The 66,870-nt window shown below is 36.2% G+C and overlaps 2 protein-coding genes across 2 annotated transcripts; both read right to left on the reverse strand.

The window, feature by feature from the left end:
- Positions 1 to 24,491: 24,491 nt before the first annotated feature.
- Positions 24,492 to 50,649, reverse strand: LOC121372545. The gene is made up of 3 exons (XM_041498936.1): positions 50,302 to 50,649; positions 32,703 to 32,810; positions 24,492 to 26,144 (listed from the first exon to the last, which is right to left on the reverse strand). Exons 1-3 carry the CDS (start codon positions 50,542 to 50,544, stop codon positions 26,001 to 26,003), a joined length of 495 nt encoding a protein of 164 aa, XP_041354870.1. The 5' UTR covers positions 50,545 to 50,649; the 3' UTR covers positions 24,492 to 26,000.
- Positions 50,650 to 53,980: 3,331 nt separating this feature from the next.
- On the reverse strand, positions 53,981 to 60,126 carry LOC121372761. The gene is made up of 3 exons (XM_041499280.1): positions 59,702 to 60,126; positions 57,768 to 57,875; positions 53,981 to 54,685 (listed from the first exon to the last, which is right to left on the reverse strand). Exons 1-3 carry the CDS (start codon positions 60,092 to 60,094, stop codon positions 54,536 to 54,538), a joined length of 651 nt encoding a protein of 216 aa, XP_041355214.1. The 5' UTR covers positions 60,095 to 60,126; the 3' UTR covers positions 53,981 to 54,535.
- Positions 60,127 to 66,870: the final 6,744 nt, after the last annotated feature.

Below are 66,870 nucleotides of genomic sequence, written 5' to 3' on the forward strand. Positions count from 1 at the left end.
TTAAATACGTTTTTCATAACTGACATTACTTATATTTAATTCTATTGTTTAGATTATCGATTTTCGTTATTCGAATTTATGCATTTTCCATAATTCTAAAAACGCACGTGCCTCTGAGAAGGAACTATTATGGAAGTTTGTTTTGTTTAACGACACCACTAGAGCACATTGATTTATTAATCATCGGCTATTGGATGTCAAACATTTGTTAATTTCGACATATAGTCTGAGAGAGGATATTTTTCCATGAATAGCAAGGGATCTTTTATATGCGCCATGCCACAGACAGGATAGCACATACCACGGTCGTGGTGCACTGGATGGAGCAAGAAATAGCCCAATAGACCCACTGACGATCGATCCCAGGAACTGTTATGGAGACGAGTTCTGTTCAATCTTTACAGGGTATTTCTCCAATTCAACGTAACAGACTCTTGTTTCACTTTATTGTAACTTCATACAGATGAGTTACAGATTTGTAGATTAACAAAACCTAGTGTCCATTTTCACAGGATGATTTTCAGGACCCTTAATAATGTTATAACTTCTCCCTTTCCTCTTCTCGTTTTGCTACACAAACTAGCTATGTCGAAATGTGTACCCACAAGGAGCGTGTTTGAACCTTAATTAGTTGTGAACACGATAAACCAATTCCGACCTAATATCTAATATCATAAACACGAATATGATCAGACTATGCCCACAGGTCAGCTAATAAAAATAGGAAGTATTATCTACGAACAGCCACAAGAGACAACCGCTTGGGGAGACAAGGGCAGGAACGTGGAGTTCAGCAGCAGGGGAGGTTTAAAAATAAAAGATTCTACCTATATGAAGAATCGGTGTATGGATGAGGGGAGTAAAATTTAGTTTGTCCCTGAAACATTTAAAGTGTCATACCCTATTTTAAAAACAATACCGCATATATTTCTCTATTAGATCCGTTACTTACATTTTATTGTTTATATTATCAATTGCTTAGTCTTTACAATACAACGAAAAGCAGGGGCGTAGGCTAGAGGGGTTCGGTCGTCCGACCCCCCCCCCCCCCCCCCCCCCCCCCCCCCCCCCCGCTGAAGCAAATGGTCCGCTTTCAGAACTAAAACATACAGGTTTATACATATGGAGTTTCTGGTGGTGCAAAAACAAAATAGAAAAAGGTCCACTTGGTTCATATTCGAACCCCTCCCCCTCCCCAGGTCCAGATCACGCTACGCTCATAAAAAGCATTTACCATAATTCTAAAAACGCACGTATCTCTGAGAAGTAATGGTTATGAATACGAGCTCTAGTCTTTCTCCGTCACAACGTCACAGACTCTGTTTCACTTTGTATCAACTTTATACAGATGTGTTGCAGGTTTATAGATTAACCGGCTCAAACTAGAGTCTGCGATTTTAATGGCACATTTCCGAGTTGGTTGTCCTTCAAATTTAGCGTTTTTTAGAAACAAAATTACATATTAAATATACTTCACTTTTTTTATAATATCAGTGTCTGTATATTCAGTGTCTTTCTTATCATCCTAATGTTTGCAGTAGTTCAAATTTATTTTTATTTCTTATAGCAAATTTTGTTTTTCGTACGTACGACATTATTGGGAGGTGAAATCCCGCTTAGGCTACTATACTGAAACACAATAAAAACGCAAAAACAACTTTTCATTGCAAATAACGACAAACTATTAATGAATTGATGGATAATGTAATACGACATTAATGACTGGTATCCATGAGATACATTCACATGGAAACATGGCCAGTTATCATCGGTAATCGAGTTGCATTCGTAATCGAAAAGTTCAACCCTCCCATATCAAGGTCAGTATCTGGTGTGTCCACCATTGGCCCGTGAGCATGCGTGAAGACGACGTGGAAAGGATTGGCACAAACATCTCAAATAAGCCACAGGAATGTTCCTCCACTCCTCCTGCAACGCCTGTGCAAGCTCAGCGACGTTACGCGGTGGTAGCTGGCGGTGACGTACACTACGTCCTAACTCATCTCACATGTGTTCAATTGGGTTCAAATCCGGTGAAACGGCGGGCCAGTTCATAATGGTGATACCGGCTTGTTGCAGGAATGCCTGGGTAATTCTTGCAGTATGTGGACGGGCATTGTCTTGTTGAAACAGAAGGGGACCTCCTGGTCTTCGGTGACGACGCAAAAGTGGCTGGAGAACTGGTCTTAGAATAATGTCAACATAACGCTGGGCTGTAAGGGCATCGTGGACAATGATGAGATCACTCCTGAAATCACAGATGATTGCCCCCCATACCATAAGACAAACGCCGCCAAACCGATCACTTTCCCTCACACATCCGTCAGCGTACCGTTCACGGAGTCTCCTGTACACACGTGCTCTTCCACCGGCAAAGGAGACAGAGAAACGGGACTGTGACGGAACATGCTCTTATCTTTTCGCCTGTGGCGATGTTAATTGTTTTAGAGGGCCGTGTGCAGCTTGGTTACGTAATACCTCCGCGCGACCGTACCCCCTAATACACACCCAGACCAGGTGTGGGGCCATGTGGCCAGTAGTTACGTAATAACTCCGGTAGTGCGGTTTTACGACCGTGGTTTCTGGCGGACTAGGCGACAGTAAGTCTGGCCATCTAAGGAAATATACCGTCTCTGGGAGTTGTGGAACTATCACATGATAGGTGAGGTACCGCGTTGTGTCCCCAGGCGATATTCGCTGTCTCTGAGATTTTCGAATAAATAGATAGGATTTTAGATATATCGGGGAGAAACATTGGAAGTATCCAGGAGTACGGACGTCGTCCGGACGTGGTAAATATAATTTTCTGCTCTGTTGTATAACCTTGATGTGATTGATGTGACTTTAAATATTTTAATACTGTATTATACCAATATTCTTTAGACAGTGTATCCGGTATTCTGACGAAGTAAATTGTAGGATTCACTGTTCTAATATTTTTTATACGAGTATTTGGCAAGATAAAGCTTAGCCGGTCATCCTAGAGGACCTAGGTAAACTGTATGTTATTGTCTTTATTGTGATATGTACCAGTATTAATTCTGTATTACAAGGTTACTGACTGAGTATTTAAGGGTTAATTAAAAATTAACCAGTTAGGAATAGAGTTGTAATTCCTTTATTAATTAAGTTCCCCTGGAAGCGTTTCTCAATTATAACACGTGTGTGTGTGTGTGTGTGTGTGTGTGTGTGTGTGTGTGTGTGTGTGTGTGTTTGTGTGTGTGTGTGTGTGTTGTATCACGGTGAAGTGATTAGAATATTGTGTAAACTAGACGCCTAGTGATTAACTAATTAAGTGATTAGTTCTGGGTTGTTATATTTGTTGTTGTTAGTTAACTACTGCGGCAAGTACATTTGTCAGCGCAGTGTTAATACAGATTTCAAAGTGTATTGTGTTTTGTTGTGTTTTCTAGTGAACTAAACGTGCTACATATATATATATATATATATATATATATATTTATATAAGATCGTATCTCTGATTATACCTAGAGCCGAGCCACTCGGGTATTAGACTGCCCGATACAGAGAGATCTAATAGATATGCAGTTAGGAGAGATATTTGGATAATCGTGTTTTATTCAGTTACGGGTATTATAGGATCCCCGTGACAGGGACTCATCTGAGAGAACAATGCTCCGGTAAAAGGCTGGTGGATGATTACCATTCTGGAGAGCAAACTGTAGTCTCGCAGCACGATGTCGCGGTGTCATGATGTTACCGTTGTACGGCGTCTGCATCTGAGTCCAGCCGTTCTGAGTCGACGGATGACCGTCATCGGATGGATAGGCCTTCCATGGCGTCCTATCGTGTTACTTACTGTCATCGTCGCAGTTCTGAACCGGTCACGGAAGTGGTGTCGTCGAATCTGCCGATCTTGGCGTGGGGTCGTAACGGTACGTTGACCAGATCGAGGTGGGTCACGAACACTCCCGGTCTGTTGATGACGTTCAAGAAGTCGTCCATTTGTTGATGGATGGACTCTGAAGGTCCTAGCAACTTGGCTTTGCGAAGTCCCCCCTTAAACCATTCCCAACGCTCGTTCCCGTTGTTCTTCTCTGAGTCGTGGCATTCTTAATGTGACGAGGAATATGACACCGTTACGTGACTTTTATGTGTCCACATACTGGCATTTCACGCGCATTGCATGCAGCATGATTGAGCATGTAGTGAACGCATTTCACACCATTTTGTGTGTTTCTGCTATTTGTATGTGTAACGAGAACAAAACCAGGATTAAAACCCAGACAAAAGTACCAATCAATGGCTTCCTCTCATAAATTGTTATTTTAAGTCCAATAAATATATTTTTCATTAATGACAACAAAATATTGAAAAATATCTGTTTTGCGTTTTCATTGTGTGTCAGTATACATACGTAAACATATTCTAAATGAGAAAATATATTTAATATATATTTTCATGGTTAAAAACAATCTGTTCGTCAAAAACATATTACAGTAGCAGCACACTCGGGATAGTCTCTTTAAGAATTGAACGCGATCGTTTTTGACCTTCATGATATTAAGAACTACAGAACCGCTTCGCACACTAGAGTGAAAGGCGTTGTGCATTAAATGAACAAAAAAGCATGCGCAATTTGTGTGACTCGGCGAAGCCACTTGCCATACTTTTTTGTTATTCATACCCAGGTGAATCTAAAAACACAACCCATAACAGGCAAATAAATAAAATGCAATAAACCAAACCTAGAGGTTTGTAGTAGTTTTCAAACAACATGATCATTATAATAATGTATGTGCGTATACAATCACAATGTATGTGCGTATACAATCACAATGTATGCGTGTATACAATCACAATGTATGTGCGTATACAATCACAATGTATGCGTGTATACAATCACAATGTATGTGCGTATACAATCACAATGTATGTGCGTATACAATCACAATGTATGCGTGTATACAATCACAATGTATGCGCGTATACAATCACAATGTATGTACATATACAACCAATAACTGCTAGATAAATAATATAAATAATATCGTTATATAATTATGATTGTATTAAAAAGTGTTTACAGATGGGTGCTGAATGTGATCGAAAACCTGTTACTGCATATTTATTAGAGTTGAATTGGGATGTGTAGTAATACCACTATTATTTACACTTCTGCTATAATGTACACTGGTCGAACCTGCTATAATACACACCTTGTACAACAGCCACCTGTCTGTAATAATCGTTTCAATTGCGTCTACTGAATATAAAAGCCACGAAGTCGTCTTTATTCAGGCCCAGTAGGTGTCCGATATAGACAGCTTCGACTGTACGTCGTGATTTTCGTAGTGCTGTCATAGCTAGTTGTTGCCGGGTTGTTATTGTATTTTGTCGAACAAAAGGCAGAACGAATTTCAACAAAAGAACATCACACAGATTTCAACGCAGCAGGTGACAGCAGGTAATCGAGTGCGAATAAATTAACGTAGTTTGCGACGAATCATGTTTGATATTTACTCATTGGAAAAAGCAACGAAACGGTTAACATTATGATAAATATCTATATAATGTTACGAAAGGACGTAAATCACTTTTGTAATACTGCTTTTTACTGTTGTATATATTCACCTTCAGGCTCGGATCAAAGGGGTGGGTGCTTTGAGGTCCATTGTACTCCGAACATTAAATGTTCAAAGGATAAATAGTCTGTTGATTTTTTTTAGGAATGATTGCCTATATAAAGAATACTACCTCTCAAAAAGCATATTTCACATTGGTATAAAAATGAATAAATCAATAAAAATACAATGCATAATAATGAGTTTTGGAATACTACAGGTGTCCCCTTTTTAAGTGTTACCTCTGACTAGAACAAATAACCTTACTATGCTGTATGTATATTATATACTATGTAGGCCTACTTTTCTGTTTGCTGTGCCAGCACATTGTCTGATCTGTCTCCACATTTTACTTTAAACAAGTTAAGGTTTGTTTTGTTTAACGACACCACTAGCGCACATTGATTAATTAATCATCGGTTAATGGATGTTAAACATTTGGTAATTCTGACATATAGGCTAGTCTTAGAGAGCAAACATACTACATTTTTCTATTAGTATCCATTAGTATCTTTTTTTATACACAGTCCTACAGACAGGATAACACATACCACGGCCTTTGATACACCAGTCGTCGTGCACTGGCTGGAACAATAAATAGCCCAATGAGCCCACTGACGTGGATCGATCCTAGACCGACCGCGCATCAGGCGACTGCTTTACCAGCCTCCATTTTACGCAAAATGTCTATATGTTTATACCAACAGCGCTAGGTAGACGCTTAATACTTAATTAATTCTCGTTCATCACTCTATGCCTCAGACGTCTGCTCACACCTAGCCCTGGACGAGAGGGGAGTGGACGAAGGTTGTTGCTTGGAAACAGTCCTGTGATTCATCGTCTGTCTGGTCAGTTGGGTGACCTCGAGGTCACAGCACAACGTGACGTCTGCTCGCCTTGTAGCTCGAGTCTCCTCTAAACGTATGCTGCTCACCAGACCAGTGTCATATTTCGCTATTTTTTTTACATAGGTTTATGGTACATAACAACAAACTGAACGATATCAGGGACGGATCCAGGAAATATATAGCGTGGGCTATTTTACTATGTGTTTTGCTGTTTCTGTTGTTGATATTGATACTTTACCCCCTCCCCCCCCCAAGTGCATTTCTTTGTTTTCTTTTTTGAGGGAGGTGGGGGTGGGGTGGGGGTGGGGGGAGTGTGTGGATGGGTGGGGCTAGGGGGCTAAGGTAAAAAGGACACATGGATCCACTCGTAAAAGGGGTAACCTTATATATAATTATATATATATATTTATTTATTTTAAGCCAGAAAAAAGATGCACTTTAATGTATTTAGTGGAGGGGGAGGATATCAAGGATCTCGAAATTGTAATGTGCTGCCACTCGGCGTAAACAATAGTTTCTTCAAGAATCTTTTTGAAAAAATAAAATAAAGTGCATCAAAAATGTTCATCACGTAACCATTAAAATAACAACCAGTTGTTTGTCAGTATGGAAATGCAATTGCAATTCAAACTCTTACGTTACCCGGTCACTCTTATTGAATTTTACAATAATATAAATTTATAAAATAGTTTAAACGGTGTTTTCAATTAATTGTTTTAAAATATATAGAAGAAGAAGGAAATGTTTTATTTAACGACGCACTAAACACATTTTATTTACGGTTATATGGCGTCAGACATTTGGTTAAGGACCACACAAATATTAAGAGAGGAAACCCGCTGTCGCCACTTCATGGGCTACTCTTTTCGATTAGCAGCAAGGGAACTTTTATATGCACCATCCCACAGACAGGGTAGTACATACCACGGCATTTGGTATACCAGTCGTGGTACACTGGCTGGAACGAGAAAAAGCCTAATGGGCCCACCGAAAGGGATCGATCCCAGACCGACCGCACATCTATCGAAAGCTTTACCACCGGGCTACGAAAATATATAGAGAATAATTGGTTACCGTCTTAAGATAGCGGCTTTGGCGAATGCCGTGAGGCTCTGTCGAGCAGCATTCCCCATTCAACCTGAGCAGGATAAAGCCGATATCTTAAGACAGTAACTGGTTATTTTATTTATCCTGCAATCCTACATAATGCATTATAAATAATGAAATGAACCGTTTTGTTTCACAATTTTCCTGTTTTCCACAATAATTCTAGACCCATACGTGTTGAATGCCTTGTCACTGCTGTCACGGGGATCCTATAATACCCGTAACTGAATGAAACACGATTGTCCAAATATCTCTCCTAACTGTATATCTATTAGATCTCTCTGTAACAGGCAGTTATACCCGCTGGCTCGTCTAGGTATGATCAGAGATAAGATCTTATATAAAGTATATATTATTATAGCACGTTTAGTTCACTAGAAAACACAACAAAAACACAATACACTTTGGAATCTGTATTAACCTACGCTGACAAATGTACTGCCGCAGTAGTTAATTAACAACAACAAATAATAACAACCCAGAACTGATCACTTAATTAGTTAATCTCTAGGTGTCTAGTTTACACAATATGCTAATCACTTCACCGTGACACAACACCCACACGTGTGATAATTGAGAAACGCTTCCAGGAGAACTTAATTAATAAAGGAATTACAACTCTATTCCTAACTGGTTAATTTTTAATTAACCCTTACTACTCGTTCAGTAACGTGTGATAATTGAGAAACGCTTCCAGGAGAACTTAATTAATAAAGGAATTACAACTCTATTCCTAACTGGTTAATTTTTAATTAACCCTTACTACTCGTTCAATAACCTTGTAACACAGAATTAATACTGGTACCTATCACAATAAAGACAATAACCTACAGTTTACCTAGGTCCTCTAGGATGACTGGCTAAGCTTTATTTATATATATCAGAACGGTGAGCCTACAGTATACTGCGTCAGATGACCGGCAGCACCGTCTATTAGTATAATACATTATTAAAATATTTAAAGTCACATCAATCACATCAAGGTTATACACAGAGCAGAAAATATATAATTACCAAGTCCAAACGGACGAACGTTCCCCCTGGACGCCTTCCAATATGTTTCGCCCTGATATCTCTAAAACCCTAGCTATTTATCATAAAACCTGAGTATCGCCTGGGGTTCATCGCGGCACCGAATACTATGATGTGTATATTTCCACAGTAACCAAACGGTATTTTTCTCTTACAAGCCTAGACTTCCTGACGCTTAGTCGCCAATTCAGGGTTGTAAAAACCGCACTCGCGGAGGTATTACGTAACTACTGGCCACCTGGGCTTAAGTGCATATTGGAACTGCACACGACCCTCTAAAACAATTAATATCGCCACAGGCGAAAACAAATTAAGAGCATGTTCCGTCACACACCCCCACCTCAAAAAGGATATTTCCTCTACTCTAGGAATAGGGAAATATACTACATTAAAACAAAAAGTGCGTTAACCGACGCATCCAGGCATTTATAACACATGTAATAATAAGGTGACTACTGAGTCTCTGAGTCCCTGGTATACAAATAAAATATATAAAAACAAAACAGAAATCAAGAATGTCAACACATTATCATAACGTTCAACTTCGGGACAGGGCATCAGCGATTACATTGGATGTGCCCTTGATATGTTCAATGGTAATTGGGTATTCTTGCAGAAGAAGACTCCACCTCAAAACTCTCTGGTTGGTGGCTTTCATTCTGTGAATGAAGGTAAGCGGATTATGATCAGTAAAGACCACCACTTGATGCACTGCCGATTTCACGTAGATCTGAAAATGCTTCAGAGCTTGTACCATGGCCAAAGCTTCCTTCTCTATAGTGGAATAGTTCACCTGGTGTTTGTCAAACTTTTTGAAGAAGAAACTTACAGGATGGTCCAGTCCATTTTCGTCTTCCTGGAACAGCACAGCTCCAGCTCCCACGTCACTGGCATCCACAGCTAGCTTGAACGGCATTCAGTAGTCTGGTGCTGCCATCACGGGAGACGAGTAGCGCATCTGCTTGAGACGGTTGAATGACTTCTCGCATTCACCTGACCACTGGAACTTCGTTTCTTTCTTTTTCAGTGTCGCACGTTTTCCAGGTTTTCTCCGATAGGCATGCTGTCGAATCGGTGTAGCGTTGGGTTCCAAGCGCACATCCTGGCTTAAGGTATTGGTAACCGTTGGAAGGTCCTGACAAATGGAAACATTGTCTTGTATCAGCGTAGTCAACGTTTCTCGCTGGGGGTTCAAGTCTGCTAGAATTTAGCTGTTGGTTAACTTTCTCTCTGCAGTCTTGACGTCATCACAGGAAATTGAGTGACTCTCAATTTGGACAGGTAGCACTGGAACTATCGGCAGTCTGTCAAAATAACCTTTTAGCAAATTAATGTGACAATACCTACTTTTCCTAACCCTATCAGGAGTGTTTATCACATACCCTGTCTCATTAACCCGTTTGTGCACAACATAGGGCCCGAAATACCTGTTCTGCAATGAACCCCGTTTAATGGGAAGGTACAGCAGCACCTTATCCCCTGGTTTAAATTCCCGACTCCTAATCTTCCTATCAAACACTGATTTTATTTTGCTCTGAGCATGGCTCAGTTGCTTTCTAGCCTTCCTATCAAACACTCTCTTATTCATTAATACTCCCTTGTCCATATCATAACCTGACATCTGATCCTCCATCTCACCCTCTGTTAACAATGTAGTGCGAGCTGCCAACAATTTTGGATCAGCCCCCTGCTCTAGAATTAACTCTTGTCTATTACAAGGTAAATCCCCTCTATCAAACACAACTGGTTCAATTCCCCTCTGCGGGAGATCAACAGGTTCCACCACATTTAATTCCTCAGTTGACTTATCTACCATTTTACTGATAACCTCATCCACTCCAATTTCATGGCTCACACACGTATCAGACAAATCACAAATATCCTCTGGGTATCGTGTTACCCTACTGGCCATAGCCCTAGTCTTTACACACGCAGGATATCTAATCTCATCAACCTCACTCTCTTCTATTGGTAAAGTGCTGTCTTTAATTAACAATTGGTCACATTTCGGCTGACAACACTGACTTGTCAAATCATTACCCAACAAAACTCCTATGTTTTCAACACCCATAATGCCTGGTCCCGTCACAAACTTCGAACACAAGAAAACGTTATGTAACCGGACAACCATTTTTTCTCCAGTAACTGAGGTTAAAGCCAAACTACGTCCTATATCTGAATTCTCAATACCAGCTAAACACTCTTGCGTTATCAGCAGCTGACTACAGCCGGTATCTCGATAGATTGATATTGCCTTAGGACTCAATTCTTGTTTCACATCACAAACCATACCAGTGGACACATACGGGTTTACTTTCTCTGCCATGGGACTAACCATTAACTCTCTCGCTAACGGAGCTGACCTCACTAAACCGACCACTTCCGCATTATCGCGTTTCCTTTTAAAACAGTCCCCGACAAGATGGTTATCCTTTTTACAGTAACTGCAATGTGGACGAAAGGTTCGTGCATTGGCTAATAATGCAGGCTTATCCTTACTTTGCCCACCAGGTGCATTCCTTGCCTGACTAGCTGACCAACTAGATGACTCTCCCCGATAGTTACTTTCCCGGGAAAAACCTGGCTGAAATTTCTTCTTATCACCCTGTTGTATAGAGCTACCCTGTACTGCCTGAGCTTTGTGTATTAACACGTAGTCATCTGCCACTATGCCTGCCTCCTCTATCTTCTTGACATCACGATCCTCTAAATGAATACGTAAGCTAACTGGTAATCCATTTTTAATATCCTGTAAGATCAACAACTCCCGTAACTCGGTATATGACTCTACCTGATGAGACACCACCCATTTATTAAACATCCCTGCCTTCTTAGCCACAAACTCACTATAAGACTGACCCTGCGTTTTTCTCAACTGGCTATACCGTAAACGATAATCCTCAGGTCGTAATTCATACGCCCTCAACACTGCCGCCTTAACTAGGTCGTACTGACTTGCTCGCTCATCACTCTTGAATTATAAGCTACACTAGCCTTCCCCTTAAACTTAGACACGGCTAACAATGTCCACTTAGACTGCGGCCAATTTAGCTGCTTAGCGGCCCGTTCAAAAAGTTGGAAGAACATATCTACCTCCTGGTCATCAAATACAGGCACTGATCTATAAGCCTCCGACATGTTAAAACCATTTCCTGCCTCACGTCTAACTTCTTCAGTATTCAACTTTAACTCATGTTCCACTTTTAATGTTCCGTCACAGTGACCTACAACATCTGTACACCAAAACCATGTATTTATTATTTTTAAAACAAAACGGTTTTTCAAAATAAAAATCATCAACGGGAAATAAAAGAATAAGTAACATTTAACAATACACCATACCTTTGCTAATCATAAAAGTGTAAAAGTAGTGCCGTCTCAATAAAAGCTATATGTGTGGTTATATGGTCAGTGACAGAAAATATAGAAATTTATATGATTATCATATCTTGACAATACATATAGTGATTGCAGGATAAATTATTATATGCATTAGAATGTGCACATATTCCAAAGTGTATTTTACAATAATAATTACATAAAAGTCAGTTATACTATTAACACAGCGTAGTTTTTTAGGAATGTAAATGAATGAACAGAAGTTTCAAGTTGGTGATGTATTTTACTTCCGAACATTAAACATGATTAACAGGTTGACAACATGGTGATACAGATAAAAAATATAATCTAAGCTCTTAGGTGAACGACACAGTTGATATTGCGACTGAGACCTCAAGGGTCTCCCCTTCCCGGTCTATCTCTGGGTCTCTATATATCTTTCCATGCATGGAAAAACAAATATTTATAACAGAGATATGTTTGTTGACTCGTAATCGCCATGGGTGTTAGTCCGTAGCTGATAAGCTGGTGGCAACGATTAAAAGTCATAGTGTTCTTAATTGCTGTAATGTAGTTTCACACTAATTGGACTGATTGCTGTCCCCTAATTAACTAATGCCTAAGTTATGGCGTAAATGCAGTTGACACAATAACAATTAATTGAATCGTATATACACAGCTAACTATATATAATTTTCATTTGAATATAGTTGTAAATGTTCCACTATGATACTATTACTAAGTAGGGCCTCGTTTAAGTATGCATGTAATATATATCTCAGTATTCGTCTTTACTTTCCAGTTAACCTAACTGTTACGAATAGTTAAACATTATATACTGGGATAATAAAAGCACACTACTTATATATTTAAGGGCATGCTATCATATTGATTAGGTTTATGGTATGTGAGTGAGTATAATGTATAGCAGTGTACACTACATGTAATAAATTGTAGTACATGTAATACTAATGCTACCATAATTGAAACGGTGTCAAATGTCGGACATCGAACCTCAGAACAATCATAACACTTAACAATATTTATTTATTTATTTATTGTTATTTTTTATAAACTTATTACGTCATCGGAAGTAATTTTCCGTATACACGTTTAGAAATGTATATATCTACATCCGCCGTTTACACATTGAAAATTTCGACATTATTTGAGACTGCCTATCACTGCTACTACTACTACTACTACTACTACTACTACTACTACTACTACTACTACTACTACTACTACTACTACTATTACTACCACCACTACTATTACTACTACTACTACTATTACTACTACTACTAATATTACTACTACTACTGCTACTACTACTACTACTACTACTACTACTACTACTACTACTATTACTACCACCACTACTATTACTACTACTACTACTATTACTACTACTACTAATATTACTACTACTACTGCTACTACTACTACTACTATTACTACCACCACTATTACTACTACTACTACTATTATTATTACTACTACTACTACTACTACTGATACTACAACAACTAATAGTACTACTACTACTACTACTACTATTACTACAACTACTACTACTATTACTACTACTACTACTGCTGCTACTACTGCTACTACTACTACTACTACTACTACTAGTAACTGTTACTACTTACCCCTCGGATCCAGGTTTGAAATGTTTTAACGAGTATTAAAGTATATATATGTTAGCTTTCCATATTTAAAACATTGTCATTTAGACACATTTGTCATGATTAATTTTACTTTTAGAAAGTTAGCAAATTGCATTTTAAAAATTTCAAGTTTTAAAAGTGTTACGCGAGAGCGTGTCCCGAACCCCCGGTGAATTGAGGTAAACGCACTACTAAGTGAGTTAAACCTATATACTAATTAGATTGTTAGTAATATTCACATATTATATTATGTAATTATTCATGTTTCCCCATATGGCGTTGCCTAACGGCCTGGGTATCGTTTTATACAGTTATTAACCACCGGTAACAATAAGGAATTGAATAACCTAGGCAAATATTTAGTGCAAGCGAATACAATTAGAGATCGGTTAATACAGGATAATAGTTAATGTAATAAATGTAACTTATATCACTTCATTTGTCCATGATTATATATAAACGTGTGTAGTTTGTATAACTATGTTGTATTATTTATGTTATGTATTCAGCTGATGAGTTGTAAAATCAAAGCAAATAAAGAACTTGAAATAAAGAACTTGGATGTAATAAAGTTCTGTTCTGTTCTTCTGTTCTGTTCTGCGATTGTAACTGAAACCATTGATTGGATTGGATTGTACAGTTGTTCCTTGTTCGTAATCATTTCATTTGAACCTGTAATTTGGTACTTACTATATATTAAGCGTATACACTTGCATACAAATGCATTTAAAAGGTGTGCATTTATCAGCATTTATAATTATGAAACCTGTTTGTAGAATGCAGGAAAAGTGCATCTAGTAGTAGTAATAGTATCAGTAGTAGCAGTAATAGTAGCAGCAGTAGTAGTAGTACTAGTAGTAGTAATAGTAGTAGTAGTAGTAGCATTATTATTATTATTATTAGTAGTAGTAGTAATAGTAACAGCAGCAACAGTAGTAGTAGTAGTAGTAGTAGTAGTAGTAGTAATAGTAACAGCAGCAACAGTAGTAGTAGTAGTAGTAGTAATAGTAATAGTAGTAGTAGTAGTAGTAGTAGTAGTAGTAGTAGTAATAGTAACAGCAGCAGCAGCAGTAGTAGCAGATTGTGACCCCCACTAGAGACTGGCCCTCTCATTTGAGATTGTACCCCCCCACTAGAGACTGGCCCTCTCACTTGAGATTGTGGCCCCCACTAGAGACTGGCCCTCTCACTTGAGATTGTGCCCCCACCCCTACTAGATACTGGCCCTCTCACTTGAGATTGTGCCCCCACCCCCACTAGAGACTGGCCCTCTCACTTGAGATTGTGCCCCCACCCCCACTTGAGACTGGCCCTCTCACTTGAGATTGTGCCCCCACCCCCACTTGAGACTGGCCCTCTCACTTGAGATTGTGCCCCCACCCCCACTAGAGACTGAACCTCTCATTTGAGATTGTACCCCCCCCCACTAGAGACTGGCCCTCTCATTTGAGATTGTACCCCCTCACTAGAGACTGGCCCTCTCACTTGAGATTGTGCCCCCACCCCCACTTGAGACTGGCCCTCTCACTTGAGATTGTGCCCCCCCACTAGAGACTGGCCCTCTCATTTGAGATTGTACCCCCTCACTAGAGACTGGCCCTCTCACTTGAGATTGTGCCCCCACCCCCACTAGAGACTGGCCCTCTCACATGAGATTGTGCCCCCACCCCCACTTGAGATTGTGGCCCCCACTAGAGACTGGCCCTCTCACTTGAGATTGTGCCCCCCCCCCCACTAGAGACTGGCCCTCTCACTTGAGATTGTGGCCCCCACTTGAGACTGGCCCTCTCACTTGAGATTGTGCCCCCCACCCCACCCAACTAGAGATTGGCCCTCTCACTTGAGATTGTGCCACCCCCACTAGAAACTGGCCCTCTCACTTGAGATTGTGGCTCCCACTAGAGACTGGCCCTCTCCCTTGAGATTGTGCCTCCCACTAGAGACTGGCCCTCTCACTTAAGATTGTGCCCCCCCTCTAGAGACTGGCCCTCTCACTTGAGATTGTGCCCCCCCCACTAGAGACTGGCCCTCTCTCTTGCGATTGTGCCCCCCCCCACTAGAGACTGGCCCCCTCACTTGAAATTGTGCCGCCCCCCCACCAGAGACTGGCCCTCTCCCCTGAGATTGTGCCCCCCCACTAGAGACTGACCCTCTCACTTGAGATTGTGCCCCCCACCGGAGACTGGCCCTCTCCCTTGAGATTGTGCCCCGCCCCCATTAGAGACTGACCTCTCACTTGAGATTGTGCCCCCCACTAGAGACTGACCCTCTCACTTGAGATTGTGCCCCCCCACTAGAGACTGGCCCTCTCCCCTGAGATTGTGCCGCCCCACTAGAAACTGGCCCTCTCACCTGAGATTATGCCCCCCCACTAGAGACTGACCCTCTCACTTGAGATTGTGCCCCCCCCCCCCACGCTAGAGACTAGTCTTCTCCCTTAAGATTGTGCTACCCCCTACTAGAGACTGACACTCTCACTTGTGACTATGCCCCCCCCCCCCCTTACAAGCCCGAATACACGTGGTGCTTGTAGTGGTAATATAATAACAATCTGCTTTCATTCATGACGGGGGGGGGGGGGGGGGGACCGGCCTCGGTGGCGTCGTGGTTAGGCCATCGGTCTACAGGCTGGTAGGTACTGGGTTCGGATCCCAGTCGAGGCATGGGATTTTTAATCCAGATACCTACTCCAAACCCTGAGTGAGTACTCCGCAAGGCTCAATGGGTAGGTGTAAACCATTTGCACCGACCAGTGATCCATAACTGGTTCAACAAAGGCCATGGCTTGTGCTATTCTGTCTGTGGGAAGCGCAAATAAAAGATCCCTTACTGCTAATCGGAAAGAGTAGCCCATGTAGTGGCGACAGCGAGTTTCCTCTCAAAATCTGTATGGTCCTTAACCATATGTCTGACGCCATATAACCGTAAATGAAATGTGTTGAGTACGTCGTTAAATAAAACATTTCTTTCTTTCATTCATGACGGCGGACTCGAATCTTCTTCTTGTGTGAGTCATTGATTCTTTATAAGACGTGCATTTCAATTGGCCCTTCCGGTCAGCACGGACACATTGTGTCCAGCGCACCCAGAACTGACCACAACAGAGGCGGTCCTTCCCAGCTGTCAATTACTGGCAGACACCTGACATCCGCGTTTCTCGCAAACACGGGTTCAGCGAGTGCAGTTTGGAATACACGCTGTTTGCCAGATCTGTTTGTTCTCTTGTATCACGTTACTACTAGGATAGTCCTTTCTAAAAAGCTTCCCATGTTCAGAGAAAGAGGCGCGAACCAGTAATTAATAAAACAAGAAAGCCCCGCACCCATGACGATTTTACGTTTATTGTACCAGACTGATTTCTCCCGGAGACTGTGATCGGACGGAATATTTTACCAGATTAACTCCAGTTGTCTAGCCCACCGCGGCGCGAGGGATAATTGTAATTGTGTCCAGGGTATAATACTAATTTTCACACCCGTACAATAGCAGTACCGAGCCTAAAATATCTAGTGGTGATGGTGGTCGTGGTGGGGGGTGGGGGGGGGGGAAGGGGGGGGAGGGGGTCTATAAGAAAGGTATCAGGACAAATAATATAGGGTATGTTCCAGTTAAACAAAAAGGGGAGGGGTAAATGTCGGTTGTCTCCACTCCTCGCTAGATCGGCCCTGTCTACCTGCTTAAAGGTATATCAGTGATAATATTAAAATTATAAATATGAAAAATAATAATTTAACAAATCAGTGAATTCCCGAAGGGAAATGTTCACTCCTAGCCCCCCACCACCCCTATTTCGCCGTCATGCGCCGAGCGTCATTTATTATGACAACCTATTCATAGTGGTATTACAATGCGATTGTCGTGTGATTAACAAAAATAGAATAGTTAGAATCACACTGGATACATTATTTAACGTACCGAAGTAAATAATACATTTGTATTTGTTATATACCTATAGATCAGGATAAGGTGTTGTGTTTTGAACAATCACTGTTCACAAAGCATCGCAATGAACACAGATAAGACACTTTGCATTTTTACGACTTTTTAACAGACGCACGCTTCCGTTATGGTCAATGAAGCATGGCGGCTGAAAGACTAAAGTATTAATTATATATAACGAGATACTGCTACAAACCTAACACTGCCATTTTAAAGCCGCACACCCTAGTTCCATCCAGCGAAAATAAAATATAATTTGGCTAATCTACAAACCTGTAACACACTTAGATCACGTTTTTAATAAATGGAGTGAAAAAGCAGGTTTTATATCGATAAATACCATGGGAATCCCCATGTCCCAATTGCTTGAAATAATTTTGAAAGTTAGTATTCTGATGTCACCGGTAGATGTTGCTCGAAGCACAACAATGCCTACGTCACAACAAATTTCACAGACTTGGGGTGCGTTCCTTTCACCTCTCCTGGACATGTTCCAACTGTTTTGTCCTGGTTGTATCCCCTCTCCAGATATCGTAAGACTTAGCAAAATTATTGGTTTTAAGGGTTGTTAACGTTTTGTATTGAGACACTTACTTGTCTGAACTTTATTGTTACTGAAAATGTTCACGAACTGTAAAGAAAAATCTCACAAATGAACAACAAGCAAACGACAACAAATCGGATGTTGACTGCGCGAACCGTGCACGAGAAAACAAACCGAACCAAAATGATAACGGTCACGTGGTATACCAACGTCTGTGACGTTTACACAGGAAGATTCCCTCTAAAAATAGATTGGACCTCGCTTTAACGGTTTTTTTCTCGAGTGCGCGCGGCTTTTTAAGAAATAATAAAAAAAGCATTTCGTGGTTTTACAAACATCAGGATTACCAGGATTACCAAAAAGCACTTCAGGTGAATGGACATGTGTATTCTAAATAATAAAATGTAAGTAAAGTGCAATTTTATTTGTTAAAAAATGGGTTTAATAGCGAAAAACAACGCCGTAATGGTTAACAACTAGCCGCAACTAGGGTGTGTCCCTTTAAAGGAAAAATAGTTAAATAAAAATAATATACTGTACAAGTAATTATTAATAATCGTAACGGTCCAGTGACTTTTTAGTTTTCAGGTGCGCGAGTAATCTTTAAAGTACCCATATGCCTGCATGATTTATTGAAGCGAAGTACCAGTTTTATTGTGACGGCGTGTATCGCATTTCCTGCGCGGTGGTTGGTCAAAAGACTGCGCGTGCCAGTGAGTGAAACTGATCCATTTTCGCGAAATAAACACGTCATCGAAAGACACTGCAGATAGAAAGTACATGTAGTACATTCGCGTAATTTAATGAACCAATGAAAAAAATCAGTGTCATATAAGAATGACATTACAATGTTTATTGCCTGGTTGAATCATGGGACGGGATCTAGATCAGCCGGTAGACCACTCGCTTGAGATACTTTGGGCGCAGGATCGAACCCCATCAGTGGACCCATTGTCTGATTGGATTTCTCCCCGTCCCATATCGTGGTATGTACTGCCCTGTATGTGGGAAAGTGTATATAAAATATATCTTACCGCTAAGAGACTATATATCAGAATTACCAAATGTTTGAATACCCAATAGCCGATGATGAATTATCAATGTGCTCTACTGGCATTGTTAAACAAAACAAAATTTAACTTGAGTCTTTGTATTCTAACAATAACAAACTTGTCGTTTGGCCAATACAAATGAATGTTATGAACACATTTGTACATGGATTACAGCTAATATTGTTGGCATGACGATGGAAATACATGGTGTGATAATATTCACTAGAAGCATGGATATGTTCAGTCCAGTAATGTCCACAGTGTGTATGTTGATGCATTGGTCATCATGGGTCCTGGTTAAGGAGGCTGGTTAAGGAGGCTGGCTAAAATATTCGACATTGCTGCTTTAAATTGAAAGTATTAAGCAGACAATTTTTTTCATTGTTGCATGTTTGTATAATTGAAGAAAAAAAAACCCTCATAAAAAATAACAAAATATTTTAATATAATTTGGATTTATTTTAATCCGTATTATAACAAACATTTATTACAATGGATTTCGTCTGTAAATCTCAAATATAAGCTCAAAATACGAGATCAAATATAATAAGATATATCAGAGTTTAGTTCATAATCATGATTAAAAGTAATGAAATGCACACACTTTTTAGTCAATTCAATCAAATTAGCAAACCATCAAAACACAAATTGTTCGGCTTGGCGTTATATAAATTCATATATAGACAAATTCAGAAGGGTTTCGGGGCTCACCCCCCCCCCCCTTTTTTTTACTAAAGATACAAACGGTGATACGATTTCAAATACATGTACATATACTTTGTTTTCCAAGCCGCTTAAATCCGCACATTAAATGTATTAATTTTGTATTACATACATGAACAAAAAAGGTATATATGCATGTGCATATTGAATATAATGTACCTGTCCATTTTTAAAATTGCTGTATACACGTTAACAGTTACCTTTTATATAAGTGTAGCGTTGTGTTATTTATTTGACCTGTTGGTTAGGGATGGCAGTTGGGGATGGGGTGAGTGTGCATGTGGAAATACATCTACAGAGATCTACCACCTGTTCGTCATCACACTTTCGTTTTACTACAATTGTTGTTTTTAAATAAACTTGTATCTCAAATTAAGGACAGAGATTTAGGGATGGGAAGAAGAAATTCTTCAAGAACAAACTATTTAATGGTAATTCAAACACATATTTAAATGGGCTCTATTTACTAGTAGTAGGGGCGAGACGTAGCCCAGTGGTAAAGCGTCAGCCTGATGCGCGGTCGGTCCAGGATCGATCCCTGTCTGTGGGCCCCATTGGGCTATTTCTCGTTCCAGCCAGTGCACCACGACTGGTATATCAAAGGCCGTGATATGTGCAATCCTGTCTGTGGAATGGTGCATACAAAATATCCCTTGCTACTAGTTGAAACCTGTAGCGGGTTTCCTCTCTATAACTGTGTCAAAATGACCATATGATTGACATCCAATAGCCGATGATTAATAAAAAAGATCAATTGTGCTCTTGTGGTGTCGCTAAACAAAACAAACTATTTACTAGTAAGTTGTACCATGATAAAAGTATTAATTAAAATGTAAAAATTATACCTTCGCCCACAAAAATGTACAATCAAATTTGTACTTATTTATCCCAAGTAAGCCTAAATGTGAATATTGCACTTACACTTGCAACCGTTATAATGAACCTTAAGGTATACATGTAACACAGATATCAGGCTATTCGAGAGATCATTACACTATAATTATGTGTGAAGGATGGAGATGGGGGTTGGGTCTTGTGGAATGCAACTAAACAACCCAGCCGTTTTGCAAAGTTCTAAACAGCACTATACTAGCTATAAATGAACTAAGTTATGTGTTTTCCGATATCTGGCTACATAGCTATAATACAATGATATAATAATATCAATAACAAAGTGGTTATGACGACAGTCTTATTCGTTGAATAAAGTACATTTCGAGATAAATTAAATGGATATATTTTCTGAAAATAAAAATATATTTTATATGTAGCGCAGCTCAGCATCACTACACAAAATCTGCCTCATACAGGAGTGTACCCTACACGAAGTCCGCTAACATACACACAATACAGTCTATCAAAACGAGCATACACTGAAATGGTAGGAAAAACCAAAAAGGTTATTCTTCTCCAACCCCTTCTGATGATTGGCATACAACCCTTTTCGTATATAGGAACATATCACAATTCAAATGTAGATTATTTAAAGGTGGTTTTTCGTTGACAGTTATAACGTGACAGCAGTAATACCTGATAAATCCAAGCAGCCAAAATGTGAAAGACATTTACAAAAGTAAAAACAAGATAAAGGTTATTGCTCAAAGGATCACACAGTGTTGATGATGGAAACACCAACATTGTTATTTGCTGCCAAATTTCTAAGTTTTGTTTCTTGTGATGGAACAATGAGAAATGTTTTAATACAAATAATACCAAATTTCGAAATTTTATTTTGTTATGATGGAACTTTGAGAATTTTTTAAAATACAAATAATGCCAGATTATTAATTTTATTTTGTGGGTTATGGAAAGAAATATGATTTTTTTTTTTTTTTTCAAACAATCACCAACAATTTTGCAAAAATGCCCATTGTGCAGAAATACGGCCTTAATCACGTATTACGGTTTTGTCGTTCAAATTAATACAAATAATGCCAAATTATTAAATATATTTTGTGGAATATGAAACTATGAGAAATGTTTTAATGCAAACTATGCCAAATTATTAATTTTATTTTGTAGGTGATGAAACTATGAGAAATGTTTTAATACAAATAATACCAAATAATCAATTGTATTATATGAGTGATGGAATTATGAAAAATGTTTTAATAAAAACGATTTCAAAAGTTAATTTTGTTTGATGCGTTTTGGAGAAATATTCCAATATAAATAACACCAAATTATTTTATGTATCCGTGATAAACATTTAATGCGAATTATGCAAAATTGTAATTTTTATGGATATGTCATTAATGTTTTAATGTGAATAATGCTAAATTATTATTTTATTTTACTGGTGGTTTGCCCAATTTTTAAAAAATTTTTTAGCATTGCCAAATATGCTAAAAGAAATATTTTAATTCAAGTAATGCCAAATTATAAAACTTATTTTATAGGATTGTGTGTCTGCGCAAAATGGTCTAATGCAAAATAATGTAAATTATTAATTTTATGGTTGGTTGGTCTGCGAGAAATGTTTGAATAAAATATTGCCATATGTTAATTTTATTTTGTAGGTGGTGGTTGCTAAATGAAATTGTCTCTTCCCAGGGGCCTATTTGTGATAATTCTGGGATTAGCTAACAAAACACATGATTTAACATTAATGTTACAATTTTACTAGTATTGTCATTGTTTTAATGGTTTACTGCTTCCCTAACAAGATATTATTCGAGGAAAAAAACCCAAATAAAGAAAATTATGAAAGACATTAAACAAGGAATACATGAATTATATGGATAGTTACATGGGTGACAAACTTGAACACTAAATATATTTGACTTCTTTAACAAAGTATAAAAATACTGCAGTTCTTCAATATTTATAAAAAAAATACTACTTTTGTTCAGTAATCTTTCGTTTTCTCATTTTTAGTTCAAATTAATTTATTGTAAGTTAATGTTCAAGTACACTTTTCTGGGCACACACATTTGCTATCTGGCTTGTCTATTGAAACCAGTGGATAATGTTTTGTGGTTACTGAGAGAGAATGAAAGTCGTAGCACTGTTTAGGAGCCGATACAAGGGTTCGAACTCAGTGCCTATGGGTCTTGGGCACACATTCCATTTGTAAGTAATCCATATACGTAATCCATAATGCACAGAGTGATGGGATTCGCAAGTAAAACGATTGCGTACGGAGACGCACAAATGGAATCTAATCAACATATTGTCATAGAAAGTGATTGTTATGCTAGGATCAGACTATCAACTGTCACAACAGAGTAGGGCAACTCGACAATTGCGCTGTAATTTCCCGAACTTCCAACTTTGGACTGGTGGGCTCAGATTAACAACTATGAATCGAGCTGTCGGAATGCGCAGACTAGGAAGTGGACAGTCGAAGAAGTCGAGAGATCGGCGAGTTGTTCAACTTAGGCGGGACAGTAGGTATTCTGACATTTGCAATAAGGATTATGCATTGCAGATTGTGTATAATTATATGCACACGGGTTAGGGGCAAATGGAATGTGCACCTTAAACTCAGCGACCTAACCACTATGCCACTATGTTAATAATCGTTAACAAGAACCAGTCATCTGTTTTGGCGCCGAAATGATACATTACTAAAAAATATCTGTACAATTAAAAATTTTTTTCGTAAAAACCCCCAAAAACATAATTAATCCAAATTCAGCATTACGTACATCAATATTGTATTTCTACTGATGAATCAAAGTGATAAAGCCAAACAATACTTTCTTACTGTAAAGATACGTGGTCCTTTAAAACTATTTTATTATACTTCTGTTTGAAACTTAAAACGTCTTTGCTTAAAATATTCATGTCGTACAACTGGTGTGGTTTGCTTTGGTTTGTTCATGGGGGGGGGGGGGGGGGGGGGGGGGGGGTTAGCTCAGTCGGTTGAGTGCTCGCTTGAGGTGCTTACGTCGCAGGATCGAATCACCTCGGTGGATCCTTTCAACTGACTGGGGGGTTTTCTCGTTCGAACTGGACAAAGGCCGTAGTATGTGTTTTCCCGTCTGTGGGAAAGTGCATAATTATATAGGATCCCTTGCTGCATTTGGAAAAATGTGGCGGGTTTCCTCTGATAACTACGAGTCATAATTACCAAATGTTTGACATCCAATAGACGATGATTAATTAATCAATTTGCCCAAATAGTGTCGTTAAACAAAACAAACTTTATTTTGGTTTGTTCTAACGTGTACTATCAAGCTCAATATTGTGTGTTCATGCAATGGCGTAGCCAGGATTTTACATTGGGGATGGGTTGGGAGGCAACCACGTTGTCTATGAATCGTAATACAAAGTTTGTTTCGTTTAATGACACCATTAGAGCACACTGATTTATTAATCATCGGCTACTGGATGTCAAAGATTGGGTAATTCTGACATATAGTCTTAATAAGGAAACCCACTACATATTTTTTCATTAGTTGCAAGGAATCTTTTATATGCACCATCCCACATACAGGATAACACATGCCACGGCCTTTAATATACCAGTCGGTGTGCACTGGCTGGAATGAGAAATAGCCCAATGGGCCCACCGACAGGGATCGATATTAGAACCGACCGCCCATCAAGCGAGCGCTTTACCACTGGGCTACGTCCCGCCCCTGAGTCATAATACGGGGTCAGTGAATGAATGAATTAATTAATGAATGAATGAATTAATGAAAGGCACCCCACCACGAAAAAAATACATTGACTATTGGGTGTCAAACTATGGTAAATTAATACGGGATGAAAGGAAAATATAAAAAAATGGTGGGGACAAAAAAAGGTATGATTGGGATATGGCCCCCATGGCCCCTCTATGGCTACGGCAGTGTTTTGGTGTTACCATTTTACTCACGCTATGATCTTAATGATATTGTATTTTTGTAAGCACTGTTTAGAAATGCTTCCAATTGAATCTTCAGGACATGAAACAATTCAAAAGACTTCCAATGATCACGAACATGAAATTTTAACTTCTCTACAGGTAACAATTACAAATGTCGCTGTGCAAAACCAAGAAATACATTGGCATGACTAGATGTAAAAAAGATTACTACTTGAAGCAAGAAACTAAAGGCGTCGCCACACTATACGAGTCCCTAGTGCGAGAATAACCGATTGTGACAGACAACATTACGATTTCATTGGCTATTCGCGTAAGAGGCACTCGTATTGTGTGACGTCGCCTTTAATTATATTCAGAAATATTAGAGATAATTGTAAGAGGACCATATACCTTTATCTTAAATGAAAAAAAATGACAGTGGCTTTTCTTGTACTAACCTAATGACAAGGTGCATAAAAATTCACGAATTTGTGGCCAAAATCCAATGACACATTAATTAATATTAATATATTTCTGCATATTAACATACTAACAAGGAAAAAAGTGTAAACTTAATTTTATAATTTTACATGATAGCCAATTAATAGACTATATCACAAAAATACTTGTAAATCGCCTGTACTACAATAGTATTATTAATTATCGTGGGTTCGTATTTTCGATCTAATGATCTTTTCTTGGCATCTTGTAAAATCAACTTTGATTTTCTATTTTAGATATGTTATATGTGATACTTTCACATCCTATATTTTAAAACTGACCGATGAGAGATATAGAACCTAGATATAAATACGTTTACCCTTTGTCAAATTGTTCAAATGACGGGCAGTTCGAGAAATAACCAAGTAGAGGGTGGGGGATGGATAAAGGCAACGCAATGGTGTTTTTAATGTGTTTTTTCATCTTTTCTTTAAAAATAAAATATAATAAAAAATAAAATTAATCCAAATTATATAATGTTATTAATATGTCTGAACTTCGAAAAGAAATTCCCTCCTAAACATCCCCCACCTCCATATGATCATCTCAGTCCTAAAGCGACTCCCTTGTTCAGGGTGAACGTGTTTATGCAACACCTGAGGTATATAACAGATTCAGTAGAGGTAAAACGTGTTTCGTTTCGGTTACAACGTAATTTATACTTAATATTTGGTTCCCCATTATGTTTCTAATATCACTACTAAGCTACTGTTCAGATGGCATACAAAACAATACGTGGATTAGTTGAGATCACTGGACACTGTTTTACAGTAAACCAGTTTGACAAATTGTCTTCGTCCGAATTGATGGTGTTAGAAGCGAATACAGGTGTAAAAGAAGTAGGCGGAGTCCGGGCCACACGTCATGGAGGCGAGTGGTCGAGGTTGATCACGTGACACAGCCTGATATGTTCGGTAAGAATCGTTGCGAGTTGATCTTTTTCCTGCTTTAACTGACAAATCTCGATACGAAGTTCATTGTTCTCACTTTCGAGTTTACCTGTGACCTGAAAATAAAACAAAGTAAAGATTAGCGAAAAAGAGTGACATATTACAACTACGTAACTGAAGTAACTATCATTAGACACTTAAAAAACACCCAGCCCAACCTCCCCCCAAACAAACCCCTGCAAGCTACACACATTATAACAATAGAAAATGTGTTCCTTTTAAATCAATGCAAAAAATACAGGAAGCTTTTAAGGTATTAATTAAAACGTACATGGTATTATTTTAATTGGAACGTAAGCATATTTGGTTTAGAAATATTAATCTGCATATATTATGTTCAATTTATTCTTTCAAGCTAAACTGATTTCAATTTAAATAAAAGAGGTGAATATGAATCTAAAATTAAATCAATAAAATACCAAACAGTTTAGTGTATGGACATATTCATAATGAAATCCTGTTTAAATTAACAAACAAACAACGTGAGATTGTATAAGGTTATATCTTTCAACAAGAAAAGTATTAAGACGAATTTGTATATAATTACACACAAACATGTTTATTTGTATATTAAAACAATTAATACACGCTTGTAAAACACAACAATATTTACGTGTAAAAAAAAATATGCGTAACACAATCCTGTTATTTTTTTGGGAAAAAATGCTGGATGCCAATTGAAAAATTCATTCCACTCGTATAGGTAACATTTACAAAACGAAAACCTCAGGAGGATATCCAAGTTTTTGTGTGTGGGGTTTTTTTTTTACACAAGATGTGAGAAAAACAGGAAGCTGCACCCATATTAATTTTTATTATAAAAATGTGAAAAGAATCTGTCTGTGATACGGTCAAAACAAATTTGTTTTGTTTAACGACACCACTAGAGCACACTAATTAATTAATCATCGCTATTGGATGTCAAACATTTGGTAATTGTGACACGTAGTCATCAGAGGAAACCCGTTACATTTTCCCCTTAGGAGCAAGCGATCTTTTATAATACACTTTCCCAGGACAGGAAAGCACATACCACGGCCTCTAAGTGATTTGGTCAAGTGCACAGCTCAGGACAGTGGGAGTGGAGATTTACAAGACACACATACAAACTTTATGAAAATATTTATGAAATTATTCTATTTCATCAAACAGGGAGATATAAAACAATTATCAAGCAAGCTTGACTACAACTTTCTTGATTCATGCAACTGAAATAAATTATACTGACAAAGCTAATGGAATTAAAACTGAATAATTTCTATTATTATTACTAGATCTTAATAATAATAATAATAATAGTAGTAGTAGTAGTAGTAGTAGTAGTAGTAGTAGTAGTAGTAGTAGTAGTAGTAGTAGTAATAGTAATAATAGTAATAAATACTAATATTAAATAATATTAATAATTAGTTATTATTAATACTATTATTATTATTATTATTACTACATGTACATTGTATTATTTTTGCAGTTATAATTAGTACTAGTTACTATATTAATTTTGAAAATCCAGAACGTCTCTTGATGCATGTTTTTGGGACAAATAAAAGTTTCTGCTATGCACTGAGATAATCTGCTTTAAACACTAATGTTATTACATTCGGCCATCTTTGTTTACAAGGAGTGGGACGTAGCCCAGTGGTAAAACTCTCGGCTGATGATTTATGATCGATCCCCGTCAAATGGACCCATTGGGCTATTTCTTGTTCTAGCCAGTGCACCGCGACTGGTATACCAAAGGCCGTGGTATGTGTTATCCTGTCTGTGGGATGGTGCATATAAAAGATCCCTTACTACTAATGACTATATGTCAGAACTACCAAATGTTTAACATCCAATAGCTGAAGCTAAAATAAATCAATGTGCTTTAGTGGTGTCGTTAAACAAAACAAACAAACTTTGTTTACATTACACAGTTACTGTCCATCGTTAATATTAAACAACTGTTAAACCAAACAAACAAACTTTGTTTACATTACACAGTTACTGTCCATCGTTAATATTAAACAACTGTTAAACCAAACAAACAAACTTTGTTTACATTACACAGTTACTGTCCATCGTTAATATTAAACAACTGTTAAACCAAACAAACAAACTTTGTTTACATTACACAGTTACTGTCCATCGTTAATATTAAACAACTGTTAAAACTGGGTGGTGACGTAGCCCAATCGTAAAGCGTTAGGGTTGACCGCTGTCGGTGGACCCATTCGGCTAGCTATTTCACGTTTCAGCCAATGCTCTACAGCTGGTGTAAAAAGCAAAGACCGTGGTATGTTCTGTGGGATGGTGCGTATAAAATATACCTAATCGAAAATCCTAACCCTTGGAGTGGCGGCAGCAGGTTTCTTCTCATTATCTGTGTGCTTGTTAGCCATATGTCCGACGCCATATGTTTTGAATGCGTCGTTAAATAAAGCATTCCTTTCCTTATTTTCAATTATTAAAACTATAAACATTAATAGCAGCAACTACGTGTTATTGGAGAAATGATTCTATGTAAATATAGCATTAATATTTTCATTATTCACTGTCATAATTATTGACATTGAAAGAAATTCACATTTACATTCTCCACAAATTATGCGAAAACTATTAAATGTGTGTACATTGTAGAACTGAAACATAATTACATTATTTGAAATGCCAATGAAATATATGCTTACGGCCAGTAAAGTATATAACTGAACATTAAAATATTTGTTTACACATTTTAATGCGAGATTCGTATCAGGCTAGATAAAAGTAATTTGTGATAACAGCCAGGTGAAACAATGACACGAGTGATAATGATCATATAGATTAGTTTAAACAATAAAGATAATAATGACACCTACAGTTGAATCGGTGATTAAGAGTCATCGGAGGGAGTAACAAAAATGACCCCTTAACACGGCTGCTTAAAATAGATCAAATGTGTATTGTACTAAACAGATATAAAGTTAGCTAAGTAGTAAGATGTATTCCTATATAATAATTTTTTTAAATGTTGGTATGGAGGAATCTTCAAACAATTGCATCAGTAAAATGTGTAATGTATTAGACAAACAGAAACACTGGTATACTGGAAACTAAAAAACCAGTTGCATAGATAAAATGTGTATTATATTAGACAAATAGATACAATGGTATACTGGATTGTTTAAACAGTTGCATAGGTAAAATGTGTATTGTACTAGACAAAGAGAAAAACTGGTATACTGGAAACTTAAAACAGTTGCATAGTTAAAATGTCTATTGTATTAGACAAATAGAGACGATGGTATGCTCAAATGAGCTAGTAAACTGGACCCATATTCACAAAAAGGTGTAAATTTACGTCTACGACTAGCACTTACGTCTGCCGTAGATTTACGTTTACGTGTAAGAAGCACCTTATTCTCAAAGACGGCCGTAAATGTAAACGTAACTTAGTTGGACGTAAATCTACGATTTAACACTCTCACTGGAGTAATTAATAAAAACACATTAAAAACGATGGCTACCGGGTAAATAATAAATGCGCAAAACGCAATTTTGTTTGTCGTCTGCTAACAATAACATCGCGAACAGTGAACCATGGCATTTTGGTATTGGTGGGGATCCGCGTTTTGGTACGAACTTGAGGACATTTCTTAAAAAGGAAAAGATAACTCAGGAGAAATTGGCTGAGTCGAAAACATCCGTTCGATCACCAACAAAAATTTGTTCAATCCGTGGGCGTTCGCCATCGCAAACTGCTTCATTTATTGGAAATGCTGCTAGTTTCCGTAAATAATAGTAAATAACGGCGATCGTGCTTGATTTATTATATGTACACAACTTACGTGCAGCGTTAGTTGCAACCTGAGGCACACTTATATTTACGTCCAACTTTGCACGTAACTTACGTTTTCGTTGTTTCGTGAATATCTCTTCAATCGTAGATTTACGTTTACGTGTAAAACTAGGCTTACGATGTTTTGTGAATATGGGTCCTGGTCTAGAAGTGGCAGCCAAGTGAGCTAGTTTTGATTTAGTAAACTGGTCTAGGATTGGCAGCCAAGTGAGCTAGTTTTGATTTAGTAAACTGGTCTAGAATTGGCAGCCAAGTGAGCTAGTTTTGATTTAGTAAACTGGTCTAGAATTGGCAGCCAAGTGAGCTAGTTTTGATTTAGTAAACTGGTCTAGGATTGGCAGCCAAGTGAGCAAGTTTTGATTTAGTAAACTGGTCTAGGATTGGCAGCCAAGTGAGCTAGTTTTGATTTTGTAAACTGGTCTAGGATTGGCAGCCAAGTGAGCTAGTTTTGATTTAGTAAACTGGTCTAGGATTGGCAGCCAAGTGAGCTAGTTTTGATTTAGTAAACTGGTCTAGAATTGGCAGCCAAGTGAGCTAGTTTTGATTTAGTAAACTGGTCTAGGATTGGCAGCCAAGTGAGCTAGTTTTGATTTAGTAAACTGGTCTAGGATTGGCAGCCAAGTGAGCTAGTTTTGATTTAGTAAACTGGTCTAGGATTGGCAGCCAAGTGAGCTAGTTTTTATTTAGTAAACTGGTCTAGAATTGGCAGCCAAGTGAGCTAGTTTTGATTTAGTAAACTGGTCTAGGATTGGCAGCCAAGTGAGCTAGTTTTTATTTAGTAAACTGGTCTAGAATTGGCAGCCAAGTGAGCTAGTTTTGATTTAGTAAACTGATCTAGGATTGGCAGCCAAGTGAGCTAGTTTTGATTTAGTAAACTGGTCTAGGATTGGCAGCCAAGTGAGCTAGTTTTGATTTAGTAAACTGGTCTAGGATTGGCAGTCCTCTTTGTGGCGATTCAAGAAGGATGTAATATCCAGTAAAGTATCTCATGAGTGGCTGTCCTCCTGTTGACGAGGCTGTAGATATAGATTCATGAAATCAACCACTATTTTCCCAGATGCCAATTCGACTCTGCATTGGGCAGAGATACAATATTGATCGCAGATAACAGTTTTATCGTCCAGTATTATATAAATAGAAACATTGGTATACTGGAATCTTAAAACAGTTGCATAGGTAAAAGTATACCGTCCCATCATCCTATAAAAATGTGTTGTTGTTTTTTTGTAAATAATATCAGTTTGGTTTGACGTAAGAAGCAAAATAAAAGTGGTTTGGAAATATCAAAACTATAAAAAAAACCCAGTTTTTGTGTGCAATTTAGAAAGTAATCGTCTCATAAATAAATAACTTGTAGTAAATTCCATAGTACGAAAAAAAAGCGTTCCCTGCGAGAAGGACTATAGACAAATAGAAAGACTTCTTCACACAGTCGCAGTAGGTTCTCAAAACAGTTGAATAGGTAAACTGTGTTCTGCATTAGACAAATAGAAAGACTGGTTTGATGGAATATAAAAAGTTGTTTAGATAAAATGTTCATTGTATTAGATAAACAGAAATACCGTTTTGTTGATTATCTTTGAAACTGTGATCACAGCCACACCCTATGCATATATACCCAGGTATAACGTTACCCACAATGTCGTCCAACGGCAAAACTTAGCATATGTATCTCACTATTTGGTCGAAAGTATAGTAATATATGTTTGTACGTAACTACGTTATTATTTTATTAATGCCCAGGTTATGTTTTAAGTGGCGCACTATCAGGGTACACTGGCAATGTTCACATAGACGAGGGGGATCGTTCTTTAAAATAAATGAATATGTTAAATGTGTTTGGTCGACGCGAGCACAACACAAAAACCAACTCATTATTTCTGCACTGCCTGTAGGAGGACTTCCACTCTACCAGGACTAGCTTGACAGAATGAAGCTTGTTCGCAATCGTAGCGTTCCAATTATCTTGTCAAGTCAAAACCGTCTTATATCAGTGCTTAAGCAATAATATTTTCATGGCAATGAACCAGTACTTAATCAGACAGAGTTTGACTTTGCTCACTTTTCTCAACATAGATAAAACAAAGAGTTAGCAGGCTGTGTTAAGAACAGAACTACCTCCCCATGACCCCCACCCAGACGAAAGATCACCGTACCTTGACTAGAACCACCTGGCCACAACCCTCACCCTGACTAGATAGACACCACCTGGCCATGACCCCCCACCCAGACGAAAGATCACCTTATCTTGACTAGGTCCACCTGACCACGACCCCCACCCAGACGAAAGATCACCTTACCTTGACTAGAACCACCTGGCCACAACCCTCACCCTGAGGAAAGGTCACCTTACCGTGACTGGATAGAAACCACTTGACCATGACCCCCACCCAGACGAAATATCACCTTATCTAGACTAGGTCCACCTGACCACGACCCCCATCCAGATGAAAGATCACCATACCGTGACTAGATAGAAACCACCTGACCATGGCCTCCACCCAGACGAAAGATCACCTTATCTTGACTAGGTCCACCTGACCACGACCCCCATCCAGATGAAAGATCACCTTACCTTGACTAGGTCCACCTGACCACGACCCCCACCCTGAGAAAAGGTCACCTTACCGTGACTAGATCGAAACCATCTGACCATGACCCCCACCCAGATGATAGGTCACCTTACCTTGACTAGGTCCACCTGACCACGACCCCCACCCTGAGGAAAGGTCACCTTACCTTGACTAGATCGAAACCATCTGACCATGACCCCCACCCAGATGATAGGTCACCTTACCTTGACTAGATCGTCTGCTCCAGATCGTTTCTTCTCTCGAAACTTCCTCGCCGCTCGTCTGTTCTGTTCTCGTCTTTTGTCGAGTTTTGCCAATTCTTCTGGGCGAGGCTGAATCACAAGATAAATTATTGTTAAGAGAGTCACTGCATCTAGCAACAGTGTCATAGCGAGGGGGGCACTGGGTCCATGCCCCATCAAACCTTTTTTTGTGTTTTTTTTTATTAAATGTTATAAAATCATGCATACATAGTGTGGGCACCCTGCCCCCGAAATATAAGTTGCCTCCAATATAAAATCCTAGCTACGCCAGTGTCTAGCAAATGTACTGATAGAGATTTGCTATATTTACTCGCAGCTACATCTGAACGCTGCAACCAAAATGTAGTAGGACCTTTCCTTTAACGTGAGATCATTTTTCAAATTAAGAGTCCATGAAATATTTGTGAGGATTCTAAACACAAGTATGAAGAAGTTAACACAAGGCATGTATACACGCACAAATAATATACACTCAAATACACAAAGCCCAAATTATATAGTGTAAAGATTCATATATACACAAGTATTATATGTACGTGAAACGTTTCTTAAATATGTAGACTTCACTACCCAATGATGAACGTTCATTACATATAATGCAATATAAAATATATATTTAGTTAAAAAATTAAAACATAAAATAAAACAAATAAGTGTTTAAAATGGCTACGGACGTTAATAATAGCAGATTACTGATACATTTTCTCGTAAAAACAGAAAACTGTTTATTGTCGCTTTTGACATATATTGTCAAGACTAGTAAGGACCACTGTTATCAGTTGTCGTTATCTAATGCCATAGGGCAGGCTGGCTGTTTAATTAGCAACCAGAATAGTATAGAAGAACTATCATGTTTCATAGGCTGACTTTATTATAGTTAGTAGATCAATCATTAAACAATGAATGGATGGATGGATGGATGGATGAATGAATGAATGGATGAATGAATGAATGAATGAATGAATGGATGAATGGATGAATGAATGAATGAATGAATGAATGAATGAATGGATGAATGGATGGATGGATGAATGAATGGGTGGATGTTTAACAACTCCCCAGCACAAAAGAAAGTCACTGGTTAAATTAATAAAACGTAAAAAAGTAATAATAGTTCAGTATGATTATATATATAACACCGGCCTCGGTGGCGTCGTGGTTAGGCCATCGGTATACAGACTGGTAGGTACTGGGTTCGGATCCCAGACGAGGCATGGGATTTTTAATCCAAACCCTGAGTAAGTGCTCCGCAATGCTCAATGGGTAGGTGTAAACCACTTGCACCGACCAGTGATCCATAACTGGTTAAAAAAAGACCATGGTTTGTGCTATCCTGCCTGTGGGAAGCGCAAATAAAAGATCTCTTGTATAAAAGATGCCTGTCGTAAAAGAGTAGCCTATGTGACGACAGCGGGTTTCCTCTAAAAAACAGTGTCAGATTGATCATATGTTTAACGTCCAATAGCCGATGATAAGATAAAAAATCAATGTGCTCAGTGGCGTCGTTAAATAAAACAAACTTTACTTTTTATATATATAACACGCTGTATTACTAATCATGACCTAAACTATATCATTGTTATGGGTTTCTTACGATTATAACATGTTTTCGACCAATGTAGCATTTTTCAATCATTAATATTACAAAATACTTGCATTTTCTTCTTTAGAATATGAATATCTGTAATACTGAAAGCATTTCTTATGATCCTAATGTTTGTAGCAATTCAACATAGATGTTTGCTTATAATAATTTCGTAATTAAGAATGTATGTTTCTTTTCAACGACCACACAACTAGTGAACTGACAAAAAGATAGACGGACAGACGAATACATTCGCGAAGGTCGCACAGAAACCACATCAATAGATCTACAAATTAATTTTATTCAACCAACATATATTAACATAAAGAGGGTTGCCATTAGTGACTGTAAATGAATGAGTAATTAGATCCACCATGACACGACTCTTGCTTTCTCGTGGAGGTTAAGTGCAGTGACATTTAAATATGGTTTTATTTTAGTCTAGTTATGTTAACAATTACTCCTCCCAACTCCACGACTAGTAATCTAGAACGCGTTAACTGGTAGGTGTTGCCACGTCTGGCCTCTATGTGGATATCGGTATCCAATGAAAGCTGATTTGGAATTACTGAATATATTAATGTACTAGCACAGCAGACAGACACAAAATCAATATTGTTTTGAAAACACTGCTGTACATACATTCTTGTGACATTCACCTAGCATTCATAACTTAGATCTTTCGACGTAGAAACAAGAAATGATATTTTAAAATCTATAAATGAGTACTGTTTTAAAACATTTCTTACTATTGAAATACAACAATCTATATAAATTTTATACTTGTTTATTTGAGGATAATTTTTAAAGATCGATATATTTTAACAGTACTACAAATATCAGTTGTAATTAACATTAAATAAGGAAAATTCGCACCACACTTTGTGTATACTTTTTTAATTTTTAAATGCTTACTAAATAATTATTTTTTTAATAATAAAATTTCTTTGTCTGATAAAAAAAATGAAACAATATATAGAAACTAAAATTATTATTAAGCATATATTTGTATGAAATAAAACATGCATAACGCGAATAAGTAGTAAATATTTATATTTTAAAGAAATTTGGCAGACATTTTAAGAGTAATATCAATAGTCTGTCTCATCAAATGCAAATGATATTTCAAATAACTGACGTGTGTTCAGGAGGGCGAGCGGTCGCAGTCACTATCTAGGATAGTACATAATGGTACCAGTCAAATTATTTACGAGACATGGCCCTCATGAACACGCCACTGATTTCTATTAGTAGTGCGTATACATGTAGTAGTATTTGTTGAAGTTGTCGTCATGGTAGCTGAAGTTGTCATGGTAGTGATAGTAGTAGTAGTAGTAGTAGTAGTAGTAGTTGTAGTAGTAGTAGTAGTAATAGTAGTAGTAGTAAAAATTGTTGTCCTGGTAGTGGTAGTAGTAGTAGTAATTCTTGGGCAGGCGATATACAAAAATAAAATAGCACGTCATGAAATATTTTAAAGACATTATTTAAATATGCATATACAAAAGTTCACTATCAATTAAAAATAAATAAAATAAATATTTTAAAATACATTTTATTCAAAACATTTTATAGAAGTTACTAGCTGAGAAATTTACATTTACAAATATAATGTTTGTAGCGAAATAAAACACTTGATCGGATATCCGAAACTAAACAGGATGTCATCTGAATAGTAATATATAATTTTGTGATGAATATTAACAAGGCGAAGTGTATGTTGATTGTGAACAAGTTTAAGAAGCCCCATGTTATATATTAACTGAATATGAATAAGGCGACCGTGACGGTGATGAATACTAATGAAGAGCATTGTGCTCATTAATAATATTTCGAACTGTAATGATTATTAATAAGTTGTTTAAGGTTGAGTTTTTTAAGCTTTATTTTTTCCAGTCCCTCATATACAAACACAGACCATGGGCGTACATGGGGGGGGGGGGGGGGGGGGGGGGGGGGGGGGGGGGGGGGGGGTTCGATGGGTTCGACCGAACCCCCCCTGAAATCGCTTTTTTTTTAAATTTAATATATCTGACATTGATATCTGACATTATTATATAGAAATATATGCCCAATATCTCTGCAATCTATTTTGGAACCCCCCTTTTCAAAATCCTATGTACGTCCATGCAGACCATGACTAGGAGTATACATGAGTTGTTGAACATTTTAGGGTTGAATATTAAATAGGTTCGGAAGTAACTGGAGGTAGGTAACAAATGTTATACTTTCTGATAATCATTTTCACAAGCAACTTTTGCTTTCCATCAAATGCTAATCAGTATTTCAGATATACCAAACAATCTTGATTTTCAGAAGTGATATTATAGATTATTTGCTTTTATTCACGTTTGTCTCGTCTTTCATGTTGCTATTAGAAACCGTACACAACAAGTACAATTTAAGAGTCTAATTTTGAACTAATTTCTAGAACGGCTTCTCAGTTTATAGCATTTGCTTCCATCTTGAAATCTGAGAAGCAAATATTACTTCACACTCCACGAAATAAATTTCGAACCTTGATAGTAACGAAAGGCCGTGTGCTGAATATTAACGAAGCGACATAGTATGACTATAATGAGTCTTATGCTGAATACTAATGGCATACCGTTTACTGAATATTAAAAACGTTATCTACGTTGTCTAGTAATGAAAATTACTGTACTAAATATTGCTGAAAAACCCTTAGAGGACTATTGATAAGACTTGTGTTGAATATTAATGAAGATCTTTTGGTGAATATTAATGAGAAACTGAGCTATTAATTCAGTTAGTTAATATAATTCCTGTCGGATTTACCGAGCACATACTACTAGCATTTAATCTAAACAACAAAACTCAGATAGTACTAACAAAATCACATCTCTGTCTACAGAGTTCAAATACAGCTGAAGCTAGTGTATGACTCACATGCAAAATAACACTTGGTTGCAATTTCTTTGGAAATGTTCCATGTTCTTTGTAGCCATCACGAGTTGTCTGGATATGTCTGCCAAACACGTCGTTAAAATATTTCAGAATGGTTTGAACAAAATTAACCTTCTAGCATTACAATCTAAGTTAAGCTAAAAAAAAAAAAAATAGAAAAAAAAAAAAAAAAAAAAATTCACTCTGAAACCCCCCAGAACCCCACCGTCTGCTAAAAAGAAGCATTCCTGAATTTGGACTATGACCTGTGCTTTAGTTAAAAGCAGGTGTCTTCATTATACCCAACACCTGTACAGGATGGTAGTATGATATAACCATCATGCATGCCACTTATATTCACCCACGGTTCAAACACGATTTCACAGTCATTCAACCATGAGCTTACGCTGTTTTCTAGTAACCATTAAAAATGTCACTTGATTTATGTGGGTATGAAAATATGTAATATCATTATCTTGTACAGAAGAGAAAGGAGCAGAAGAGAACAAAACAGAAAGAACAAAACAGAACTTTATTAAACGGAAGCCGTTGATGAACATGAAACATGAAAATCATATATAATAACGACATTTTACTTAGAGATGGAATAAAATAAATTTTCTCTCAAAATTTAAACGATAAAAATTAAGTTTTTCAGTTTTTGTCTTGAAAACTATAATCTTTGTCCTGGCGTGTGTATGTATGTAGACAGAGAGGAGGCTGCATCACTTCATATCTCTCATCTCGTAAAGTAATACTTTAGCGAGTTAAGTAACCGGTGAGCTCGCTCTTGGGTTTATCGCCCTTCCCGCCTCATAAAACTAACGCGTATTCAACCAGCGTTCATAGAAGACAGATGATGGAGAAGAAAAACATTTTACTTTAAGAAACGATGCTTAACATATTCATCGAAAGCGGAAAAGGGGTAGGGTCCCTACCAACAGCACTAATCAATATGCATCCCCAAAGATGAAAGGCTAATTAATAAAACATCATACCCAAACAATTGTTGGAATCTTCCAACGCCTATGTTACATCGAATTTCGAAAGAATCTTAGTTGCTAAAACACAAATCTCAATAAATATCAAAACATTAAATGAACTATTTATGCGTATACTGTTTTATATTTAAAACATGTTACGGTAACACAATGTTTTGTAAACAGGAAAACGCAGAATTTGTGTTTATTTTTTTGAGCGGGAACAAACGGAAGTCGTGCTAGCGCTGCAAACTCGGGATAGTCGCTATAATTACTTCCGGTATTCTTCAACATTTTTAAATATGAACAAAGATATGGATATATTTCAATATATATACATTGGCGTTGCCATGGGGGCCATGCCCTCCACCCAACCCTCTTTTGCCCTCACAAACTTTACTTAATTCTGTCCCCTCTAACATGACTCAAGGATAGTGTGGTTGTCCCCCAAATATGGGTGGTCCACCAGTATAAAATCCTGGCTACGCCAATTCATACATATCTATTTTAAGACAGGTTTCTTTTATTAATTTGAACTGCCTTTATTTTATGTTTATGTTTGAAAATATTTTGCTGTTAATTTAGAAAATTGGCTAAATATGTTTAGTGTGCTTTTGTTCATTTGATTTAAGAACGATTTTGGCGATTTTGATATCTTAGTTAACGTTATAGTTACAGTATTTATAAACACTTTTATTAGAAAATTAGCTAAATATGTTTATTGTGCTTTTGTTCATTTAATTTAAGAAAGAGTTTGGTGATTTTGACATTTTGGTTAACGTTAAAGATGATTTACGTATTATGCAAAAGTGTCCCAAGTAATCCTTTACACAAGCGGTTCTGTAATCATCGTGTTTATTTAATTTCAATCTGTTTTATACCAGTGTAAATGTATATTTCATATACCATAATTAGTTATACCCCCTGTAACAGTGCGTTGTCCCTTTCGTTCTTATCTACTTTTAATTATCTATATTGATTTATATACATGCATATTAAAGATAATAGATCTATAATAAAACAATGATATTTAAATGTGACTATTTCAAACATAATAATAATGTTCCTTTTTTGGTTTGATAGGTTATATTTTATGTCGTTTAGACTTCTTTCTACATAATGTTTTTTTTTCATTAAAAATAAAACTACATTTCTTTCTTCAAATTACATTTGCACTCCCTATATGCGGAACGGGTAAAGAATTGTGCTAATAAAAGGTGGCACCTAAAACATCGATGATAAAAGAAAACAAGTGTACAGTATATATGTATTTAAAAAATAATTTAAAGAAATAACTATCCTTTTACATGTTTCAATCTTATCTTCAGAAAGGAACTGCTAAGTAACTGCTAAATATGACGTCATACATATATATATATAAATGCTTCATACGTACAAAAGTATTAAAAGGTAAGATCCGGTTTGGGGATTACAAACATTAGGATGACAACACACACCTGGTTTATACAGACACTAACACACTATAATACATAACTATAGTCCCCAATAAGGTTCCGTATATCGTAAACATGTTACAGTTCAGGATAGGTCTTTAATGTTTCTAGTAAATGTGCAGCGTGACAGTTCTATATAATAATAATAAATTATCTTATGTTGATGAGAATACATTGAGCCTTCATCTGGCTTATGATATTGGTGTAGGCAATTAGGTGTGTGTATGGGGTGTGTGGGGGTGTGGGGGGAGGGGAGGGGTTGAAAATGGACAGAATTTTGAAATTAGCAATTAGTAAAAGAAATTAGTAGGATTAAAAAAAAGAAGTTACAAGCCAAAAATAAAATGAATTGACTGCTCGGCCGAATATTTATATAATTTGGAGCATTTTAGGACAGTCCAGAAATAAATAAGAGAAAGAAGAGAGGATCGGACTATTTAATAATATTATATAAAAAAAGAAGTATTTCGACATAAAATTTTGAACGGAGGTCTAAAAGTTCAAGCAATTATTTGCGATGGTATACGATTTGTATGCGAGGGAGTCATTACAAACTCCTAGAAAGACTTTTTTGTTGGTGGTCACCAATTGTTCGCCTGAGTATTACGAATTCATTATGTCATGTATACAGGTTTTATGCACTTGTTACAATAAACCGGCCTCGGTTGCGTCGTGGTTAGGCCATCGGTCTACAGGCTGGTAGGTACTGGGTTCGGATCCCAGTCGAGGCATGGGCTTTTTAATCCAGATACAGACTCCAACCCCTGAGTGAGTGCTCCGCAAGGCTCATTGGGTAGGTGTAAACCACTTGCACCAACCAGTGATCCATAACTGGTTCAACAAAGGCCATGGTTTGTACTATCCTGCCTGTGGGAAGCGCAAATAAAAGAACTCTTGCTGCTAATCGGAAAGAGTAGCCCATGTAGTGGCGACAGCGGGTTTCCTCTCAAACTCTGTGTGGTCCTTAACCATATGTCTGACACCATATAACCGTAAATAAAAATGTGTTGAGTGCGTCGATTAGAAGCAAGGGATATATTATATGCACCATCCCACAGACAGGGTAGTACATACCACGGCCTTTGGTATACCAGTCGTGATGCACTGGCTAGAACGAGAAATAGCCCAATGGGCCCACCGATGGGGATGGATCCAACAACAACAGCTGAGCAATGAAAACTTTAAAATATCATCCATCAATTAGTAATACCAATCCAAAACATGGTACCCTTTTTTAAAAATCAGCCATTTTATTTAAGGGACTACTTTCACCACCAATATATGGTGTAACATATTAAAACATATACTTTTTATAATAGGTATTAGTAAAACCTAATTTAAAACACCATAGTTAATATTTTAACTATTATATTAAAATAACAGTTGTTATTAACTTTATAAACCTCATCTAAAAACCACGTGATTTTGGTCATATGTCAAATCGTTATTTGGTCATACTATTAAGGACAATCGGCCTATCGATCGCACGCCAGAATGGGACATCATCTTTGGCACACTTGTTAGAATACATTTAAAAAAAATGCAGTTTAGTACTTTAATTGATACTTACAAGAAACCCTCTATGAATACTTGACCAGAACAGCCGAGAAACACCGGGACCGGAAGTTGTGGTGCAAACATATAGTTCTTTGTAAATCTATCTCTCCATAGGGTCACTGTGTGTGTTTAGTATTTTTTGAAGTGCATATTTATATTTTTGTTCCAGCCTTTAATTGGGATATTGGAATTCATCAGTAAATTTACAACAGTTATATAAGTGGAGTAATAATACAACTATAAGGTGAAGGTCACACCGATGAACATCGAAGTAAATAAAGTGTTTATCCTTCTACATCAGTGTATTATTTGCAATCGTTGTAGTATTTATTAGCAATACAATCATGACATAAATTCCATTGCAGAATGTAGCCTAGTAATTGCCGATCGTGTGTTGGTCTTTTTTTGGTTACCCACAAATCGTAGGCATGATTGCGGCTATAAATAACAAGATGGTGCTTTATATTTATAGCACATGTGACTAAATGTGTAGCGTGATGTCGCAAATAGGTTTCAGTTGATGTTTTACCAATACTTATATATGAACATTTATTTTCATATATAGATATATTTGTCCCATTGTAGACATATCTGTGTACTGTATGAGGCCATATTTACACTAATTCAGCTCCATTTTTTTCTTCTATTTATGAAGTCATTTAATTGTTTTATTTTGAATATGCCTTTTATATGGTGTCTCTGTGTATAGATTGTATCTAGGATACCCCGTATCTAGGGTAACCATTCTTCCAAATGTATGTTTATTTTCAATCTCTCAACTCAAAATCATTATATGTTGGTCGCTTTACAATGACCGTAAGAACACTTTCCGTCACGTTCACACTTGTTATGTTCGGTTGCAACGCATTGTCTTTTAAATCCTTTAATACTTTACTTAAGTATTTAGGTATCCATGTCGGGGGACTTATGGTACACATGTCCAGTTGGCGTATACCTGTATTATACAACACCTTAGACGTGTTTGCGGGAATCAGTCTCTATAAAAACATTTTTCTCCTGCAGCTAAAATTAAAATCTTATTGATTGTCCAAATTAAAATTCACAGAAAATGTATTCACATTAATAAAAAAAAAATACAAAAAATCAACTCCATTCCAGTTTTCAAAGTCCTTTTTTATTCGCCTTGGCTTATTTTCACACAAACGATCGTCTGTCACAATTCGCCTTTACAAAATAAGAGTAAAAATGCTTTTGCTTGGCGACACTTATCATTTGCATATAACAAAGTTCAAACTGTTTTCGTAATATTTCAACCAATAGAACGAGCCATCTACAAAAAATTAGTTTGCGTGTGACAGCATTTGCATATACCAAAGTTCAAAATATGTTTTAATAATATTTCAACCAAAAGAGTCATCTAATTACACATGCGCATTTATTCACAGCAGTTCCCTTGAGATATTTACAGCACGATACGTCTGTTACAAACCATGCAGTGTGCGGAGCTGTAGTTAGTGTGGTAGGAGTGTCAACTACCCACTATCCAGTAAATTCCCCAAACGTTTTAAAAAAATTATTAAATATTATTTTTAGTTCTACATATAAAAATGTTCTCGGAAATGGCATTTTACTACTTAAGTAATAGTTAGAGGACGAGAAACAATACTTTATTGGCGTATAAAGGTAGTGTCGCACGAGACAAAGGCGAGGCGTTAGCCGAGCGTTTTCTCGTGCGACATTACCTTTATACGCCGATAAAGTATTGTTCTCGTCCTCTAACTGTCTTAGAGCAGAGCCAAAATCTCGTGCAGCAATACCGCTTATAAAGTGAATGTCTGAAGTACTTTATCGGGATATAAATGTACTTCACGTGACCAAATATGAAGCTCCCATTGGACTAGAAATTCAACTGTGCTCTAACTCTCCATACTGGTAATATCCCGAGAAATAGAAACTAGTCTCTGAGTTTTAATATATCCCGATACCAGAACAGCCCTAACACACACTGTTAAAACTACACCAAAGTGCATTTGCACGTGCGACACGAACAACTAAAACAGACAAGGACAAATTCAACAAAATGTGAGGCTCACGACGTCTCGTCCACGTTATTTTCGTTTCATTATTTACTACTTTCTAGTTATTGATCTTATTTGCCATAGAACTAATATAATAATTAACTCGCCTACAGTGAGGTATAAGTGAGTTATACCCACACTTACTCGGTGTATCGGTGAATATCTCAACAGTTGTGGTCGTGAGAACATCATCGGCTTCGCCTCGGAGGCCCCACGACCAAAATTGTAGGGATATTCACCAGTACACCTCGTAAAGTGTGGGTATAACTATTACACACCCAAATCAATAAAATTTGACAAACGATGCATATATATATATATATATGATAAACAATTAAATGTGTTGAGAACGTAGGCATAATGCATTTTAAAGATATTTACCAATATTACATAATTCTTTTCTGTTTTGAACAGACTATAATTGCACGAGTATAAACATATGATTTGCGCCAATAGTATTTCTTAATATATGTTGAACGTAGTTGCATGTGCAATGGGCTTTTCAAAATAAAGTGATATTCATCCTGTCATTCTGAGTACACATCTGACATTTTCATTGCGACCTTTCAATACTGATAGAATCTATCAACGTTGTGAGGTATAGATAAGGCAATTCCAAGCCGAGGGACAAAACGTTTTTTGTGAGGGCCGAGGTTTGTTCCGAGGGTTGTAATTGCCTTATCTATACCTCACAACGGTGATTGATTATTTTTCTAGCCTATTCAGTAACAAAACATTAATTTTGTAAGCTACGTACGGTTTGTTTATTGTTGAACAATTCGTAAACATTTCACCTATAAACAATGAAACTCATTTAATCATACGCTGACAAATATAGTCCAACTTATGCAACGACATAAAAATGCAACAACTTAACCATAAATAAAAAGTTGAAAATATCAATTTGTTTAAATATTTTTAAAACAATGATACAACGTGAAATGGCAAACAGAATTTTGAAAACCAATCGTCGTAAAAGGTGTTATGACGTCACGCGTATGTAGAAATCGTCTATCCCTCGGGTCAGACAGATTTATCTAGCCCTAGGGTCAGACAGATTTTTCTAGCACCGTGCAAAAGCTGGATAACCCTGTCCAGTGGGCAAGAACATACCTATATCTAACTAACGAGAAAACACATGGAATTTTGTGATAGGAGCAGTATAACAATCTGTAAAAGATATTCTAAGATAGTACTGCAAGCAAAACGTATCTATTAAATGCTTATATACATTACAAAAATTTATACAAACATCCCGCTTTTCCCTGTTTAAAAAAACCCCCAGTATCTGGAAGGACCTTTGAGCGAATTACTTAAAATTTCGTTTGGTCTTTGTAAGAAATAATAAATTCGTACGTAGGAAATAATTTTAGACAAAAATCAATATTGAAATTCTACAAAATATTACGATGTCGATAAATGTATTGGTGATAGATATCTTTATATTCTAAGGATGGAAATGTAAGTAAATTGTAACTTTAAAGGGACATTCATTCCTGAGTTTGCTGCAATTTTTAAGATGTTATCGACTAACAGAGACTTTTTTAACGATTGTAATTACATATGAAATATATGTTTCTGCATAAAATATTAGTGGCTGTATATTAAACGTGTTTCTGATCCTTTTAATATTTGTACTAGGTTAAATTTCATTTTATTTTCTACAATATTTTTTTTTCGTACGTACGAAATTATTTGAAGACAAAATCCAGTTTGGGCTTCTTACAAATATTAAGACGACCAGAAACACATTGAAGATACATACAGACACTGATATTCTAAACAAGAAAATATATTTAATATGTAAGTATAATCGTAGAAAATTATATTTTATTAGTCGGAAATATCTTACAATGCAGCAAACTCAAAAATGTCCCTTTAATAATGCAAAACTATTTACAAACTTAGAGCAACGTCGGTTTCGAAACGTTTGTCAAACTATATGATTCGCTGATGTGGCCTGTTATAGGCTATTCCGCTTAATACATGTTCATGTATAAATGCTGTGCAATACACAGCCATGCACTTTTATCTGGATCTACGAAAAGGTGCTCCAAAAGCTCAAGTTGTTGGAGATATGGGATGGACACCAGTGAGTGTAAGACAATCGACAGCAGAATACTCAAACCTAATTTTAATAGGCTGAATTTTAGAATTTGTAAATGGTCAAACAATACATCAGGTTTACGTTGTAAAAACTGGTATTTTAGATTTCACAGAACATTTAATGCTCTGGATTTTAATAATACAATGAATATTTTTTATAATCCAAGTTCAATAACAGAAACGGAAAGAAAAACATTAGATGGTTTCAAAATTAAATGGACACGTTTTGGAACGTGACACGTCTAACTAGAACAAATGAAAGGAATAAACTCTGTAATTATAGAACATTAAAACATCGTTTTACCACTGAACTTTATGTCACTACGCCTATGCCTAAGTCGTATCGACGTGCGCTATCAATGTTTCATAGTGGTACGGGACCTTTAAGGTTTGAAAAGGGTACAGGACCGTAACTAGCGGGAGGAGGAGGGGGCGGCGGGGGGGGGGGGGGGGGGGGAATTACTATGTACATTGTGTTATGGTCGAAAAAATTCGAATTTTTTTTCGAAACTTAAAGAAAATTCTCTTCTTAACCGTTTAAGGATTTTTAGACTGTTAAACACTCAGTTGGCCCTCCAAACAAAAAATCCTAGTTACGGCCCTGTGGTAGATATGAAAATTTAGAGATTTCACAAAAGAACATGTTTTAACTTTCTTAATTATATAGAATATGAAGAACATGTTATTATTAACTATTCTCTTTATGATGACATTAGAGTAGATATGATAACCTTTTACATAAAGAAACAAATGTCATTACTTTTAAGACATCCGGATATTGTTAACACTACAGCCAAAAGTTGCCATCTTATACATATATTATGGTTTTTATTTTAATTTGTTGTTTTTTAAAAATACAATACTCTTAAATATTTATGATGGTCTTTTAATAGTTCTAAAGTGCCTCATAACTCCACATGAGTGTCCTGTATACTATTATTGCTGTATTATTACTGTTGAACGCTTATTTTATTTTAATCTGTACACACGGTGAGATGTAAATAAATTGGTCTGTCTGTGTTTTGTTAGGATAGTCTCTTTAAAACAACAAAAACTTGAACTTATATGACGACGCTTAAAATTCATCGCACCCCATTGTATTGTTTTTGATATTAATCTTGACTTATACCTTTCCATTAAGTGTTTATAATATACTTTTCTGTTCAAGAAACGTTTAATCAATCAAGAGGTAAGTGTACTTGCGTTTGTTTTTATTTTAAAAGCTGTATCCTTTGTATCGGTGTACGGCACTTCTAAAACACACCAAATCTAATTCAGAAAGTCTTCTATCCACGTTATACATTACATTTATCACCTTAGTTATTAGAATACACATTGTTTTTTGGTTTTGTTTCATAATTTCAAATTATATTGTATATTAATGTATTTTGTTCAGTAAAATTATGTTGTGATATATCTTACGTAAATTTACTTTGTACTCGATGTATTGTTTTCTTATTTTCCCCCGTCACGTTATATTTTATTATATTGCTTTTAAAATTGTTTTGTTGAATTACATTATTTATTATGTCTCTTTCGTCAAATTGTATTGTATATTGTTTGTTTATCAAATTCCATCGTAGGCATGTTTCGTTTGTTAATTTACTGTATACATTATGTTTCATCATTTAACATGATTTCGTCAAATGATACGTGACACCATTACTTCTTTGCACATAGGGACAGTGATTTGTATATTGTTCAATACATAGAGGATATTTCATGCTGTTTATCAAATATGATTTATATCTCATCGAGTGAAGTTTGCAATCATATCTCACGAGTCACGCTTGCGCGACGAGTTTGATATGATTGCAAACTTCACTCGATGAGATATAAATCATATTTGACAAAAAATACGAAATTTTCTATTTATTATAATTACCTTTATTTTTAAAATGCCAGCAGAAAACTAGTTCCGGCTTTCTTACTGTGAAGATAACACTTTCTACAGTGACGATAACACATTTTAGAGTGAAATAGTGACATTTTCACTCTAAAATGTGTTATCGTCACTGAGTGACACTTTTATTTCACTGATATTCTAAGATATTTCACTAAATGTTATATAATAAATCGTATTATACTGGTTTTGTTCACCAGCTTACACTAGGTTATTTCGTTTCTTTAATAAAATGACATCATAGATTGTGATTTCTTTGACAAATTATAGTGTACGTTATTTGTGTCTGTTAATAAATTATATCGTTTGATATCTTGTTCATCAATTTACACTATTCATTACGTTTCTTTTGACAAATTAGATTTTTGTACATTAGGTTTCTTTCTTCAACATTAATTTATACATAGCTTTGTTTTTATTGTGTTAGTTTTTGTTTATTACATTACTCTGTACATTGTTTTAGATGGTATATCATGGGTGTGTTTTTTTCAATATTTTTGTATATTGTTTTTCTTTAATGTTGTATAGAACAGAACCGCGAATGTGTGGTAAATTCTTTTGTTTTTTAAATGACAACACAGTTAAATATGTTTTCAGTCAAAGCCTACATGTATATAATTATCCTACGTTACAGATTTATTTACCAAGTTTACGAAGAATAGAAATATACAAATTCTGTAACAAAATACATTCATGTTCAACGAGAGAGAGAGAGAGAGAGAGAGAGAGAGAGAGAGAGAGAGAGAGAGAGAGAGAGAGAGAGAGAGAGAGAGAGAGAGAGAGAGAGGAAAATGGACAAAAAAGTAAAAAATAAATTTAAAAATTATTTTTAAAAAATTAATAGTTTCTACTAGCAGACTTTTTGTCCTAAATACGTTAAGAAAGAATGAAAAGGAAGACTACTAAAAAACCAACCCGTTTATCCCAACAAATAGAATCATAAAACGGAAAACTGAAGCAAATGTGTGTATCAAAATCACCCTCCGTAAGAACTATTATGTGCATGATCATTAAACCTGCTTGTCGTGTGCACTGTGCATATAATCAGCGCACCTCTGTAACACTTCTTTGACACCCAATAGCCGATGTATTTTTCGTGCTGGGGTGTCGTTAAACATTCATTCATTCATTCATTCATTCATTCTGTAACACTTCAGTGAAATCGTTGAGTTTTCTTTTCATCACTCTATTGGAACAGATTATTGAAGCGAAGCTCAACGGTTCAATGAAGACCACCCAATGATAAAAGGGGAATGTTAAATAAAAGTGTTTGAGAACCTTTGCTCTGGTTGTTGTTAACTGTGTTTTTATTATGTACTGAGAGACGTTTTGTCCAATTTACATAAAAATAATAACAATAACAAGATACTATTTTTATTTATATAGCAACTAGTAAGTCGTTTTATCAAAAAGAGTACAATTTTCTTTTTGTTTATTTTGTAATTTTACCATGTTGTGTCTATTAGGTTGGTAAATTGAAAGATGATCTGAACTGGTTTAATAACGAAACATTGCAATTGCATATAATGATTACATTTTACAAGTGTGTACGCTTCATGGAAATAAAAAGCAAACAAACAAACAATAAAACCCTTAATGTTTAGTATTTTTATAATTTATATTTAACTATGCATCGTATATCAATTTCTTACAATCACCAAATCAGTCTATCATATTTAATGATTCAGAGCAGAATTCAGATAAAATTATTTTAAGAAATCACATTAAAAAGATAACAAAATTATGTTAAGAAATTAAATAGAAGTTAAAATGAACCCATGGGCTGATATAGAGGTATGAAATAACCAACATGTTTATAAACTGTTTACATATGTGTTAATATACGTTAACCTATTTCGAAATTTTGGTTTAGGAGGCATCCGAGTAAAAAGGTCAAGAATGTAAAATAATGTAAAATTAACGTTTTAAGAAAAATGTGCTAAGAACAAAATCAACAATGGCATTGCTTCGCCCAATTTGACCGTTTCTTCTTGAATAACGTAAAACAACGCTTTAATTTAAAAAAATAAAAACCTGATTTAAAACAAAACAAAAAACAACAACAACAAAATACCTAACACCCCAAAAAACAACAACAACAACAACAACAACCCAACAACAACCCCACAAAAACAAACCAACAACAAAAAGAAAAAACAAAACAAAAACAAAAACAAAACAAAACAAAACAAAACAAAACAAAACAAAACAAAACCAAGAACAAAAAACAAACAAAAGCAAAATAAGTAATATTCTAATAGTTATAATTTTATCCTGCTAACATTTTTAAATTATTATTATCGTAATATTACCAACTATAGCCTATGTAATTAATGATGGACCGAATCCTATTATTAATTGTTATAGCTAACAAACTCTACGACCAAGTAACTGAGACAAATAAAAATTAATCCTCATTGTGTGATGAATTCTGTCTATTACATAAATTAAAACACATCTATTGCATGAAAATAATTAGATTTTTTTTATTTTTTTATTTCTAAACTAATAAGAAAAAAGCTAATTATTTAATAAGCTGCGTATGTTCGTGTAATACATATATAAAAATACTGGTCTACTCATTTATTTATAATTATAAAATTCTTTTAATGTCATTTGTAAATTCATTTAATGAACATTTTCTGAATGACATAGCTGTAAATACAAACAATTTGTTATTAGCATGCGCGTGCATTTGTTTTTAAATGATATCCCCCGAAAACCATAGCGACATCAAAACATTACTACCTTATAAGAATGAAAATTAATTTTAAAATATTTTCATTGATATTATAGTAATGTGTCAAACGTATTTTTGCGTATGTATATAAGTAACGAAAATTAATACATTAAAATAAATACCTTTTAAAATAATAAATTTAAAAAAACAAATACCCATGACATAAGCATAACACTTATTGCATATTATATTACACTACATGCATATTGGTGCAAACATTTCCTATTACTGATTGTGTTGAGTATGTATACGATTAGGGCCAGACGGTGTCGAGTTGCACGCGACTAGGTACCTCGTTTTTGACCGGGGCTTTGAACTCCACCTGAAGCTCATCCTTCCCCTCGGAGAGCCTCCGAGTTTGAATCCGACATTTGAGTTCCTCCTTCAACAGCGGCGTCAAACGACCACTAAAGTAGGAATTGAAAGTCGCTTTGATCAGTATGTCATCTCCGGTGTCAAACACTTCTTGTATGAACACTTCGTCCAAAACACCATTCTCCGCTTTCGAATCTGGCGTAGCAGCCATTTTACGCATTCGGGTTTGTGGAAGCGAACAGCTGATGTGTTGTCATTTGCCGACGAAACCACGCCTCGGAGAAAAGCGTTATCCACCAAAATAGACGAAAAAAGTAGTTCCAGCGAATTAGGAGGTGTATGCATTTAGTTGTTTGTTTTTCAAATTCTATATCTTACGTTATCTTTGTCAAAAATAAAACTGATAGCATGCTAATACAATTTGGAAAGAAGGGTATTTTGATCATGAATATGTAAATTTCGTGACGTCATTTTTTTTTCGTTTTCAATTATCAAATTAAAAAAAACAAATCACGAAACTGATTATTTCACAATTTATTACAAAATCGTAAAATAATTTTATATCTGTATCAAAGTATTTATTATTTATCTTAATGTACGCATTACTTTTGATCAAATGGTAGTTTTAAAGGTGGGTTAAAGTAAAAGCAAGTGTTTTAATGGCTGTGATTAGAGGGAGACAACTCTAGGTAACGATTTTGCAGAAGCAATCAATCTTGAATACTTGCCAAGTCTAGTAAAATGACCCCATTAAATAATAATAATAATCGAATGACGTAAAATATCAAATAGGAAAAACTTGGAACAGTGCCAGTGTAACTAAAACACAATTATTTTTTTCCCCACAAAAATCCATAAAAAGCATGTTTCTCTAACTTAACCTAATCCTTAAATAAGCACGATCCACTTTAACAGTAATTATAAATATGTACGCATAATAGTTTGATCTTTGTTACATTTCGTAGCACTGCTATTAGCAGATGAGTTACTGGTAGCAGTCAGTAACGGTAATTAACGCTGACCCCTTGTACTCGTCTAGACACCAAATAGTGACATCCCCAGATGATTGACGTATCAAAAGCGAGAAAACAAACGCAAATTTAGTTGGTACACTTCTCTGGAAAGCTACGCAATATTGATCGTCAGACCAACTAGCGAATGAACTAATTATTAAGAATATATCACTGAGTGCAAATAAACTCGAAAAGAACCTACCTGTAATAAACGATCATATAGCACCTGATCACGGCGATATAAACAAGGCCTGTGTACATATCTCAAGGTGACAACTCGTATCAGTTTTAATCCTCACTGATCGTAAGTACAAATATATCCTTTGATACATATTATCCACATCCATTTCCCCTTTTTTTTCTTCTAATCCACTGATTAATTATCAGTCGAAACACCTCACACATTAAATAATAACTGAACCCGAAAAACTTCGCCGACTTCAGTACACTCCGAGTGTGGTGATTAGTAATCGATATCATGGTTGACCGTTTACCTTTGATCATAGCCCGGTAGAAAACGTATACTAGATAGACACGAGAAATCCCAGTGTGTTGTTACATCTGACGTTAAAAATCTAATGAAGAGAGAAGAGAGATATGGAGACAAAGAATGAGAGAGAGGGAGAAAACAGGATGGGCCTACGAATGTTCTGGGATTGGTCATTCGCGCCGCCGGACCCAACAACCGCCATTGTGACTCAGAGGTTTTGGCGTAAAGAGTTTACAGAAACCGATTCTACTGAAAAGCTTTTTATAATCAATTATAACCTTTATTTACTTTTCCTGTCATATATAGTTCATAGATAAAAAAACAAAAAACAATTCATACGATTATTCAATGTTGTTTGGGGTTTTTTTGCTTTAGAAAGAGCACCAAATGTCGTTTCCAAGAAGACAATTAACAAGTATTTAAAGATTCGTACCAGCTGCTGCTTGTACAGTACCAGTGGCCCGGTGCTGTTCTATTGATTGACTACTATAAACTGTGTCAGGTCTCTATCCCTATGCTGCGACCAAACAACAGTAAACAGTTCTTCGTCTCCCTGCACGAGAGCGGTAGGTACAAATGGAAACCTTTTAATAAAAAATGTTGACACTTTTAATGTACTCCGTGGTGCATGTGGCTTTTAAATATCAACCACGTTGTCTTACAGCGTGGATGTTGTCGTAGACGTCATTCGTGCTGGGACACGTCAAACTTGTTGAAATCAGGTCGATTTCTTATTCCATAATCAGCTCTATTTTGTACTGTCGACGGACAGTAACTCGCCGTGGTATTACTTATGTGCGTACGTTATTGGTTATCTGCCATTAGGTCGAGGCCAATCGTAATATGCTGGTTACCGTAATGTATTCATCTCCTTGTGGAAATTAACCACAAGTAAATTATAATATTATAATGAAGAGAGAAAAAGTCATTTCATGAAATAGCTGCGAAATTAAAGACAACCAATAAAACCAAATATTAAAGGATTTTTTTCTTTCGTCGTTGTATTTTGTAGGTCTAAACCCTGTTGTATTCACTTACTGTTGTCAAAACAAATACAAATAGATATTTATCTTACTTATTTAGTGCAGCCTTTATATCATTTTCCGCTGTAAGTTAAACCTTTCTACATTTTCTACATTAACTATAAACAAACAATTATTTGATCTAGATTCTTTTCTTTGGGTGTATATTAACAATTAATAACATTTACAAATTATTATTAAAATATCTATATATATTTAGTATCATTGTTAAATTAGATTGATGTATAAAATATTTTAGCTGTGTTTAATATTTATTGTCTAAAATTAAGTTATTTGTTCTAAAAGACACCAAAAGACTTTGTATATAATATTTTTAGGTTTTATTAACTAAAAATTTCTGACATCGATTTTAATATTTTGTACGTTATTTTAACTTGAAAAACTAATTATTAAACAAAAATTTCTGATGACATCTACTGAAAACGGAAATGAATTAATTAAAGAATAAATAGAAAAACATGAAAAGTATGGAACTGAATTGGAAATTAATTGAACTGAATTGAATCTGAATTAAATTAGACTGAACAGAATTAAATCAAACTGAAATGAATTAAATCAAACTGAATTGAATTAAATTGAACTGAACTGAATTGAATTGAATTAAAATTAATTGAATTGTATTGTATTAAATAACTCCTATATTAATGACCTGAACGTTCGTGCCTAATACACATGACATATCGCTTTTTTGGCAGCAGTCAAAGTTCATATTACTTCGTATATATATATATATATATATATATATATATTTATATATATAATCCGGTTTGATCACCTTGTTTATACAGACACTGACATTCTATTTATTATACAATTTTAGTCATCAAAACGGCCGTTAATGGGAAACATCTGACAATGGAAGACAACTCAGGATAGTCCCTTTAACATAACGTCTGTTATAAATCACAGCATGCGGATAATAAATAAATTATTGTATTTGCGCAAGTGACACACGAAATTTATGGAATTCGTTTGGGTTTTATACTTTCGCTTTCGCTCGGGGAATAAAATTATATTCAAACTCGTTCCATAAATTTCGTATGGCACTCCCGCTCATGCAATAATACATAAAGACAGCTTTCGATGTCAAAATCACACAAAACATTCTTTATCAAAAGTATTTATTTAAAATAATATGCAAAAATGTAGCATTTTGCTTCATGAACAAAAAACAAACAAACAACAACAACAAAAAATTGGTTGTCTATTCATGCATTAATTAGGTTTCACCATATTCATTATAGTGTAAACTGACGACATGGCGACATGTAAATGTAGACCTATTTGTCATCATTGGGGCTGCATTCCATTTTGTCACAAATGCAGCCTGCACGTGTGGCACATTATTCTTTCTCAATACTCCAAAACCATCTCTGCAACATAGCTGCAATCTTTTCAAAGATTGTGAATTATACTATGTCATCTGGTTTTCAAAGTTCGGTAATACGGTTTGCAATTGGTGTCCTCTTCTAATTGTTATGACGTCATGGTACTGGACTATTTCAGTACAAATCATTAACGTGAAAATAGAAGATCTGTAAGGCTTGCCATTCGTGTCTTCGTCTCACTGTCATGACGTCAGGGATATTCGTGTAGAAATCGCTGACGTGGAAACAGAAGAATTCTAACGCTTGCCATTTGTGTCGTCTTCTCACTGTCATGATGTCATGGTACAGGGATATTCGTGTAGAAATCGCTGACGTGGAAACAGCACATGTGTGTTCGCAAAGCGAGGACGAGATCATTGCGCTCATTGCCAAGATCAGAGAGTTTTCGTCTTAAAAGTCCATTTTTCTGTTCGAGGACCTCTATTTCCTGAAATTAACAAAATAATTATAATATTATGACGTATTACACGAAGACATTACGAATACGAACATGTTTATTTGGATTACAGATCATTTCACAGTGTATTCAACACATAAATACATTAGATTACATTATATTACACACACACACACACACACACACACACACACACACACACACACACACACATATGCATACGCATACATCTAAGTATAATGCCAAAAGTGAATATAAAATTAATTTGTACAAAATAAATATCGTGTTGTACACTATTTTGTCACACTATTTGAGCCTTGGTTACAAACGTACTTTAAAAGGATTAGCATTAATAAACATAATTTAAGTTCAACTTGGATGGCAATCTTACTTTAAATATGTGTTTCTAAATTCATGAAATTTAGTAAAGAGAGCATTTCTGTCTGAATCATGTTAGGATAAAAGCGGCAATATCTTTCTTCTCTTTGAATTTTGGGATATTTAAATTATGTGAGCTTGTTCTTAGTTTTGTAATTTTAGAATATTTAGTTTTTGTGGGAAGCAAAAGTAAATAAAGGTATAATTATTTAGGTTGCTACATATTGTCAACTTTGTATTTGGTGCTAGTTTTATGTAATACAGTATATGTTTTGTAATCTAATTATTTAGGTTGCTACATATTGTCAACTTTGTATTTGGTGCTAGTTTTATGTAATACAGTATATTTTTTTTAATCTAATTATTTTTTTACAGTGTTGATTAATTTTGTCATCAAATACATTTTTGTTACAATTAAGATTAACGTTGATGGTTTTTATGGCTTCAAAAGCTTGCCATACCAGGATTGACAACCATTCATATACATGTAGTTATTTTGTTGAGACATAAAAGCTTACGGTATTACAATATAGTAATGAACTAAATAATGCTTCTATCTTATTGCATCCCTCCCCGTCCGTACACCACGCACGAACACAGTTCTAGGTACTGATGTTCCAAGGATCGATTATAATCAAAAATTGAACGGGTTGGCTCTACTCATATAATGCTTCTATCTTATTGCATCCCTCCCCGTCCGTACACCACGCACGAACACAGTTCTAGGTACTGGTGTTCCAAGGATCGATTATAATCAAAAATTGAACGGGTTGGCTCTACTCATATAATGCTTGTATCTTATTGCATCCCTCCCGGTCCGTACACCACGCACGAACACAGTTCTAGGTACTGATGTTCCAAGGATCGATTATAATCAAAAATTGAACGGTTTGGCTCTACTCATATAATGCTTGTATCTTATTGCATCCCTCCCCGTCCGTACACCACGCACGAACACAGTTCTAGGTACTGATGTTCCAAGGATCGATTATAATCAAAAATTGAACGGTTTGGCTCTACTCATATAATGCTTGTATCTTATTGCATCCCTCCCCGTCCGTACACCACGCACGAACACAGGTCTAGGTACTGATGTTCCAAGGATCGATTATAATCAAAAATTGAACGGTTTGGCTCTACTCATATAATGCTTGTATCTTATTGCATCCCTCCCCGTCCGTACACCACGCACGAACACAGTTCTAGGTACTGATGTTCCAAGGATCGATTATAATCAAAAATTGAACGGTTTGGCTCTACTCATATAATGCTTGTATCTTATTGCATCCCTCCCCGTCCGTACACCACGCACGAACACAGTTCTAGGTACTGATGTTCCAAGGATCGATTATAATAAAAAATTGAACGGTTTGGCTCTACTCATATAATGCTTGTATCTTATTGCATCCCTCCCCGTCCGTACACCACGCACGAACACAGGTCTAGGTACTGATGTTCCAAGGATCGATTATAATCAAAAATTGAACGGTTTGGCTCTACTCATATAATGCTTGTATCTTATTGCATCCCTCCCCGTCCGTACACCACGCACGAACACAGTTCTAGGTACTGATGTTCCAAGGATCGATTATAATAAAAAATTGAACGGTTTGGCTCTACTCATATAATGCTTGTATCTTATTGCATCCCTCCCCGTCCGTACACCACGCACGAACACAGTTCTAGGTACTGATGTTCCAAGGATCGATTATAATCAAAAATTGAACGGGTTCGCTCTACTCATATAATGCTTGTATCTTATTGCATCCCTCCCCGTCCGTACACCACGCACGAACACAGTTCTAGGTACTGATGTTCCAAGGATCGATTATAATCAAAAATTGAACGGGTTCGCTCTACTCATATAATGATCGATTATAAAAATCCATAATTCTACAAATCCATAATCCATTGTGTTAGAACATGTTAAATGTAATTGTGCCTCCAGTTTAGATGATGCATTTGGGGTTGGTATTTGTTTTTATGTGTACATAAAGAAAAAGTATATTAAAGGTAAAATTAGCCATATGTAGCATATATCCCGAAGAACACGGCAATAGGTGTACGGTCCTTATAAATCAAATCCTCCTTATGTGGTTTATATGTTAACCGATTGCGTAATCGAAAGTTGGTTGGTTGGTGCAAACCGATTATAACCGATGATGGATCGTGTAATTCCAACCGATTCCCAACACTAGTTTTAGGTTCAACAGTAGACCTATTTTTAAATGTCTATATTTTAATATACTGACATAAACGAGTATTCAAGAATAGAGGGGGGGGGGGGGACTAGGTAAAGTTGTCTGGGAGTTATTCTTGTTCATTTTAAAATCATAGATATTCATAGTTGTGTCCAGTTTAAATAAGTTTTCTATCATTATTTAGATGGGTGGTGGTGGTGGTGGTGGTGGTGGTGGTGGTGGTTGAGGAATGACTTTCCATATTAAAAAAAAACCCAGAACAAACGTCCAGGGAAGCATGTTCCACAGACACGGACATTTAACTTACTTTGCATTTCCGTATAATTTTGTGGTATTATGTTTCTTTAATTTTTAGATTCATGTAATATAATATTTTATATATCACATGAGTCTATTTAGACTAGGCGGTGATATATTTCATTTCTTAACTGTACGATTGTATGAGTATTGCAATTCGGCACTTTGATAAACAATCACCTAGTTAAAAATGTTCGTTGACGAGCCTGAACCCGTTTAACAGTAAATATAATTACCTGCTGAATATGATCAATTCGCTCTTTTTCTTTCTGGCGGAATGTCTTAGCAGCTCTTCGGTTCTGATCCCTACGACGCCGCTTCCTCTCCATTTCTTCAGCACTTAACTGAAATTACATATTAATAACTTGTGAGCTATTGTGTACAGGTACTGGTTATAATTTTTAATTAATGAAATTAAAATAAATACAGAATAAAAACAAACACGAAAACAAAAAGCAAAAAAAAAAAAAAAGTCATCCATACTTCTGTGTTTTTTATTTGTTTGTTTATTTATTTATTTATTTATTTATTTATCATCATCATCACACACACACACACACACACACACACACACACACAGAGAGAGAGAGAGAGAGGAGAGGGGAGAGAGAGAGAGAGAGAGAGAGAGAGAGAGAGAGAGAGAGAGAGAGAGACACACACACACATACACACACAGAGACACAGAGAGAGAGAGAGAGAGAGAGAGAGAGAGAGAGAGAGAGAGAGAGAGAGAGAGAGAGAGAGAGAGAGAGAGAGAGAGAGAGAGACTGACAGACAGACAGACAAAGGAGTACATACATAACATATTCCAGCCGCATTTTCGTTCATTTCGCATAAAGTTTTTAAAATATTATTTCTTTAAAAAAGAAGAAGCTGACATAAAGAAACTAATCCTGATGGTTGCAGTAACCAATACATATTCTAAGGTTTCTTAATAGATTTTAATTTTTGCTTTCAAGATACAATATACTGCATTATATTATTTAAATAATATGTCGCATTGTGCTTTTAAACGAAATAAATGTCCATTGATACTGATAAAACAAATGTTAGAATACAGGGCCCTATTTCACAAAACATTGTTAGCTTTAGTTTTGCACGTAAACGTAAATCGACGACTAAATCATAATTCTTATTACTATTATAGTACAACAAATATAGTTAGATATACACATATTTCATTTTCTTTTGTCCTTAAAATGCTCCATTGTCTTTAATGATGTAATTTTCTTCGTGAAATAGATGCCAAACACATTTAAATGTATGCCTGATATAACTGCTAGTTGCAGACGTAAACGTACGATGTTTTCTGAAATTGCCTCCAGAATCTCAACTGCGTTTTCATTTTTATGTTTTATAATGTATAAATTTAATTCAATAAATTCCTGTTTTAAAACAGCAAACCTATTTATTTGTATTATGAATAATATTTATTTTTATTTACCCGTAAAATTTCATATCTTACGTTATTCATATTAGTATTTTATGTTAGTTTGTTATTAACTGTATACTGTGCTCATTTTCAACTGTAAATATAAATACTACTTGGGCCTAAAACATTGTGTTTCTGGGAACACGATCCTACCTAGAAATATTATAATATTGTTTTTCAAACTTTTCTATTTTATTAAAATATAGGTGAAAAGAGTATATACCTAACATTTTATTTGGTCCCGCAAGGGTGAATATAGGTGTGTGTTTTTTTTCGTTTTTTTAAATATGTTTTTTAATAATTAAAAAGAGGGAAAAGCCGACCTTCTCTATTTATTTTTTTCGGCACGATCCCGCACACAATTTGTAGTCTTTATATATAGGTAACAGACCTAGGAATGTAAATTATCAAATACAAAACATAGCTTCGTACTTTTAATATTTAACCGATTGTTTGAAGTATGTTTCGAAAATGTTTTAATTGCGACACAGTATGACATGCCAATATATAGATAAAACTATTAATGATTTTTTGTTAATGTTAATTTAAAAAAAAAATATTTTTCCTTCTTTCTTTCGTTTTCTTTATCAAAATCATTGATTAAATGTCTACATCAAAACGCAACTGGGAAACAATTATTCCACCGCCTTTCTTCATGTCGTAGTACCACATGCAAATATATATCTTTTTAATGTACACTATTTTCTGGGGATTTTCTGTTGTTGACTTTGTTTTTACCTTTGTTGACTGGATGGAAGATGTACTTTCTGTCAACGAAAGTTCTTCTTTGCCTTCTGTCAAACGCCGAGACTGAATTTTACATTTTAATTCTTGTTTTAGTAATGGAATGATAGATCCACTTCTCTGAGATTCCTCGTGCGCAAATAGTAGTTCGTCGTCTATGTCATGGATGTTAACAGTTGTAGTAGTTGTCAAAGTTGGTGGTAAATTAGAATTTAAAATATCTTCACAAATCGGTGAACACGATGTATCCATTTTTATCACGAGTAATGCCTCGTAATATATCGTTATTATACTACGAGAAAAAACCCGGTATAATCCGACTGGAGGCGCTTTCGCAATGCAAGGCATACCTATTTGTGAAAGCTTAAAGGGCAACAACTCCAGCATGAATTACTCAGCCTCGACTTGAAATTAGGAAAGCCACTACTCATAATATGTTGCCTTACGTCAGCGCCTTCAATCTATTTTTATTCGGACGAGCACGAACATGAAAAAGTAAAGTTTGTTTTATTTAACGACGCCGCTAGAGCACATTGATTTTTTATCTTATCATCGGCTATTGGACGTCAAACATATGGTCATTCTGACACTGTTTTTAGAGGAAACCCGCTGTCGCCACATAGGCTACTCTTTTTACGACAGGCAGCAAGGGATCTTTTATTTGCGCTTCCCACAGGGAGGATAGCACAAACCATGGCCTTTGTTGAACCAGTTATGGATCACTGGTCGGTGCAAGTGGTTTACACCTACCCATTGAGCCTTGCGGAGCAATCACTCAGGGTTTGGAGTCGGTATCTCGATTAAAAATCCCATGCCTCGACTGGGATCCGAACCCAGTACCTACCAGCCTGTAGACCGGTGGCCTGCCACGACGCCACCGAGGCCGGTAGCACGAACATGAACGACTGGTTAGAGGAAGCAATATTTTGAGAAAACAGACAAAGTTTATAACAATTCAGTACATTTTGTGTAATGAATACTTACCAATTGTTTCATTACAATACAACAAAATAAGGTTATTCATCTATTTTTTAAATATCGCTAATAAGATGTAACTTATCTAGGCAGTGGCGTGTGCAGGAAATTTTGCAGGGGGGGGGGGGGTCGAGGTGTCTGGCGAAGCCCGACACCGCGACCGCCGCAGGCGCGAAGCCCGTGGCGGGTGGTTTGGGGGCCCTCCCCCCGAATATTTTGAAAAATTAACCCCTTCTAGGGCTATTCTGAGGTATTTTCTGCTGGCTAGCCGAGCTGCTTTCTCACCACATTTTGTTGGAAAGAAATTACATTAAAAATCGGGATATGATTTTTTGTTTCGCCTTGAGCGGGGGGTGGGGTGGTGGGGGTGGGGTTGGGTGGTGTTCGACTCCCCCCCCCCCCCCCCCCCCCCCCCCTGCGCACGCGCCTGCTAGGAATTTCATCATAGTGCTCATTATAAAGCAATACATGTATAATTAATTACAATAATAATAATAATTCACGAACATCTGTTACTTTCGTTTACTTGCATCTGTGTCCCACGACTGGTTGGAAAATGCAAATAAAAGATCCATTGTTACTAATGAAAAAAATAGTTTGTTATCTGGCCTCAGATTACAGTTATTTTCCCATTTGGTTGTCCAAAATCCGGAAGTTTCACCGCGCAAGTAGTCTGCTGTTTGACTGTGATTATTTCATGGCAGACAGCTATGAAGTGGCAACTGTTTGACTGAAGTGACAGGGGATAGCATGTAGTTTGTAAACATGTGTAACTTGTTGACATTGAAGACTTGTTTGTGGTAATTCCGGCCCATGCAAAAGTAGTGCTTTTTGTGTAAAATGGGTGTACTCCGGCCTGGTTTAGAGGGTGTGTCTGTTTAAACCAATATGCTGGGAGAAAGAGCTGGACAACAGGGGTTGTCCTTTTCAGGGTATGTGTCCCCCATGCAGGCAAAGGTACATACAAAACTTCACGGGCCTGCTGATATTAATAAAAATGTTATAGCCACTAAGGCTATATAGAAACATATAGCGAAATTAATTGTGGTCTGAGGCCATCTGTAAGAATTATCGCATGTCTGATATCCAACAGTCGATCATTAATCATTATTAATATGCTCTGACTGGTTTTGTTAAACAAAACAAACTAACTTTTTAACTGTGCATGGAGCGTTTGCACTGACGACTCAAGAGGGTTTACAGGAGTCTCGTTACCGGGGGGCGTCCGTTCGATGTGGTCATCCATAATATTTTTTCGCGGTAGGCTTGGTCAGGCATATGCAGTAACGGCAAAACAAATCAAATTGTTTTAGGGTGGTTAGGATCGGAGTCGCATATATGTGTGTGTGCGCGCGCGCGCGTGTGTGTGTGTGTACATGTATATATATCTCTTCTTTTTTTTTGGGGGGGGGGGGGGAGGTCGAATCGGGGACATGCTCCACCGGAAAATGTTGACAACTAGATGTTCTGAGCCTCTTTCCACGAACCGATCTTTCCACGAGCGCAACATTTTCAAAGTGCATTTTTAACGATGTAAAACATTTACATAATATGTGTAGGCATATACGATCAATATATAAATACCATAGTCATTTTTCAAATTGTTGTACCAAATGAAATATAAGTACTTATAATGAACAACTGTATGATCCAATCAAATAATTCTTTACAATTACTCACAGATGTCATGAATATTAATAAGAAACAATCGATCATTTTACAATGTATTTTCAAGGTACTGTGCAGGAATTTTAAAACGTTTAAGTGGACTAGTTTGACTTCCTTGGTAGCGTGTTTACATCGGTAACGTTTAAGTGGACTAGTTTGACTTCCTTGGTAGCGTGTTTACATCGGTAACGTTTACGTGGACTAGTTTGACTTCCTTGGTAGCGTGTTTACATCGGTAACGTTTACGTGGACTAGTTTGACTTCCTTGGTAGCGTGTTTACATCGGTAACGTTTAAGTGGACTAGTTTGACTTCCTTGATAGCGTGTTTACATCGGTAACGTTTACGTGGACTAGTTTGACTTCCTTGGTAGCGTGTTTACATCGATTACGTTTAAGTGGACTAGTTTGACTTCCTTGGTAGCGTGTTTACATCGGTAACGTTTAAGTGGACTAGTTTGACTTCCTTGGTAGCGTGTTTACATCGGTAACGTTTAAGTGGACTAGTTTGACTTCCTTGGTAGCGTGTTTACATCGGTAACGTTTAAGTGGACTAGTTTGACTTTCTTGGTAGCGTGTTTACATCGATTACGTTTAAGTGGACTAGTTTGACTTCTTTGGTAGCGTGTTTACATCGGTAACGTTAAAATGGACTAGTTTGACTTCCTTGGTAGCGTGTTTACATCGATTCTAGAGGGCTTCAAAAAATCGTCTTGCGGAAATTTAGAAAACTTGATGTTTTAAGTTTTAAAAAGCATTTTCTTGCATTCTAAAAATAAAATTCATCATGGTAATTATTAGTAAATGCAAAATATTGTAAATACGTAAAGCTAACATATATGTTGACTGACGAATATACGTCAAACAAATTTTAGGTTCAAATCTAGGAGGAATAAAACGCATGTTTTAAGTGTCATAATGGAGTATTAGTAGTGACGTCAAGCGGGTGGCTGAAATTCATTAAAAAAAATCCTTAGAAAAAAGTATTTACGATAATCACGGGAATGGGGTACAGCTACACTAATTAATATTTCGATTTCAAATACTATAAACAAAAATTTAAAACAAAAACTCTGCGGTCAATTCATAAAATAGTAGTTTTTCTGATATTACAAACTCTTCTAGGGTCCATTTTTATATATTATTTAAAACAGAATTTTAATTCGAAACCTATTTGACGAGATAGTATCTAAATTGTTAATTCATTCATTCATGTTAACTTATTTTCGTGCTTATATCCAGTTAAGGTTCAAGCACGCTGTCCTGGGAACACCTCAGCTATCTGGGCTGTCACACATATGGCAATTTTTGACATATAGTCTTAGAGAGATAACCCCCTACATCCCAAAGACAGGATAGCACATACCACGGCTTTTGATAAATTAGTCAAGTGCACTGGCTGGAACGAGAAATAGCCCAATGGGTTCACCTACGGGGTTCGATCCCACACCGACCACGCATCAGGCGAGTGCTTTTACCACTAGGCTACGTCCCTCCCCTTTGTTGGAACCGTCCCTAAAGATGCTATACTTAGGTATAAAAGTGAGTGTAGTTCGTCGTGTCGTGCAGTACAGTATCAATAACAGAAAAAATCTACAAGCAACATGTTACAAAACTAAAATGGTTTTCCACCGCCTACCTGAATTTGCTATTCTAGTATTTGATTACTGAGTAAAATATTAGCATATTTTGACAATTCATTTGATTTTACTAATAACTGAAGTTACTACGATGTTGTCTGCTAAAATATATCCTCGCGTCAAAACATTATAAATGTCTCGTCGAAAGGTCACGAGGAAATATCACTGATAATGTTATTGACTACTATATTTAGAGGAAAGTTATGACACAAATGAGAATAATTAAACTTTGTGCCCAAAACAAAACGTAACTTAACTTTGGACTGACGACTGGTTGCGTTAATGGCGATAACGATAATAGGTACATATGGCGTAGCCTATACTCATTACATTTTTAACAGCACTGTTGTAACATTTACTTTTTAAAAAATCGCGAATTTGTTGTATTATAATGAACAAAAATACTAGTTTTTCATGAAAAGAGTCTACAGAAGTAAATAAACTTAGTTTTTCAAGGATTACTCACGACGAATCCAGGTAGCCTTCTCGTCGTGACCCAATATGAAAATATACATTAAGTACAATTGACTTTAGAGCTCGGGGCAAATATGAATTACAGCCCTGTTATGACGTGTATGATACGGGCCGTTTGTAACGTATTGCGGCTAGATACAGATTATCATAGGCGTACGGGCTCCCATTTTTGTAGGGGTGTAGGCTGATATTTGCCAGAATTAAACGAAAATGCCAGAATCTGGATAACAACATTTATTCATGATAGAATTTGTCAAACAGCTATTTAGGATTTCAAACGAATTACTACGCACTTTAACATGGATTAGAACTAATATTGTGTGTAGAATGATGGAAATACATGATATAAACGTTTCAGGCAAGCTCATTTTTCCGGAATATCTCCATTTTGGCTGCCGAATTCGAGGATTTGTCCCAGCTGTCGTACGCTTATGTAGATTAGATTCTGTAAAGTTTTCAACACTGTTACATTATGTGAATTTCAGCCAAATCGCATTTCGTCCTGGCTGTTAGTGAGATGGTGGACCAATCAAAAAGTTTTAGTATGTACAGTAGATCTATGTCGAATAGCTGCTTGTCATTGTTATAGCAGTTTTTAAATTAAGTTTTGTCTCATGCACCATTTAAAGGTATAACCATTAATATTCAGCATAATAAACTGGTTTAATGCAAAATTTCAATGTATACGTTTTCCGTTATTCAATTTTAAAGGGATATACTCTAGTTTTTAAACACTAAGGCATATTTTTCACTATTAGAGCCGTTTATGATCACTGAACTCAAACATTACTTATATTTTATTGTTTAGATTATCCATTTCCGTACAACCGAAGTGTTTCTAGTCATCCTGGTGTTTCTAATACCACAAAATGCATTTTTCATATTTTTAAAAACGCACGTGCGTCTGAGAAGTAACGGTTATGGAGTCGCGTTTTAGTCTATTTTTAAGGGTATTTCAACGACACAGACTCTTATTTCACTCTGTTGTATCCAAATGTGTTACAGGTTTGTAAATTAACCAAACTTAAGTGTCCATTTTTACGGGTTGAAACTAGAGTCTAGATGAAAAATATGCCTTAGTATTTAAACACTAGGTTCTGTTCATTTTAAAAGTGAGACATTTTTTTTAGAATCATCCGATATACTCTCATCGCTGACGCGAATAAATATTTAAAAAATGTTTTTACAGACTCAAAGCTACCTTTTAATACTAAATAAATTTATTTATAATTATATATTATTATTTATTCAAAATTATCAATGGAAGTGAAAAGTAGGAAAAAACACCCAACAAAAACAAACAAACAAAATATCTAAAACATAAAAGCGTCACAAAATCCTAATTCACAGGCGTCAAAAGCGAAGGGTGGTAGGGGAGGGGGGAGGGAGGAAATATCCCACCAACTCTGAAAATTATGCATTCCTCAATTTGAGATGCGAATGAATATAGCTGGCCTCCTAAATTGCTGACATCATCCAACGTCTGAATAATTTTAATATATTCAAAATATTTTCACCAAAATATATACGTTTTTACTTTTGTTTCTCTTTTCAGAATCGTTTATTGTTTGTTTGATAATATTCAGAGGAAGATCACAACTACAATGAATGTGTATAATATACCTAGTGTCGCCTACTTTAACACAAAACGATTCGTATTTATCAAACAGGTCAGACTTAATTTCTAAAAAAATAAAAAAATGGTGCTATTTTGGAAAACATGATGGTAAGCGAAATGCACTTTGTTATACCATCTCTACAGTTAAAGTTATCAACTGTATGTCATTACAACTTCTATAAACCAATGGGACCCCTCCCAAAAAAAACAAACAAAAAAACAAACAAAACAACCCAAAAAACAACCCCAAGCCCCCCCCAAACAAACAAAACCCCCAAAATCCCAAACAAAACAACAAAAAACCAAAACAAAACAAACAAACAAAAAACCAAAACCAAAAACAAACCCCCCCAAAAAACAATGTTTGATCGTCTGATCATGTTTGTTCTTGAAAATTGTATTTTTGGTATGGTATGTTGATATGCGTCAATGAATATTTGATGAACGCAACTTAGTTGCAGTTGCCCCCCTGAGAATCTCACTTTTTGTTTTACTCCAGAAAATAGCATACACATCTCAGGGTTTCATTTGTTTATAAAAAGTAGTGCACCCCTAGGATTTTGATCAGGGCACGGCCCTGCATACAATAACTGGTATTCTCCAGACTTCATTGTGTGTAGGCTGCTTTAAATAAGCACAATGTTTTTAAGTCGGACAATGTGGTCTCAAGTCGATTATTAAATCAAATTTGGATTCATTTAGTATGTAATTTACATGTACGAACAACATATCTAAATCAGCTAGATAATGGTTGTAGACAATAGATCTTCATTTTAATTAACAATCCCGT

The sequence above is a fragment of the Gigantopelta aegis genome, chromosome 4 (assembly GCF_016097555.1).
Source record: "Gigantopelta aegis isolate Gae_Host chromosome 4, Gae_host_genome, whole genome shotgun sequence".
Taxonomy (NCBI): Eukaryota; Metazoa; Mollusca; class Gastropoda; order Neomphalida; family Peltospiridae; genus Gigantopelta; species Gigantopelta aegis.

Excerpts from the sequence above, each read along its gene's own strand:
- LOC121372545 (XM_041498936.1), bottom strand. The coding sequence starts at position 50,544 with ATGCGTAAAATGGCTGCTACGCCAGATTCGAAAGCGGAGAATGGTGTT. Across the intron at positions 32,811-50,301 it reads AAGCCCCGGTCAAAAACGAG|CCTCGCCCAGAAGAATTGGC; the intron begins GTACCTAGTCGC and ends CTTGTGATTCAG. Across the intron at positions 26,145-32,702 it reads GAGCAGACGATCTAGTCAAG|GTCACAGGTAAACTCGAAAG; the intron begins GTAAGGTGACCT and ends TTTTATTTTCAG.
- LOC121372761 (XM_041499280.1), bottom strand. The coding sequence starts at position 60,094 with ATGCTGGAGTTGTTGCCCTTTAAGCTTTCACAAATAGGTATGCCTTGC. Across the intron at positions 57,876-59,701 it reads CTTCCATCCAGTCAACAAAG|TTAAGTGCTGAAGAAATGGA; the intron begins GTAAAAACAAAG and ends ATGTAATTTCAG. Across the intron at positions 54,686-57,767 it reads GAATTGATCATATTCAGCAG|GAAATAGAGGTCCTCGAACA; the intron begins GTAATTATATTT and ends TGTTAATTTCAG.